Below are 67,812 nucleotides of genomic sequence, written 5' to 3'. Positions count from 1 at the left end.
AACCTTCTAAATCCAAATAGCTAAGAAGATGGTCAGCCAAATTTCTTGTGATAGAATGAAAGTCAGAGATTGATATCTAAGAAGGAAAATGATAGAGCCACCGCTGGTGGCTCCCGTTGGAGTCACCGTTGCCTCTATCACATATTTTTTGATATGTTTTTTTTACACTTATTTTTATATAAATTTTTTTAAAATTTTAAATATTTAAAAATAATAATAATAATTTATAATATTATTAAAAAATACTTTCTTAATCATGAAGTAAAAAATAATAATTTTTTATTTTACTTCGTGATTAAGAAAGTATTTTTTAATAATTTTTTTTACTTCATAATTAAAGAATTATTTTTTAATAATATTATAAATTTATTTTATTTTTTAAAAGTATTAAAAAAATTTTATAAGAAATAATTGTTAAAAAAACACACCAAAAAATACATGCTAGCCAGCAGTGACTCTACTAGCAGTACTCATCTAAGAAATAGAAGCAGCAGCTAAAAAAAAATGACCTCATCAGGTTGATTTGAGGAAGAGTATCTTATTATTATGGTTAAGTTAGTTGGTGATTCTTTGAGGAGAAAGACCATTTTACAAAAACATTGACGTTTTGATCTCTTTTCTATTTCTACTTTAATTTGAATCGAAGTTTGTCAGAGTCAAACTTTAATCCAAGGTCTGAGAAAATCCAACTTTGACTTTAATTTTAGTTTAAAAATTAATTTATGTAATGTAATTAAATAACTCACAATCACTTCGCAATCCAACTAGGGTTTTTTTTGATATTTTATCATCTTTTATTTTGTATTTTATTGTCTCTTACTTATTTTAAATAATAAGATTTAATTTATAAAATTCTTATTTTAAAATTTATCTTTTGAATTAAATTATGATACGTAAATATTTTATGGGTGAGATGCTACATCCAATGAAAATCTCTACTTAGAAGGATAATTTTTTTTTCAAATATTTTTTTAAACTCTTTAAAAAATTAAAAAAAATATATTAAAAAAAACTTCATTACCACTAAGTAAGAGAACAAAATACACCCAATCAGTGACTTTTGTGTGTGACTTTTGGTTGTGGGAATATCATTTCCCATATTTTATTATGTAAACCGTTTGTTGAGTATTCTCTAAGTATCAATTTAATAATAAAAGTTTTCTAATACGAGAAAACTGTACACGTCGTGTCACCAATAATGCATAGACGAAAATAATTAAAATGAAGTAATCAAGATTAGGAAGTTGTAGGGCTGTAATTGTGTAAAACCAAGTTGTCTTTGGCTTTTTGAGCTCAGTTCGATTCAAAATATTCGAAGTTGAGTCTGAATTTGAGATTTTTATTTATTTTTTATTTGAATTAGACTCGATAAGCTAAACTCTCAATTTGATCTCGAGCTTGAGCTCGTCTCACAAACAAACTCGAATTGTTTATTTAATATTTTTTTAATAAGATTTAATTATTAATAAATTAGATAAATAAATAAAAATTTAATATTGAATTTTTACAATAAGTAAAACCTTTTTTGAGTTATAAGATTTTAAAAATTTATAAATAATTAATATCTAGCTAGTTGATATTTATCCATAATAACAATATATTATATACCTACATATATTATTAATATATACACAATATGATAGCATATATGATAGGAGCCAAGTTGGGCCTACTCTTAAAGATCCTTTGCAAATTCCAAATGAGCCAATTACAAGATCAAGGACCAAGAAGATCAATGAAGCAATGCAAGGATTGGTGCAATCCACTTGGGATGAAGCCAGCACGAGCCCAACACTCAAGTTGGATCTGAAAGAAGAAGAACCAGTTTTGATCCACTTGATTCAAGCTGTAGAAGACATGACTTATAGATACGGCCTATTGTTATTGGAGGCTTCCAATTTGGTTAAATGATTTATTTTATTAGTTTAGAATAAGTGGGTTTGAAGATGCTGGGCCCAAATGTCTTATTTCTTATGAATTATGTTTTTTGGGAAGGCCTTGTATTTTGGCCAATGGCTTATTTGGAAATTTACTTTTTATGAACTAGGGTTTCATCAATTTATTGTAGAAATTACTGTAGCCGCACGTACTGTAGCCGATACTGTTCATCAATGGTCATTTTGGGTAAAAGGGGCTTTATTTTGGCTAGGGTTTTGATTAGGTTTGGGTTTAAAAACTCTTTATAACCTCATTTGAGGGATTAGACAATATTGAATTTTATTTGTAAGTTGAGTTTTCTCCTCTTGTTCTTGATTGAACTCTTGAACTTATCAAAGGTAAATCACAACATTTGTGCCGTCCCTCATTTGTAATCTGGGTTCTTGGGACGGGTTCTTCAACGGGTCTAGATTTTAATATAATATAGGTTCTTGAAACAAGTTCTCATCAAATTTAGGTTCTCCATCCGTTGACTTGATTTTGACTTTTTTTGGGAGTTTTCAAATTGATTGTGGGTTCAAGGGAATTCATTTCCACGGGTTCATATCATTTGGTATTCAGAGCAAGGTTTTCAATCAGGTCTGATTCTATCTTTATTTCTTACATATTTAATTATAGGGCTTCATTATTCTAGTATTGATTACAAAAAAAAATAAAAAATAGTGGTGGCTAGCAGATTTCTTCACTATTGTTAGGGTTGCTGAAATTCATTGTTCTAGAGTTTGTGTTGGCTGAAATCTCTTATTCTAGGGACTGTCGTATATCACTTGCCCTAGGGTTTTTGAGTTATTGTTAGGGTTTTCTCAACTGCTTATTCTTGATTGTGATCAAATCAGTTGGTGAAAAGAAAAGAAAAAAAAAAGGAAAAGAAAAAAAAATCGTGAAAAAAAAAAATTCGAGATTTTTTCTTGAGTCACATATTATTCTAGTTGGTATCTTGTCTTATAGTTACTATTTCATTCGTATAATTTCCTTAATTCACGTACTGTTTTTTTTTCATTCATTCCGTGTTTCTCTTGTTCTTTTTCTTGGACCTAATTACTAGTTGGGATAAAACAAGGTTGTTTTGTCTTGATTGAGCCAATTAGTTCTTAAAAAACTTGAGTGAGAAAACTCTTAAGGTAAAAGGCAAGAGAGTGTGAGACTATTATCGGAAAAAAAAAGTCAATTAAGAGTGAAACACAAGTGGAGTGTCATTATTCAAGTGTAAACACGTAAGGGAGTGTGTGAGGTTTACCTTTTTTTTGCCATTAATATTCTTTTGTGTAGCACCTGATAATGTCTCATCGGAGTAGCGCATCACCAAGGGGGAAAGCAGATAACTCATCATTTGTGTTGCAAGCCATGCAACAATAGTTTGAACGGTTGAACTTGGTGTTGGATGAAGTGAAGGATAGGATGGATCATCAAGAAGCAGCGATTAGAAATCTAGAAGGTATGAGGGATATGAGGCGACGTGAGCATAGAGTTGAAAATCAGTATGAGAATGAAGGAGATGGTGAGGATGAGGAAGACTTAGCATCTGACATTGGGTTAGGTAGAAATAGAAGAGTTAGACATGAAAGAGGACTTGAGGGGAATCTAAGGGGTTGGGTTGGTGTAGATAGAGACCTTGGTAGCATCAAAATGAAAATACCATCTTTCTAAGGTAAAACTGACTCTGAGGTTTATCTAGAGTGAAAGAAAAAAATAGAGTTGGTGTTTGATTGTCATAATTACTCTGAGGAGAATAAAGTGAAGCTGGCGGTAATTGAGTTTACTGATTATGCTATTATTTGGTGGGATCAATTAGTGACCAATAAGAGGAGGAATTATGAGAGGCCTATAGAGACATGGGAAGAGTTGAAAGCTCTCATGAGGCGGAGATTTATTCCTAGCCATTACTATAGAAACATTTACCATAAATTACAAAATCTTACACAGGGGTCTAGGAGTGTGGAGGATTACCATAAGGAGATGGAGGTGGCGATGATTCAGACTAATGTATAGGAGGACCGAGAGGCCACCATTGCTAGATTTTTGAGTGGTTTGAATAGGGACATATCCAATATAATTGAATTGCAGCATTATGTGGAGATAGAGGACATGATGCACATGGCTATGAAGGTGGAGAGGCAATTAAAGAGAAAAGGGACAGCAAAGTACACTTCGATTTCTAACACTACTTGGAAATCAAAATGGGATAGGAATGATCCAGCTGAAGCAAAGAGAAAGACCAAACCAGCTAAGGAAAAAGATGAGAGAACTAGCAACAAACCCAAGGTAGAATCTCAACCTTCACGGAATAGAGATATTAAATGTTTTAAGTGTTTGGGTTCAGGGCACATTGCTTCTCAATGTCCAAATAGAAGTGTGATGATTATGCGTGACAATGGGGAGGTGATGACTGAGAGTGAGGATGATAGTGATGAGGTGCCCGAGTTGGTTGATGCTAGTGATGATGATGGAGTGGTATACCTGTGACAGGTGAGTCTCTTGTTGCCAGGCGTGCTCTCAATGCACACATTAAGGTGGATAATGGAAAGCAACAGAGAGAGAACATTTTTCATACTGGATGCCATGTCAACAATAAGGTATGTAGTATGATCATTGATGGGGGGAGTTGTACTAATGTGGCTAGCACTACTTTGGTTGAGAAATTGAATTTACCAACCTTAAAATATTCTAGACCATACAAATTGTAGTGGTTGAATGATTGTGGAGATGTTAGGGTGGATAAACAAGTGTTAGTTACTTTTTCTATTGGGAAGTATCAGGATGAGGTGCTTTGTGATGTTGTGCCTATGCATGCGGGCCATATTTTGTTGGGGAGGCCGTGGCAGTATGATAGGAGAGTGACACATGATGGATTCAAGAACATGTACAGCTTTGAAAAGGAGGGCAAAACAATTAAGCTTGCTCCTTTAACTCCAAGCCAAGTCTATGAGGACCAACTGAAATTGAAAAGTGAGGTTGCTCAAAAAAGAAAGAGTGAAAATGAGAGTGATCAAAAAAGAAATAGTGAAAATGAGAGTGATCAAAAAAGAAATAGTGAAAAAGTGATTGAGCAAAAAAGAAAAAGTGAGAGTGAAAAAGAAAGAAGAGAGATGGCTGAGAGTAAAGAAAAAAGAGTGGAGCCACGAGAGAAAAAAGAAATAGAGTCTGCCGAGAGAAAAGGAAAGGCAAAAGTGAGTTTCTATGCAAGAGAGAGTGAGGTTAAGAGGGCTTTCTTTGCAGATCGCCCTATGATTTTTCTTGTTTATAAAGAGTCTTATCTTACTATTGATGAAACTAACCAGTCTCTTCCTAGTTTGGCTGTTTCTTTGTTGCAGGAGTTTGAGGATCTATTCCTGGAGGAGATGCCAAATGAGTTGCCACCCATTAGAGGCATTGAGCACCAGATTGATTTTGTGCCCGGGGCTGCTATTCCAAACCGACCAGTTTATAGGAGTAATCCAGAGGAGACAAAGGAGCTTCAGAGGCAAGTTGAGGATTTGATGAGCAAGGGGTATGTGAGGGAGAGCATGAGCCCTTGTGCAGTACCAGTGCTACTAGTGTCAAAGAAGGATGAGACATGGAAGATGTGCATTGATTGTAGGGCGGTCAACAATATCACGGTAAAATATCGCCATCCCATTCCTAGATTGGATTATATGCTTGATGAATTGCATGACTCAGTATTTTCAGTAAAATTGATCTTAAAAGTGGGTACCATAAAATTAGAATGAAAGAGGGTGATGAAGGGAAAACTGCTTTTAAGACTAAGTATGGGCTTTATGAATGGTTGGTTATGCCATTTGGAGTTACAAATGCGCTCAGTACTTTCATGAGATTAATGAACCATGTCCTACGTGCATTCATAGGCAAGTTTGTCGTTGTGTACTTTGATGATATCTCAGTGTACAGCAAGAACTTAAATGAATATATTGAGCATTTGAGATATGTGTTTGATGTGTTGAGATGTGAAAAGTTGTATGCTAATTTCAAGAAATGTGCCTTTTTCATGGAAAAAGTTGTTTTTCTTGGTTATATTGTTAGTACAAAGGGTATTGAGGTGGATGAAGAGAAAGTCAAGGCCATCAAGGAGTGACCAACGCCAAAAAGCATCACTGACGTAATTAAAAAGAATGTTGGGTTTCATTGGGGGGCTAATCAAGATAATGCTTTTACCACTATTAAAGAAAGGTTGTGCTCTGCACCTGTGTTAGCATTACCTAATTTTAACAAAGTTTTTGAGATTGAATGCGATGCCTCAGGAATAGGGATTGGAGCCGTTTTGATGCAGGATAGGCGGCTCATAGTCTTCTTTAGTGAAAAGTTAAGTAGGGCATCCCTGAAGTACCATACTTATGATAAAGAGTTTTATGCTCTTATTCGTGCATTAGAGACTTGGCAGCACTACCTATGGCCAAGGGAATTTGTGATCCACACCGATCATGAATCATTGAAACATCTCAAGGGTCAAGATAAGTTGAATAAAAGACATGCTAGATGGATGGAATATATTGAGATATTTCCCTATGTCATCCGTTACAAGCAAGGTAATGAGAACATTGTTGCTAATGCTCTATCCCTGAGGTATGTACTTCTTACTTCTATGAGTGCTAAAATGCTTGCGTTTGAATATATGAAAGACATGTATGTCGATGACGCTGATTTTTCTAATGTGTATGTGGCATGTGATAAGGCGGCATTTGGTAAGTTTTACAAGCATGATGGTTATTTATTTAAAGAAAGTAAACTTTGTCTGCCAAATTGTTCTATGCGTAAGTTATTGGTGCGTGAGGCACATGGTGGGGGATTAATGAGACACTTTGGTGTCAAGAAAGCTTTAGAAATTTTGCATGAACATTTATTTTGGCCTAAAATGAAAAGAGATGTTAACCGTATTTGTGGAAGATGCATTACATGTAGAAAGGCCAAATCTAAGGTTTTGCCATATGGGTTGTATACACCCTTACCCGTTCCTAGTAAGCCAGGGGTAGACATATCTATGGACTTTGTTTTGGGGCTGCCTAGGACCAAAAGGGGTAGAGATTCTATTTTTGTGATTGTGGATAGATTTAGTAAGATGGCACATTTCATTCCATGCCATAAAACAGATGATGCCACAAACATAGCTGACTTATTTTTTCGGGAGATAGTGCGACTCCATGGTGTACCTAGGAGTATTGTTTCTGATAAGGATGTTAAATTCCTTAGCTACTTTTGGAAGGTGTTGTGGGGAAAATTGGGTACTAAGCTCTTATTTTTCACTACTTGTCATCCGCAGACTGATGGTCAGACTGAAGTAGTTAATAGGACTTTAACTCAGCTTTTACGCACTGTTGTTCATAAGAATTTAAAAACTTGGGAGGATTGTTTTCCATTTATAGAGTTTGCATATAATAGGACAATGCATACTACTATTTCATACTCTCCTTTTGAAATTGTTTATGGATTTAATCCACTTACTCCTTTGGATTTGATGCCTTTACCTGTTGATGGCATGAGTAGTTTGGATGGACAAAAGAAGACGGAGTTGATGAAATCACTTCATGAGAGGAAATGGCTTCAAATTGCCCAAAAGAATAAAATGGTTGCTTCCCAAGCCAATAAAGGACGAAGGTGTGTCATATTTGAATCAGGAGATTGGGTTTGGGTTCACATGCACAAAGAAAGATTCTCAGCCCACAGAAGGACTAAGTTGCATCCTCGAGGAGATGAACCTTTCCAAATTCTTGAAAAAATTAATGACAATGCATATAAAGTGGATCTTCCAGGTGAGTATAAAGTTTCTACAGCTTTCAATATTTCTGATCTTTCTCCTTTTGATGTAGGTGAAGATTCGAGGTCGAATCCTTTTGAGGAGAGGGAGAATGATAGGAACTAAGTTGGGCCTACTCTTAAAGATCATTTGCAAGTTCCAACTGGGCCAATTACAAGATAAAGGGCCAAGAAGATTAAGGAAGCAATGCAAGGATTGGTGCAATCCACTTGGGATGAAGCCAGCAAGAGCCCAACACTCAAGATGGGTCTGAAAGAAGAAGAACCAGTTTTGATCTACTTGATTCAAGCTGTGGAAGACATAACTTAGAAATACAGTCTATTGTTATTGGAGGCTTCCAATTTGGTTAAATGATTTATTTTATTAGTTTAGAATAAGTGGGCTTGAAGATGCTTGGCCCACATGTCTTATTTCTTATGAACTATATTTTTTGGGAAGACATTGTATTTTGGCCAAGGGCTTATTTGGAAATTTACTTTTTAGGAACTAGGGTTTCATCAATTTGTTGTAGGGGTTACTGTAGCCGCGCGTACTGTAGCCGGTACTGTTCATCAATGGTCATTTTGGGTAAAAGAGGCTTTATTTTAGCTAAGGTTTTGATTAGGTTTGGGTTTAAAAACTCTTTGTAGCCTCATTTGAGGGGTTAGACAATATTGAATTTTATATGTGAGTTGAGTTTTCTTCTCTTGTTTTTGATTGAACTCTTGAACTTATCAAAGGTAAATCACAACTTTTGTGGCGTTCCTCCTTTGTAATCTGGGTTCTTGAAACAAGTTTGTAATCAGGTCTAGGTTCTCCATCCGTTGACTTGATTTTGGCTTTCTTGGAGAGTTTTCAAATTGATTGTGGGTTAAAGAGAATTCATTCACACGGGTTCATATCAATATATATATATTTCATATGTGGTTCTCACATACTAATATATGAAATTATTAAATTTTATCAACTAATTATTGTACAAATTATAAAATATAGCTATAAAGTATATTCAATATATAGACATAAGTAATTAAGTTACATATTATATATTAAATTATAAAAGTACTATGCTTATATTATTAGCTAATACATATATATATGTATATATATATATCAATATATGAATGAGCTTTAATCGATTATAGCTAATGAGTCGACTTGAGCATAAACGAGCGAGCCTTAAGGAATTTTAGCCGAGTCGAGTTGATTTTTTTCAAGTATGTGTCATTTACTAATCGAGCGGGTATCTGTTTTTACGGGTGAACTTTTTATAAACAAATCGAATTCGATTCAAGTTTAATCGAACGTTTACCGAGCAGGCTATCTAACAGACTAGTCCATTTATAGCGTAGGAAGTTGGGTACGATAAATACTCAACAAGGTGATTAGAAGACATTTAGAGGAAGACCTCAGGTTCTTGGGTTTGTCTTAAATAAACCTCAGGTCGGGTTTTGGGTTAGCCTCGATCCTCATGCCTCACTTGGATTGATTTGAAACCCATACTAAAATTTGGGCTTTCCTTTACAGTCCAAAATATTCTAAGATAATTGTCTTATAATTGTTTGGACTGTTATATATATATATATATATATATATGTGTATATATATATATATCAATATATGAATGAGCTTTAATCGATTATAGCTAATGAGTCGACTTGAGCATAAACGAGCGGGCCTTAAGGAGTTTTAGCCGAGTCGAGTTGATTTTTTTCAAGTATGTGTCATTTACTAATAGAGCGGGTATCTGTTTTTACGGGTGAACTTTTTATTAACAAATCGAGTTCGATTCAAGTTTAATCGGACGAGTACCGAGCAAGCTATCAAACAAACTAGTCCATTTATAGAGTAGGAAGTTGAGTACGATAAATACTCAACAAGGTGATTAGAAGACATTTAGAGGAAGACCTCAGGCTCTTGGGTTTGTCTTAAATAAACCTCAGGTCGGGTTTTGGGTTAGCCTCGATCCTCATGCCTCACTTGGATTGGCTTGAAACCCATACTAAAATTTGGGCTTTCCTTTACAGTCCAAAATATTCTAAGATAATTGTCTTAGAATTGTTTGGACTGATATATATATATATATATATATATATATATATCAATATATAAATGAGCTTTAATCAATTATAGCTAATGAGTCGACTTGAGCATAAACGAGCGGGCCTTAAGGAGTTTTAGCCGAGTCGAGTTGATTTTTTTCAAGTATGTGTCATTTACTAATCGAGCGGGTATCTGTTTTTACGGGTGAACTTTTTATTAACAAATCGAGTTCGATTCAAGTTTAATCGGACGAGTACCGAGCAGGCTATCAAACAGACTAGTCCATTTATAGCGTAGGAAGTTGGGTACGATAAATACTCAACAAGGTGATTAGAAGACATTTAGAGGAAGACCTCAGGCTCTTGGGTTTGTCTTAAATAAACTCAGGTCGGGTTTTGGGTTAGCCTCGATCCTCATGCCTCACTTGGATTGGTTTGAAACCCATATTAAAATTTGGACTTTCCTTTACAGTCCAAAATATTCTAAGATAATTGTCTTAGAATTATTTGGATTGTTATATATATATATATATATATATATATATATATGTATATATATATATATCAATATATGAATGAGCTTTAATCGATTATAGCTAATGAGTCGACTTGAGCATAAACGAGCGGGCCTTAAGGAGTTTTAGCCAAGTCGAGTTGATTTTTTTAAGTATGTGTCATTTACTAATCGAGAGGGTATCTGTTTTTACGGGTGAACTTTTTATTCACAAATCGAGTTCGATTCAAGTTTAATCGGACGAGTACCGAGCAGGCTATCAAACAGATTAGTCCATTTATAGCGTAGGAAGTTGAGTACGATAAATACTCAACAAGGTGATTAGAAGACATTTAGAGGAAGACCTCAGGCTCTTGGGTTTGTCTTAAATAAACCTCAGGTCGAGTTTTGGGTTAGCCTCGATCCTCATGCCTCACTTGGATTGGTTTGAAACCCATACTAAAATTTGGGCTTTCCTTTACAGTCCAAAATATTCTAAGATAATTGTCTTAGAATTGTTTGGACTGTTATATGTATATATATATATATGTATATATATATATATATATATATCAATATATGAATGAGTTTTAATCGATTATAGCTAATGAGTCGACTTGAGCATAAACAAGCGGGCCTTAAGGAGTTTTAGCCGAGTTGAGTTGATTTTTTTCAAGTATGTGTCGTTTACTAATCGAGCGGGTATCTGTTTTTACGGGTGAACTTTTTATTCACAAATCGAGTTCGATTCAAGTTTAATCGGATGAGTACTGAGCAGGCTATCAAACAGACTAGTCCATTTATAGCGTAGGAAGTTGGGTACGATAAATACTCAACAAGGTGATTAGAAGACATTTAGAGGAAGACCTCAGGCTCTTGGGTTTGTCTTAAATAAACCTCAGGTCGGGTTTTGGGTTAGCCTCGATCCTCATGCCTCACTTGGATTGGTTTGAAACCCATACTAAAATTTGGGCTTTCCTTTACAGTCCAAACAATTCTAAGATAATTTGGATGAAAAAAAGAAAATTTTATACACTACATTACTATTACATTTTCATCCTATTATGTAAGATGTGACACATTTATCTTTATTGGATGATAAAAATTTTTATCATCCAATAAAGATAAATGTGCCACATCTTACATAATAGGATGAAAATAGGATGGGAGTGGTATATAGCATTAGTAAAAGAAAACAAATTGTTGTCAATTTTTTTAAGAAGAAGGGTTCGTCTTGGGCGCTTTGCATGGGTCCTGATTAAGAAAGTGTTTTTGAATGATAGTGATTTTTTTTTTAAATATATATGTAAGAATATAAAAAAAATAAAAATGAATGAAAAAAAAAATCAAATGATAGCCGCATGGTGTTAATTGTAGGGCCGTGGTTGTGGGGGAAAAGGACTTTTGGCAATTAGGTTCAGATACTCGCTCATATAGGCAAAGCCTCTGATTAGTTTTCGAAGATGCTCGTTTTCTTTTCTTCTTATTTTATTTTTTGTGGCTGGGAATAAAATGCAAAACTCTCTCCATACTATAAGTATATATTTTAGATTTAACAATTTGGTATTTACCGTTAGATTTTCGACTAACTTGCCTAAAATTAGATATCTGATTACCCTAAATTGTTTTGGAATGCGATCCAAAGGAAGATCGGTCTGTATTCTGAATATTTTATATTGCTTCAATTGCACACTTTATGACTATATCGAGCATTATTCCTTATTTATATTTTCTGATTGTAAGCCCACAAAATACTTTAGCTCCCCACTAGCACGTTAGGCTCATGATCAAATAAACTCTGTTGTTGCAAGAAACTACTGTTACTTGATAATGACAATGGTAATTGTTTTTAACTCATAGAGAAAGTTGGAATTGATCAGCATCATAATAATGCAGCATTGAAACAAAACAACAGATGCTAGCTACCTGTGCCCATGTGCTAGAAAGTTGCTGATGTCGATTGGCATTTGGCATCTTTATCAAGTTTGAATGTAAATTATAAAGTCAACTTATTAAGTGGTTTGGGTTTGTTTTTCGATTCTTATTCTTTGATCTACAAGCTCCATTTAGCAGAGTTGTTGTGAACCCAAGCCAAAACTCTTGGTGGATTTCTTTTCTTTTGAGCCTCAATGATATATACACTCTTCAAAGGGATTATTAGACAGAGGAAAGGGTTATTGGTAGATTATTAGGTGGCATGGCTCAAATTCTACACTTTCTGATTAAGATAAACTCTGATACAGAAAAATGCCAATACCAAAGTAAAATACAATTAGAAAGAACAAACATACATAAGAGATTGATGATGGATGTAGAGCAAAACCGACTCTTATATGGCCGAAGGTTGCGCGTGGAGCTCATGCATTGAGGGGATTGAAGGATTTTTTGACTGATTTGGATAGATTGGTTGGAGGGGCTTCTGGTGGTAGTCGTGTGGCTTGGTGTGTAGTGAAGGGCGATAGATCCAAAAAACAAGAGCTTCAAGGATGGGTCAGGAAAAAATGGAGGTTAGGGTGCATGGAAGAAGAAGAAGAGAAGAGGGGAGAGAGGGCGTGTAACCATCTGAGGGAGAGGAGTTGTTTCTGCAGAGAGAGAGAGAGAGAGAGAGAGAGAGGCGCAAGAGAGATTTTAGAAGCTTAAAATGGTCACTCAACCACCTTGATGTACTATAGTATTCCACTTAATCACTATATTAATAATATATTGGAGGGGGGAAAAAACAGCAGTGCTGCTTCTTCTTCTTTTTTTTTTCCTTATGGGTAAATAAGATTTCATTGATTGTAAGAAAGGACACGAGTTCAAGTACACAAGATATATATAAAGAGTAATTCTCATACATGATGTTCTAGTGATACAAGAATTTCATGAATATTCATTCATACCATTAAAATCAATTACAATCAACCAACAGAATAAAGTGTTAAAAAAAATATTTATAAACTCATCCGTGTTTACGGTCTTATTGATTCTTGATTTTATCATCTTTAGTTATACGAATTGATGTGGCATATTTTAATTGATTTTCTATAAATAACTACTTACATGAGAAGCCGTTTAAACTATAATATATCAACCGGTGTGATTGGAGATGACAAAATTCAAGAAGAACAACATCATTTAGAAAATAAAATAATTTAGTGGGGGAGGGGGGGTGGGCAACACATCAGGTGGTTGGCAAACTAACGAAGTGAACTTAACTGGGGGAAAGAGGCTGTTTGATTCAGCCGATGAGATATATTAAACATAAGAGCTCCTCCTCCTGTCTCTCTCTCCACCTTTAGCTTTTGATTTAGTACCATAAAAACAGTAGAAAGAGAACCGTAAAAGAGAGGAAAATAGCACAACATGACACTGATGAGGAGGATCAGTAGTATACGAGCACAAACATTTAAGATTTAAATTCCAAAACAGATCACCCCTTTTGCCCTTGTCCCTCTTCAGAAACCTTTTGTGCTCTTTTTTGCACCTTCTCTTGCTTGAAGCTTCCATCTACCCAATGCCTCCTTTCTTAAGTTTTCTTATATTCTTTCTTCTCTCTTTTCGTCTCTCTACGATCCAAGAAATCTATGATTCTCTGGGTTTTATATATATAATTAAGGCTTTGGGAAAAGATGGAACTCTTCTTTGAAATAAAACCTATTGGGTCTTTCTCTCTTAGTCCTCCAATATACATCTTAAGCTTCTCTGTCATTGTTCCAGACAAGTTTCGAGGGATGGGTGCTACCAATTTTTGGTGTCTTGCATTGTTTTCCTTCAGCCTTTTCCTCAGCTCAGGTGATTTGTTTGCATGCATGCATGCATTGTTCTGGGGGCTTATTTGGTTCTCATGTTCTTTCTAGTTGCAATTAGAAAGCTGTTTGGATTGCCTATTTTCCTTGTGGAGTTGTAAAACTGCTAGACAATCTCAAATCTAAATGTTTCACAGCAGAAAATGATTTCCATAGCAAGAACTAAGAAGAGCAGTTTTTGCTGGCTCATTTTTTGGTATTTAAAAAAAAAAAAAAAACACACACACACACACAGAGGATCAAAATCCACTAGAATTTTTATAGTCCTCTACCACGCAACATTTTTTAAATCTTTACGACTAATTTCAAATTAAGTGGTTGAGATTTTATCACATTTTAGCATTTATCATTTTTGAAAAAAGGTCGTTAATTCTGGCAGATTGGAGTCGATAATTGTTTCTATGTACACTTTCACACCTATCCATCATATGGACTAGGTTCTTCTGTTGATTTGAGGTTGAACCTATAATTCTACAATACGAAATTATCACTCTATACATCCTAGAGAGAGAGAGAGAGAGAGAGAGTTCTGTAATGCTAAAGCTTGCCTCAGTTGCATCGCCGATATCTCAGACAGAAAGTTGCAAATATAGCATTATAACATGACCTGGATTCAAAGTTAGCAGCGTCTTTATATCATGACCTGGATTCTTTTTTTGTTTTGTTTATGTCTTCAGGTTCAAGTGTTGCAGAGAAACCTCCCTCAGAAGCAATCCAACAAAACCGGATGCTCTTCCCATCTTCAGTGTCCATTACACAACTGGATACGGTCCCCATTGTCAACCCAACAACTCCAGGTACAACTCCAACTCCTATTGTAATTCCATACCCACCGGCACCGATAACAGATCCTACCACAACTCCAACAACCCCGACAACCCCGACTACCACAACTCCGACAACCCCGACTACCACAACGCCGACGACCCCGACCACCACAACTCCAGCAACGTCAGGTGGTACTTGGTGCATTGCAAGCCAAGCAGCTTCAGAAACAGCTTTACAGGTGGCTATTGACTATGCTTGTGGCTATGGAGGAGCAGACTGTTCTGCAATTCAACCAGGATCAAGCTGTTACAACCCAAACACTCTGCGTGATCACGCTTCATATGCCTTCAACGACTACTACCATAAAAATCCAGCACCTACCAGTTGTGTATTTGGAGGAACGGCACAACTTACCTACACTGACCCGAGTAAGAAATGTTCTTCATATGGCATAATCACCACCATCTATGTCTTTTATCTCTGCTCAAAAGACAACAGATTATCATCTTTTTTTTTTTTAATTGGTATATATAATATGACTTCCCTTCTTAAAAATTAATCCACAGAATTCTTGAGTATGCATAGATGACCACTTCTAACTTGAATTCTTTTTCCACATCCTAATTTCTTCTAGGACTTCTCCAACTGCTGGTGAAGATTTTCACAAATTTTGGCCAACCTTAGTTTTGCAACTCCTTTGCCATATTTAATTAATTCCCACGCTTTTATCTCTGCCCCTAAAACTGAATTGCAACTTTGGCAGTATCTTAATAAGTGCTCCCCTTATCATTAACCAAAAAAAAAAAAAATTGTTCTCGCATACACCTATAATATGATTCATCTAATACTTCCCTCTCTTTCTGCGTTTTACAGGTAGTGGAAGCTGTCACTATGCATCATCCACGACAACACCCAGGTAATCTTCATAACCATTGCTAATTTCATTTTTCGTGTCAAAGCTTAAGGCAATGGAAAATCTTACCCAGTTTTTTTACCATCAACAGCATAAGCTCACCGGTCATCCCGACCCCACCAACCCCAACAACAATCCCAATGACCCCACCCACACCGACCAGTATACCCGGTGGATCAACAATATATGGCTCAGAACCAACAGAAAGCCCTAACTCAGCCAGCTCAGTCTCCTTTTGTTCACTGATGCTCTTCACCATAACTGCCCTGGTGGGGGCCCGTGCTGCATATTATCTTTAACTGAAGGAAACCAAGTTCAGTTACTCTCCAGAACGAGCTGGCGATTCCCTCAGTATGCCAGCATATACTCATGAATTCCAAGGAGGCACTTGGAATTGACATTGCGATTTTATGTTATCTCAACGCCTCATTCTCGCCATTAAATTATTTCTACTTAGCTACATATGTATCCCTGATAGTGGACTAAGAAGCACAGGAGAAAACGCAGAAGAGCAAAGAAATATATAGGTTCTTGTACTTGTAGACTCATAGTCACTTTCTCTGCAGTGTTAGTAAAATAAAATATTTAGACAAGCAGTGAAGAGCCTGTACTCGAAATCAGCTACGGCATCGGTTAATTTACAGACCAAGAAGAGCGAAAAGAACTTGGAGATATTTTCTAAGAAATACGACAATTTTGTTCAGTGCATTCAAAATAACAGAAAAAAGTAGTTTATATGATTATTTAATAAACACTGGGGTAGCTGCGACATGGACGACTAGGGATAGACAATAGTAACAAAAAATCCCAAATTCCAATTTTTCTTTTTAAACAAATCCTATGCCTTGTAAAGTTATTACTGAGTCGGCAAGATACAAAACTGTGTAAAACTAGATCTGAAATGATACCAAGAAATGAAGGTGCAAATTGAAATTACAATCGGATTGCTAAAAATGAACAAATGCAATTCTGATAGACAAAAAGGAACTAGCTCAGGGTCAGGCGGTATCTCCAGTCCACAGAATTTTCATAGACTTCACCAATCAAAGACCTCCAAAATTCAAATGGCATTGCATCACACACTAATGTAACATACCCTCTTACACGTACATACGGTAAACATGTAATTTTATAAAAGCATTATGCATGTATGCCCTTCAATGGAAGGCCCAATCCACATGACCTATACTCCAAAAGGACTAGTCAATGATACAATTGGAGTCCCACTAAAACATTATAAAAAGCAAGAACTTCTCATTCTCAAGCAATGTAAGATCTCATACATTACCTACCCTTATCACTTATCAAAATGAGGTATCACAATCTCCTCCCCTTATATTCCCAACGTCCTCGTCAGGCCAGTCCATCGTAGGTAGCACAGCTCAAGTCTCATATTTTTTGTTGGGATAAAACTCTGATACCATTTATAATGCCCAAGCCACATTACCTATACTCCAAAATGAGTAGTTAATGATACAATTGGAGTCTCATAAGAACATTATAAAGAACAAGAATTTCATTCCCAAGTAATGTGGGATCCTATACATGTGATACTCCATATGATAAGGATAATGGTAGGTGGTGAATGAGAACCCACATTATTTGGGAAGAAAAAGTTTTTGCTCTTTATAAGGTTCTAATGGGACTCCAATTGTATCATTGACTAGTCATTTTGGAGTATAGGACATGTATTTTAAACCTTCTATTGGAGTGTTACAATACACTACCTTCTCTTATCACTTATCAGAATGGAGTATCACAATTAAAGAGGATAATTTTTATGCCCCAAAATGTATGCAAACCAGATGCTTGATACGTAATTGTATGCTTTCATTTCATATGTCAAACCTACCAGTAACCCAATTCAGAGTTGTGTCCCTTTAGACAGCATTCTCTGCTAAGGGGTCAATTTGAATCAACCACAACAACCATGAAGTTGATTATGTGATAAACCTCAGGAAATCCATCGCTTAGGTTTTATATAATGGTGGCAAGGCCGCAATAAATTAATAGACTTCTTGCACATAGGGCGTATGCCACTAGATGATTTTCCCAACTTCTGGAGAATATGCACGGATTGTAAATTCTAAACTGCCTGCCTTATCACCCATGAGAGAGAGAACAATATACTGATATATTTTAGGCATAGTTCTCTCCAATATAAGGGAACCACATCTTTTTGTAATCTATTCAAGAGCTTGCAAGAATTAACCCGTGATGGAGAAGTCGACTTAAGCCAAGTAATGCATAAGAGAACCCAGAAACATTGAAAGCAATCCCACACGGGTCAAGAATACTTTGTCATTTGAAATAACATAATTACACATTCAGAATATTTACTGTGCTTATTAAAGATGTCACTCATACATCTAACAAAACAGAAAAAATGGTCCATAAAATATGATTATTATGTTATTTTAAGCGAGAGCGGGTCACAAGTTCAATAATTTACAGATGACTATAACGCATTTATAATTTTACATGAAATTCAGAACAAAAGCAAGCATGATACAGCAGTAAGGAAAATAATGGCTAAGGTGGCAACAATTGAACCTTGGTCAAATGCTTTCTGCATGCTGCCTGCTCGTGAGAAATGCTGGAAAGCCAAATATCCCGTAATTACCAAGGAAATAATAGCACCTTCCTGAGTTCCACTGCCAATAAAAAAAATGCAACATAAAAACTGTAAAAGCTCACTTAAAAGGAAAGAAAAAACTATGGAAGCCCGATTACTATCTCAGTCAGTCTCAAACAATGCTTATTACATACCGTAGGTTCATAACCTGATAAGGAGCTACAATCACCAACAGTAATGCCGCTAACGGTAACTCAAGTTCACCTAGAAACAAAAGAAGACAAATATAGGACTGTTTAGAAATTTCTCTAAATCAGACAATAACAGAGAGTAAAAGACAGAGCAAGAAATGTGAAGTGCAAACTTAACCAAGAATTTTAATTTCTTTTCATTCTTTGCTTTTATTCCTCACAGTTTTTCTGGGCAAGTTTATTTCTCATCATAAAATTATACAGTGACATTTTTCATAATTTTTTTTGGGATTAAGCCATGACCTCTGCTTTAATAGTTCTTGAACCAGATGTTTTGGCCCAAAACCCAAATCACAGTTGGGAATCTTGTAGAAGTAGCAAAGTAGTATACACATGCTCTTATACAAACTATACTGGATTGAGTTTTGTCATAAGAATATACAAACATATTATTTTTACCTTAACATAAAGAGAAGTGAATTCTTCAATATTCCCAAAGCTTAGGTGCAAAAAAAATTGTATATTAACGTCCGAAATACCATATCATGAAGTTTTGAGAAATAACTCATAACAACTTTGTGTAGTCTATAAATCAACAGGACCTACCAGGAATGAAGAAGAATAGACGGACAAGAAGTGCCAGGAATGCAGCCCAATAACCATATTCTCCCCTGCAAAATTTTTTTATGTAAGTTTAAAAAGGTATGTACACATTTGAAAGTTAAAAGGCTTCCCTGATCAGTTGATCTATAAGATAAATGCTATTAGGTGCCATGGGAGAAAACTATTTTTTTATAGATGTTAAGAGAATTTATTCCAAGTAAATAGGCATAGCCCAAGTACACCGAATGTATACAAGTGAGTACACCTAAATACAAGCTATAGCAGAACAGAACTAAGGGAAAACATTACAAATATTCCCATCCCTTACAAGGTTCTTCACCCACAAACTTTTAGTGCTAAAGAAAAAATCCCTGAATTCCCCCATATTTCATTTGCAATCTTCAAAACACCTCCCATTTCTTTCTAACCATAAACACCAAAACAAACACAAGGGTATCATCCTCCACATTGTTGCACTGCCTCCACATCCCATTGAATTGCCAGCTAGCCAAAAAGTCCACCACATGCAAAGGCATCACCCAAGCAATGCCTACCCTTGCAAAAATCTCGTTCCACAACTTCGTCACCACCTCACAATGAAAGAAAAGATGGTTAACAGATTCGCCATCTTTTTTACACATAAAACACCAATCAATTACAAATAATCCTCTTTTCCTCAAATTATCCGTGGTTAATATTTTCTCAAGAGACACCAACCAACAAAAAAATGCAACTTTACTAGGCACCCTTGCTCTCCAGATATATTTCTAGGGGTATACTTTATCACCATGACTATTTAACACCTTGTACAAAGATCTCGTTGAGAATCTAGAATTATAATCATGCACCCACAATAGCCAATCATCCCTATTCTGATCGATCTTCGTATCATATAATTTTACAAAGAAATCAGCAGCTTCACACACTTTTCAGTCCTGTAATTCTCTAGTTAATTCCACATTCCAATGCAACATATTATTAGATAACTGATAAGAGTCAGCCACTGCAGCCCCTTTGTTTCTAGCAATCCAAAAATGATTAGGAAATACAAATTTAAGAGCTGAATCCCCGCACCAATTATCATGCCAGAAATAAATATTTGTCCCGTTCCCAACTTTGAAATTAATGTTTTTGACAAAATCCCCCCATCCCAACCGAATGGACTTCCACACCCACCCCATACACCCTTTTTACTTCATTAGTACACTAATTCCCCCACATCCTCCCATATTTAACATCCACAATCTGCATCCATAATGCATTACTCTCATTGTTGTACCTCCAAAGCCACTTTTTTTTTTTTTAAATGTCAGGGACAAGGCCCTAGACCTACCTCTACAAAGTAAGCCCTAGTCTTGTGCACCGCACTCTCAGAAGTTTCCCTACAGGGAATTGGTAAAATTGCTAGTTTTCACTAGGGAGTGTGGTCCCAAAGGATTGTTTGCACCCATGAGGTATTGAACCTTGGACCTTGAAGGGAATGATACCCCAAGACCAAGGTCTTCACTACCTGGGCCAACCCCTTGGGGTTTACCTCCAAAACCACTTCCCAAGAAGAGCTTTATTGAAAAGCTTTAAATTCCGCATGCCCAATCCTCCACATGACATCGGAATACAAACCTTATTCCAACTCACCAAGTGATATTTTCTTTCCTCCCCATTACCGTCCCATTAGAAATTTCGAAAAATACTCTCAATTCTTGTAGTAACCCCCGCAGGTAAAGGAAAGAGGGAGAGTAAATATGTGGGTAAATTAGACAATGTGCTTTTAATCAATGCGACTCTGCCCCCTTTTGACAAATAAATTTTTTTCCAACATTCTAACCTCCTCTCAATCTTCTCAATCACCCAATCCCAAATAGACACTGATTTGTGAGAGGCCCCCAAAGGTAACCCAAGATATTTCATAGGTAACAAAGTTACCTTACATCCTAAAATATTGGCCAAATCCAAAAAATTTTGACTGTACCCACTGGAACAATTTCAAGCTCTTAAAGCTCGAAGATGATCCTCGTTGGTATCACTGAAAATTAAAGTATCATTTGCGAAGAGCAAATGTGAAACAATAATGTTGCCCCGTGAGACATCATCCAACATGAAACCCGACACAAAACCCCCTTCCACAGCCGCTTCAATCATACGACTAAAGGCATCCATAACTAAGACAAATAGGAAAGGAGATAAAGGGTCTCCTTGTCTCAAACCACGGGAGCTGTTAAAAAATCCAACCAAAGAGCCATTTACCAAAATAGAAAATATAACCGTCGAAATGCAATATCTTATCCATGAGCACCACTTCTCCCCAAACCCAAAAGCCTTTTCCATATCCAATTTGACTAAAATTCCAGATTGCCCCATCCTTTTTCTACTTTCCAAACACTCGTGAGCAATTAAGATTGAATCAAGAATTTGTCTTCCCCTCACAAATGCATTTTGAGACTTCGTTATAGTCTTATCCATAACCACACTTAGGCGGTTAGCTAACACTTTTGATATAATCTTATACACCCCATTTACCAAGCTAATAGGGTGAAAATCCCTCATTTCTACAGCACCCGCCTATTTAGGAACGAAAGCAATGAAAGTTGTATTAAAATTGTTCTCAAATTTCAGGAAGGAGTGAAATTCTTCAAAAACTTTCATAATATCATCCTTCGCAATATCCCAACATGCTTGGAAAAACCGTCCAAGCCCGGAGCCTCATCCTTAGACATACATCTAACCACATCAAGAACTTCATCTTCCTCGAATGATCTCTCTAACCAATTTTCAGTAAGATGATCAATGGTTTCAAAGACCAGCCCATCTAACTTAGGCCTCCATGAAAATTCTTCCCGAAAAAGCTTCTCATAAAAATTCACAATATGATCTTCAATCTCCTCCTTGTCAGAAATCACATTATCACCTCCATGAAGAACTTCAATGGCATTATTTCTTCGATGAGAATTTGCCATTTTATGAAAGAATTTCGTGCATTTGTCTCCTTCCTTTAGCCATAGAATTAAGGATTTTTGCCTCCATGAAATTTCTTCCATCAGCGTTAATTTTTCAATTTATGCCAGCATCCCTTTCTTCATCTCCTTTTCTGCAAAAGAAATTGAACCCATCAACTCATTTTCCTCCAAACTATGCAACTGTTCCATAAAAAGATTTCTATTATTTTCAACATTGCCAAAAGTCTCCGCATTCCATCTCTTCAAGTCTTTTTTGAGCTCCTTAAATTTTCCAGCCAAGATAAAATTGGGAGTACCAGTAAAATGATACGAAGCCCACCACCTTCTTACTCTTTCAACAAAACCTTCATCCTCCAACCACATTTTCAAATTTAAAGTGTCTTTTCCCACTAATAATGCCCCCACAATCCATCAAAATATGATAATGATCAGAAACTATTATCTGCAACCTTTTCTAACTTAACTCCGGAAATAATGCTTTTCAAGAGACCGAAACCAAGAATCTGTCCAAACGGGACCATGCTCTCTCATTTGACCACGTGAAATCCCCTCCCGCCATAGGTAAATGAATCAGCTGCAACTCAGGAATGAGTTCTGAAAATTCAGGCATAGCTTTGGTAATAGCTTTAGTAATGATATGGGAGAAAACTTAAGAACCAGTAAGCACAAACCCAAATAGCTTTCAGTGAATCAATTAAACATTGGAATTGTAGTGTTTCTATTTAATAAGAGAAAGGCAGTTGAAATTTTTGGAAGGCTCACTTAATCCATGAGATGATACTTGCTGGAGCTTGCAGAGCAACTAAAGGAACAATAAACGATTTCTGAACAGCAGTGCCACTGGCAACCAATAACACCCTAAAAAAGTAGTTAACATCCATCAGCATAACAAGGAAGTGAGTACATGCTAATATTTCTGTGGAAATGCTCAAACTATAAAACTATTAATCATTAGTGCTACGTAGAGTTTCTTGAAGCACTTCAATTCAAGAAAATTATAACAGAACCATAATTTTGATTGTAACTTGCTTTTAACAAGCAAAGATAAGTAGCCAACAAGAGCATTTGCTTATAGGTCCACGTCAAGATTTTACTTCAAATAAAGTCGTGTATTTCTTATGTAAAATAGCTGCATTCGAAAATGGTAAATAAATCAAGTTTGCATGCAACGACAAAACAAACTCGTAGGAAATTATATATTTTTTCTGATGAGGAGAAAAAAAAAAAAAAAAGAAGCAATTTGTAATTTCAGCAAATCAAAATTCCTCGATTAAGTAAATTGGTTGTTTTCATCGGAGAACTAATTGATGTGAACTCAAGTAGATACGTACTCATACAAGTACATATGTACGCAGAAGTACGTATGAGTATACGGAAAGGAGTAACGGAAAGGTGTGCGAGACTACGGTCTTATTTGTATTCAAAACTCAGATCAACTCATCTCATTATTATAATTTTTTTAATTTTCACACAAAATATAATAAACAATTCAACTTTTTCAAATTTTAAAATAATTTTTTTAAATTTTCACTCAAAATATAATAAATAATTTAACATTTATTCTACTATTCACGATCCATCTCAATTCATCTATGAATCCAAACCACTTCTACGTTTAGAGGCATACGCAGACGAAACGGTGGAGATCCACTGGAGGGTATGACGAGCAAGAGGCGCAGAGTAACAAATCGCACCGAGTCCCCTCTTCCTTTTTTCCGTCTTCATCACCATTCCCTTATAATCCACCGAGAACCTGCAACAAATAAAAGGAGCGAATTCGATTATTTTCCGGGGGAAAAAAAAAGAAACTTGATGTAATATTCTGGAAAATCCAAAATCTATAAGCCTGTACCTGAGGGGATTGTAGCTGAGTGAGCCAGAGCTTCGAGAGACATCGAAGAAGAGCTTGAGCGGGCGACGCGGAGCGTCAAGAGATAGAGATCCCTCGGTGCTGTTGTTGAAGGGACAGAAAGTTCTGAGCGCAGATGAAGGGAGAGAGAGAGGCGCCATCTTCTTACTGCCGGAGATCGAAGACAGTGTCGGTGTATTAAGGCATCACAAACGCAAGCAATAAATTCCACAACAACAGAGCACGTCGGTAATATTCTAGAATGCTGCTGTATAACAGAATGGACAGATGGAGCACTAAGCTCCGTTTAATTGCAATGATTTGACGTGAGTTCAGTTCAGTCTAATTTTACTTTAAATATTGCCGGAGATCGAAGACAGTATCGGTGTATTAGAGTTCGTTTGGTTTCTTTTAATTTTTTTTAATTTATTATTATAATTTTTTTTAATTTTAACATAAAATATAATAAATAATTTAATTTTTTTAAATTTTAAAATAATAATAATATTTTTAAAAAATAATATTCTAACAATATTTTATTATCTCAACTCACTTCAACGTTCAAATACCGCATCACAAACGCACGCAATAAAGTCCGCAACAACAGAGCACGTCGGTAATATTCTAGAATGCTGCTGCTGTATAATAGAATGGACAGATCGAGCACTAAGCTCCGTTTAATTGCAATGATTTGAAGTCAATCAGTTTAATCTAATTTTATATTGAATTTAATATCTAAGAATATTTTTAATAAATTTTTTATCTTATCTTTTAAAATATATTATTAAAATTTATTTTTTTTTATTTTATATACTGATTTTAATAATATGTCATCTATCAATTTATCTATTTTTTTTATAATATTTAAATTTTTTTATTTTTTTTAAATATTTCATTTTTATTAATAAATTTACAATATCTATATATATTTTTTATATTTGTAATTTATTTTTATATACAATGTAAAATAATTCAATCTTATGAACGTAAAACAAAAATATATAAGTCAAATAAAAATTAAAAATAAAATCAAATATGAAAAAATTGGTTTAAAAATAATTCTAAGATATTTTTTAGAAGAAAATGAAATATATGTGTTTTAAATAATGAATAATAAAAAGAATTTGCTTATATGATAAAAATCAAAATAAATAAAAATGAAGGAGTAAATGAAATATCAACAATAAAAAAAATTTTACAAGATGAACAGTACTCGCTACATGTAGTGGGGTACTGTAGCTAAATGTATTTTACAATTCATTTTACATAATCAGATGGAGCTTTTTTTTGAAACAATTCTTCAAATAATTTACATTTTTTGTATAATACAAAAGCTATTGGGAGTGCTCTAAATATCTAACTATTAAATTATTAAATTCATTTTAACTCAAAACAATCTTACACGTGGAACCATAACATTTTTCAACTCAACATATTTGTATACGTAGGACCCACAATTTTTTTAATTTCTCATAAATAGTATTAAACTTATCTTAATATCTAAACATATCTAAATTCATTTTAAATGGATCCTACATAACTCACTCCACCTACTCAACTTATTATTATTCATAAAGAACAACTCAGCTCAACTTAACATCTAAATTTCTAACTATATCCTTAAGAAATGATCCGAATAAATTTGAGAATATTACAATAAAGCAAAAAATTTTACCTCTCAACTTGGTCTTGCAAGCAATTCACACTCTCTCTCTTAGCGGGGTTACGGACAGACTATGAATCATTGGTCACCTCCTTAACCACTCATCCAGACCCACTTACCTCTCACCAATTCTACAGCCACCTCCTAAATCATGAGTCAAGAGTCTCTCATCAAACCAACTCTCTTCTCTCAAGTACTTCCTTTTCAGTCAACAATACAACCATTCGACCCCCCTTCTCACCTGGACAAGGCCATCATAATAATTTTCGTGGTGGTCGTAGAGGCCGTGGTTTTGGTCGAGGAAACAACTCCTCTCGTGGCTCAGGTCCATCCTCAAATTTTTTCAACAATCAATCTGATACTCGGCCCTTATGTCAGGTCTACCATAAACCAAGTCACTCTCAGCTGCACGGTTTCATCTTCTTTGGTCAAGCCTCACTATTAAAATAGTGCCGCTTGACTTGCGGGAGGGTATTAAGGCATCACAAACGCAAGCAACAAATTCCACAACAACAGAGCACTAAGGGTGAGTTTGGTTACCAAACTCATCTCAACTCATCTAAACTCATCATTACAACTTTTTCAAATTCAAATATAAAATATAATAAATAATTCAACTTTTTCAAATCTCAAAATAATAATAATATTAAAAAATAATATTCTAACAATATTTTATTATCTCAACTCAACTTAACTCAACTCACTTCAACATCCAAACACAACCTAAGTCTGTAATATTCTAGCACTGCTGCTTTGTAACAGAATGGACAGATGTCATGTATTAAGTGGAAAGAATATTCTGGTTTGTTATTCACTACTTCTATAAATAGAGGCATATCTTGTATTTGGAACATTAATGAAAACAGTAAAGCATTTTCGATTGTTTCCTCTGTGTATTCTGTGTATGGCCTTTTCACAAACACTTGGAGGGTCATTGTTTCCTTTACGTTGGCAATGTTAATAGTGAAAAGCCCAGTAATACGAAGTCCAATTTGGGAGATGAGTGAAATAGTTTCCTTACTCTCAAATTAAACGTATTTATTTATGCTTATTCAATCTTATTTATCATAAAATTAAATATCTTTAACTTATTTTTAATAGAATCCACATTTTCAAGCCTCAATAAAAAATATAATTAAAAATACTTTTACAATCCAAATCTTTATCTTACGTTTTATTATTTCTAATTTTATTAATTGATATGATATATTCTAAATAATTTATAGAAAAATTTTATTAATCATTCTCGCACTACACACCACATATTATTTTTTTATTTTTTTATTTACTAAATATGTGATATATGGATAATAAGTAGAAAAAATTAATTTAAGAATGATAAAATCAAAAAATAAAAATAAATCTAGCGTATAGTGTGTGAAGATAATGAATAATAAAACTCTATTATAGATAATAAATAAAAAGTTGCTTCAAAGTGTTACACAGAAGCCTTTAGGTGAAACACCACATGAAAAATGGCATAATGTTGACTTGGATTAAAAAACACCAACTCTAAATTCTTCCTCCTTTATCACATACAGAACACTACCCCTTAACCTCCCCTTTCTCTCGTACAAACCCCAAAAAAAAAGTCCCTTGTACAAAAACCTCCCATGGGCAAAACAAATTATAGACAAAATATGAGAAATATCAAAATTTGTTGTTGAAACCCTAATTGTTCACAATGAGAGAACCCAATACAATCTCATCAATGTCCACAAGATACGAGAAATCGAACCCAATGAAATAAAAGATCGAAGGAAAATCGTCACCTGTTCGTCGTGTCTCATGGATGGGTGAGTCTTCCATCGACAAGTGATTCATCCATTTCCTCCCATGTTCTTTCATTCCTCTTGGTAGAGTTCTTCCTCGCGTGTTCTTTCCTTCCTCCTGAGCGAGGGATTCATCCTCTTCCTCCATGAGTCTTATGTGGGCGAGCTCCTTCTCCTAGCTCGTCGGATGATTTTGTATGTGGAAATTTGAAAGGGATTGTTTTATATGAGGGTGAAACAGACTTTTCATGGTGTTGACATGTATTTTGTGTGTTTCGTGTAAGCACTACAAGAAATCAAGCTTTTTCCAGCGATTTTAAAATCGTCGCAACAAAAATCGCTGTAAATAGACTCTATTTCCGGCGATTTTCAAGTCGCCGCTCAATTTCCTCTGTGAAGTTGGGAAATGGAGGAAAATAATTTTGGTTTGACTTTTTGCAGCGACTTTTCTATCTTTAGCGGCGACTTTTTTTCGCCGCAAAAAATAATTCTGCACTGTAGCGTGTTAATTTTCCGTCAACATGAAAAAATCGCTGTAATTAATGGATTTTGCGGCTAAAATTGTCACCGTAACAAAATATGCTGCAAGTAAAACTTATTAGCGGTGAATAAAAATCGTCAAAAAAGCACATAAAATTTAAATCCAGCGGATTAGGTTTTTCCCTCATTTGTTTCCCTCGCCGAACTCTCCCCGCCCCCCTGCCCCCCTCTTCCCACATTCTTCTCCTTCAAGCCTCTGCCACGCACAGCCGTCACCGACGACCCCACCACGCCACCGCCACCTCACCTCGACAGCCAACCCCTCCTTTTCCCCCAGCCCCCGCACCGATCTCTTGCCTTTTCCCCAAATCTAGCCTCACCTCTCTCTCTCGGATTTCTCTATATCGCCGCTGCGGGGGGCGTCGTTCGCCCCCACCCTCATCTCGGCGCCGTCGACAGTCCTCCGTTGGAGCCCCCTTCTCCTCTTTGACCTTCTTACACACGGCTTCATCTCCATTATCGACTATGTCCCAAAGCTTTTACACGGGCCAGGGTCGTGGTTTCCTCCCCATACAAAATCTGTTCCTCCATTTACAAATCTCGGAGTGATTTTTTGTGGGATTTTTTAGTATCGGAGGGCAGCATAATCAAACGATACTCTTGGAGTGAATATCCTTCCGTCAACACAGGTATATCTGCAACTAATTTCTCTCTCTCTCCCCCTTCATCCGCGGTCGTTGCTTTACAAAAATTGGCCTTTTTTGGTAGACTAATTTCAAGATGTTTGAATCTGAAAGCATGTCCTTTTTTGCTCTTTAAATTCTTTTTTATATGATTCATTTTGTGTACATGTTGTTGTGGGTATTAGGTGTTAGTAATGTTTGGGTGATTTTTTTAATTTGCACACTATAGATTAATGGACTTTTGCATGAAATCCTTAATTTGTAAATCATCCATCGAGATCCAACTCCTTTTGTAGAAGCAATGGCATCTCAACCCTTCAGGTAAACAGAACCTGTTTTTGGTGTCTATGACAAAGCTTGGAAATGTTCAAGTTCTTACTAGGAATGAAGGTGAAGTTCGAGTGAATTGCAATTATGTTAATGGCCGTTGAAGGGTATTGTTCAGTACTTCCAAGTTATTTTCCCAATGCTTTTATTCAATAACTCATGAAACCTGACCTTATGTGATTTGAAATGTTGGGAGTTCGAATATTGGTTCATTGTAACAGAGAGCTGTTGTATTTTGATGAAGATTTTGCTTCTTATAAATCGGAGTGCAAATATATAGGTTAATTAGACTATATGATTTTTTGATAGTTATCAAACTTACACTACTTCCTATCAAATATTAAAATGGATTCATTTTGTTGTGAAATTGTTAATCACTCTTTCTTGGTGATTTACTTGTAGAATTCATGAGATCTTCTAACATTCTTAAGGTTTGAAATGGGAGATAAAATACATAAAAATTAGTGGCTTTTACAATATTTATGAGCATTTGATGTTGTTAAGAAAATTCACATGGGAAACTAGATAGGGATTTAGATCCCTATCAAAATTATAGGATTTGAAGAAGAAGACTAACTTGAGAAAGTCACTGGTGATGTGGTTGAGCTAATTTTTGTATACTCTTCTTGAATCAAGTTATTCTTGTTTTAGTTCATAAAGAATATACTAATGCTACTTTACTTCTCCAGTACATGGTTAGTTGACCTCTCTTTAGATGACAGAAGGAGTAATTTCAACACTTGGTCACTCAATATTTTCTCATTGACTTAATATTTTTAAGTTTTGATTGATATGTACTTATTTTTGTGCATTCTTAAGTACTGGTTGCAAGAAAGGAAAGCAAAATATATACATATATATCTTCTACTTCCACTTCTAAGTATTTATTGCTCATGTTCTGGGGATGACACTTGCAATTTCAAACACTTTGATATAGCTAAAGATATATTTGAGGTCGTTATTCCATTCTAATGATATATCCATTTGCTTGTCAAATTGCTTGATATGCAGACCTATGCTATTATTTCAGCTCAAACAATCATGAGGTCTGAAAAATGTCTATGAACATATCACCTTGCACTCCATATGTATGGATATATTACCCATTAAGTAATATTAGAACTTGAAAACATGTCACAGATTTTCCCATTATTAATATGAATGTTTTCTTGTTTTAATGATAGGTCCTCATAAATTCTCATGTATTCAACGTTTGGACAACCATGAATTATGCTAGCCATTCATTAAAGATTGCTTTTTAATGCTATTCATCATACAATTTCATTATATGTACTTTTGGTGTCTCATCTTTCTATCTTTTCTCCTATTAATTATAATGTTGGTATCGACATCTTAATGAAGTTCATTGCACAGAGGAAACGTTGTAATTCCTATTTAACTCTCAGTATTTTCAAACCTTAAACATTGTATACTTGAGTAAACTCAGCATACCCTTTGTATAAGAATCAGTCTTTAGAAGTGTCAAAATAGCAGCTGCATCATAGCACATCTGAAACAACCCAACAATTCTACAGCTATTACAGCAGCAATTTCCAGCCCCTAGTCTATTATACTTCTTTCTTTTTAGCATCTACTATAGTCTATCTTCTTTCTTTTTAGCATCAACTATAGTCTATCTTCTTTGTTTTTAGCATCAACTATAGTCTATCTTCTTTGTTTTTAGCATCAACTATAGTCTATAAGTGTATTAAATTCCTGTACCTCAACAACACTATAAACAAGCGCATAGTAGTGGTAGATTTTGATAAGGCATGTAACTATTTCCAAAAGGGCAGTAGACGAGGTAAATTTCCTGGTGAATGACGCATATTTGCAGACAATTACCTGTCCTAGATCATTTTTATGGGGAATTTTCTTTTCTTTTTATGGTAAACTGTTTTGATTACACTACTAATGCTTTCTCATGGGCTTGTAAATGTGCCATTGCTGCAGAATTGGATATTGCAGGTATTGCTTTCCTGATATAGCCACAAGATATGCAGATCTGCAGGTGTTGCTGATATATTGCAGGTATTTCTTTCCTGATATAGTTTACAATTTCACAAAGTTGTCTTCTGCAGTAATGTTAGGCATCTTTTTGTTTTTATTTTTTATAAACAAGGATATCATATTAATGTTAGTACTTTAACCAGCTCAATCTATCTAGAGATATAGGAAGTAATATCTAAAACTCATAGGCTATCACCTTGAATACCCGCCAAGACTGCTGCAATATGCCTCTATCATATATATATATATACCTCTAGCTTATTATATATGTTTATGCTCTATTGTCGGCCGTCCGAAATCAACTTAATACCCGCCAAGACTGCTGCAATATGCCTCTAATTTGCCTTGCTTTTCCACTAAGATGGATAATATATATGAAACATTATTTGTATGGCCGGCTTGTACTGCATGCATGGAATTCACACAATATTGTTTGCATTTTAATCCACGTAATTTTCAAAAAAATCTTGCTAATTATTATCTCTTACAAAATTTGAATTGATACACTCCAGCTGAAATAAAAAAGATTAAAAAATGGTCAATTGTTGAGAAGAAACATAGTTTTATTAATGTGGGTAATATCATCATGTGTATAATGTTTTTTTTTTTTTTTAAGTTTGGTATGCAAAAATTATTTTTTATGTATTTGTAGTCTTAGATACGTACATAGATTTCCAGATTTTCGTTTTATAAAAAATATCATGTTATAAGGGGAAATTAATTATTCTCCCAGCTGTGAAATGCTGGAATCCATATGTTCCTTTTCTTTTTCTTTTAAGTCTAAATCGAAAGTTTAGGGAATACATATGATCCTATACCTTAATACTAAATGAACCCATTAAGGTCAAGAGATGTAACGCCAAAACCTCTTTATCAACAAAATTGCTTACCAATGCAATATCAACCGGCTAACAACTCTTTCTTTCTTTCTTTTTTTATTTATTTTTTATTTTTTTATTTTCAGGCTTTTTGAGTGAACTTTTTGTTGCGAAAACGATAACAATTAATGAAGTAAAAGTAGACAAGAAATAAACAAACAATCAATCACAGGACATAAATTTATGAAGTTCGACAACATGCTTATTTTCATGGAGCTGTAGATGATTTTATTATACCAAGAAATCACAAATTACACTGCAGGAATGTTCCTCACTCAATAATCAAGGTCAGGCTAGTTTTTGATTGTAGACACAGGTCTGTTTGATTGTAGAAATTTCATGGAGCTCTTTCAGGCTAGTTTTTGTTGCAATTAGCACACCATTCAATTCTATATTTTCATGTTCTATATCTTCATTAGCACACCATTCACACATGACTGTTTTTGCTTCTTGGTGGATGTTATGCAGATTCCAGGATCTATGAACCAATATGACAGTGTATTTCACAGCCTTCGAGAAATAGGCAAAAAATGAAGGTTTGTGAGGCCTCTACAGGTATCGTTGCACTTGTTCTGCCTGTTATCATTTTTTTGAGAGAGAATTGTCATTTAAAATATTAGGATGACATATCCATGAGCTTATTTGATTTATTCTGCTGCTTGTCCCTTGAACTGGTCTCTCCTTCTCATGATTATTACCTTAATATGCTTAGTATAGTCTTAGTATAGTTACTATAGATCTTTGGATCTTTTTTGAGTATGTAAAAAGAATATTAGGGCAATCCATAGTGTAAAGTAAAATTGTGAAGCCTGCAAAACTTGGATGTGTATAATATTTTCTCTATACTGTTTTGTGTATTTTTATTTTATTTTCTGAAACAACTTTTCCGGCGATTTTTGTTCGCCGGAAATAATTTCTTCATAGCAAAATATATTTTCGGCGACATAAAATCGCCACAAATAGTTTTTTGCGGCGAAAATTACACGCTGGAAATACTTCGTAGCGGCGATTATTTTGAATCACTGAAAAAAATAATAAGTTATTGCGGCGATTTATTAAGTTTTTGTGACGATAAATATCGCCGGAAATAGTAGTTCTCAGCGATTTTAAAGGTAAATCGGAGGGCCATTTCTATCGATTTTTTTGACATTTTCGGCAGACGAAAATCGCCGGAAATAGTAGTCTTTGTGATGATTTTTGCCTATCGCCGAAATTGATCAAAAATGGCTTTAGGATTGCGGCGAACCTGCAGCGATTTATAAATCGCCGAAATTGATCAAATGCAGCGATTTCGAAAGGTATTTGTGACGATTTTGACCGCTGGAAAAGACCAGATTTCTTGTAGTGAAGGGTGAACAAAAAACCAGCTTACCCGACCCACCTTTTTTTTTCAAACTCACCCGACTCGTTTGTGTTCAAAATCGGAAACGGAATTTCTACATCCATTTAGCTCTTTATCGGGTATTACCCTTTACCCGAAATAATTCGGAACGAGACCAGCCTTGCTTTTTTAGGCTACGTTTGGGTAGTGGAAATATCTGAGAAGTGTTGAGAATGTTTGTTAATAGTTATAAGTAGAGATTGAAGTGGGTTTGTAGGTCTCATTGAGAGTATTTTGAGTTGTTGACTTTTGGATAGATAATTGAAAAATGTGTGGGTTCCATCAATGATCGATTTTTTTTAATGATGATTTTATTTATATATAATAGTGATAAATATTATAGTGATTTTATTTTTTATTTATATATAATAGTGATAAATATTATAGTGATTTTATTTTATTTTATATATAATAGTTATAAATATTATATTGTCTAAATCTTTTTTTTATATATAATAGTGATAAATATTATAGTGATTTTATTTTTTATTTATATATAATAGTGATAAATATTATAGAGACTTTATTTTATTTTATATATAATAGTGATATATATTATATTGTCTAAATATTTTTTTTATATATAATAGTGATAAATATTATAGTGATTTTATTTATTTTTATATATAATAGTGATAAATATTATAGTGATTTTATTTTATTTTATATATAGTAGTGATAAATATTATATTGTCTAAATATTTTTTTATATATAATATTGATAAATATTATAGTGATTTTATTTTTTATTTATATTTAATAGTGATAAATATTATAATGATTTTATTTTTTATTTATATATAATATAATTATTATAGTGAAATTATTTTTTATTTATATATAAAATGATAAATATTATAGTGATTTTATTTTTTATTTATATTTAATAGGGATAAATATTATAGTGATTTTATTTTTTATTTATATATAATATAAATAAATATTATAGTGATTTTATTTTTTATTTATATATAATAGTGATAAATATTATAGAATATTTGTAAATAGTTATGAGTAGAGATTAAAGTGAGTTTGTAAGTCCCATTAAAAATATTTTAAATTATTTAGTATATGAAGTATTTTTATAAATGTAAAAATACTTAAAAAATATTGAAAAGAATTTGCTATCCAAATATAGCCTAGACGCCAAGCCAAAAGAACTAGGATGAGAGAGAAGATGGCAAATGAATTACAATCGATAAGGCAACGCGAAAATTGGGGGCCGAAATTTTCAGTTTTGGAATTAAACCAATAAAACCAATAACTTTGCAAATCTGATTTCGTATCTTCTCAATTTTGAAATCTGGGTCCCTCAACAACCCGTTGCTCTGTGTCGTGGTCCCTTGCAACTAGCTGGGTTCAAATCGAAAAATGAAGCCACGAATTTGAAACTAAAGTTTTGAATATTGTATTAGCCAAGATATTGAAATAAAATATTTTAATATCAATATTATTTTAAAATAATCGATATATGAAATAAATTATATATATAAATATATATATATTATATTTAAAAATAATAATCTATATATGAATAAATTATATATAAATATATATAAATTATAAATAGATTAGTCTGAATTATAGATAAAAAAATAAACTTGTAATTTAAAAAAATAAAATTAAAAATTAAAAATCGAAATATCGGCCAGTATAGTCTGTACTGATCGGTACAAAATATATATAATACATGTATCAGATTAGTGATCGGTATGGTACGATATTTAAAACAACATTTGAAACTCAACAAATCAAGTTGCATGGAAGCTACAAAAATTAGCCCTCCCTCCACTAGTCCCAATAAATCCAGACTCTTTTGGTAGAATGAAACTCCAAATCTCATCTTTTCAAGAACAAGGCTCGTGTTCTTATTTTTCTGATTTGTCTTGAACGTTGTTTTTCTTTTCTTCACTTCTGTTAGTTTTTTACCTTCTATCTTCTTTTTTCACTTATTGATTAAAAAACAAAAAGGAAAAATGGAAAACCCAAAAATAATCGGGTCAGATAATCGGATAACGGAAATGACTACGGAATTCCTTTTTCGGAAGTGCACTCATTCGGGTCGGAATTGAATATTTGAAATTCGGGTTGGGTTGGATGAACCGTCCTAGTTTGGTGCTCTCCTCATGTCATGCATTCTAGCATTTTTGTATATTATATCAGTTGGTAAGCATAAAATAATTTATTTCATAAAAAAAATCTCTATTTTTAATAAATTTCATTCCACCACTTTCATTCTTAACATGATAATTTCATGAATTTTTCGTTTTTCCAAAATTTATAATATTTCAGCCCACTTGCAAGTTGCATGTGTTCGTGAAGAAGATTCACACTTAAAAGTGGCATGAGTTTGTGGCGTGCATAAGATTGCTTTGCGCCTCAATTTGTGGGTCAAATGGCAGGTTTGTTTTCAAATATTAGAGCAAGTTTTGATCTTAATTCTTAAATCCATTTTAATTCATCTTATCTAATTATTATAATTTTTTTAAATTTTTACATAAAATAAAATAAATTAATTAATTTTTTCAAATCTTAAAATAAAAAAAAATAAATATATTTTAATAATATTTAATTTAATTTTTTAACTTTAATTTCAACTCATTTCATCTCTGAAAACAAACGAGAAATAGTGGAATTTCCAAACTCATTTAAAGCTTGCATTTTCAATTGGAATCTTATTTTCTCACTGACAAGCTAGAAGCTATCGATTCTCTCTTTCTGTTTTTTTTTAATAGTTAGGAAATTTTTTTTAATATGTTTATAATTTTTTAAATATTTAAAAAGATTTAAAATATATTAAAAATAAATAATGTGCAATTTGCATTATCGATACAATGCAGAATCACCTTTCTCGATCACCCTAGCATCGTCATTTTCAATAACAATTGGCAAAAGGCAAGATAGCAAGTATCGTAAGTGAATCTAGTGATGATCGTGCGAATTTGAGGATCTCAAGTATTGAAATTTTTAAATTTGAGGCTTTAAATTCATAATAAAATTTAAAAATCTTAAATAGAAGATAAATAAATATATAAAATAAATTTACAATATTTATTATTATTAGAATATTATTTTTTAATATTATTATTATTTTTAAATTTGAAAAAGTAAAAATAATTTTCTTAAATTACTCAAAATACACTTAAAAAAAACTATTTATCAAGTATCCGTGTATTCTCAAGATTAATCGGATGCTCTTCTCGGACAATGCAAATAAAAAAAGATCGAGCACTACTAGAGGCAAAACTGGAGCCCATTTACCTTGAATTCAATATTTGATGCTGTTTTTGTGGTACGGGCATTTAACTGGAGGGCAAAACTAGAGGCAAAAAATACAATTGACAGCTGTGGGATTTGAACCCACGCCCTTTCGGACCAGAGCCTAAATCTGGCGCCTTAGACCACTCGGCCAAACTGTCCTGTGATTGTGTTAGTTTTATAAAATAATATTAATACAATTAAAAACATGTGCTCAAAACATTAGCTAAAAAATGATACGATAACCCAGCCTGTTTGAGTGCAGAAAGTGTGAAGATATTAATTAGCGCTTAGTATTATTTTATTATTATTATTTACTATTATTTATTATTAAATTATTATTTTTTTACTACTATTTACATAATATCTAATAATACCTCACTTTTCCAAATGCAACCTAGGTCTCATTGTTTTTTGATAAGAATCTTAAAATTGACTTCATTTGATTATACAGATGAGATGAAATGAAAGTTAAAAATTAAATAAAATATTATTAAAATATAATTTTAATATAATTTTTATTATGAAATATGAATATAATAATAAGATGATATGAAAATATTTGTAAACAAACCAGCCCTAAATGGAGTTCCTTGAATTCACCAAGGTTGATGATGAAAAGTAAGCCTAGGTTTGGATTAGAAATTCACATCAACTTATCTCATTTTATCATTACAATTTTTCTATATTTTCACACAAAATATAATAAACAATTTAATTTTTTAAAATTTTAAAACAATAATAATATTATTATTTATTTTTCACAAAACAAAACTCTTTAATTATCATTATTAATGATTGTGATTTGTGAGCTATTAGGAAAGTTAATCCAACTTCATTCTCAATTTTATTGTGAAATTATTTTTATTATGAAATAGATCTGGTATATCATATAAGGTTACATCAATTTATCAATATCTCCGACACACACACATATATATATGGATGTTGCTATATCCACATATGAATTTCATCGAAGGTGGCCTCAGAATAGAGTAATTTTTATATTTATTTTTTTTCATACATTTTTTTATTTCATTAAATATATATATATTTTAAAAATCATAACATCGTTTATAAATATTTTTTTAATCACTAAGTTCAAAAAAAATATCGGTAGAGTTTCGGTAAAAACTGTCTGTAAGCGTAACATTTTTCACACACACATATATATATATATATATAAACAAATATATAAATATATATCAAAGGAGTACGTACATATATAGAGAGCAGATCATGAAGAACGATAATACTATTCTTCTTACTAAATTCTACCGCTTCATTCTATCATTTTGAGTTTTTAATTTAATAATAAAAAAAATATTTTTTAATAATATTAAAAAATAAATAAATAAAATAAAATCTTATAACTAACAGTGATCGGAAGCGGTAACTGTAGCGTGATCCCATGAAGAAAGGTAAACGTACAAAATCAAGCAGAAAAGAAAAAAAAAAGTTGGAATCCCGCGAAAGAAAGTTGGAATTAGAAGCTGACAGCCTGCAAATTCTTCAGCAGTCTGCATCAACCCGTGAACAGAATCTCATAGCCCTACTCATAACAATAAAAAAATATTAGGTCATGATAACTTTACACTTTTTTTTTATTATTTTATTATTTTTAAATAAAATTAAATATATTTTTAATTAAATTACATAATTATACTAATTGATTAAATTTATTTTTTTAAAATTATACAGAAAGGTCATGTTTTAAAATTTTTAATCCAAATTTAAATAATTAAATAAAATAATTAAATAATAAAACAATAATAAATAAACTATAAAAGTATCATTACCTTTGTGCATGCATATATTATTTTGATGGGTATTGTTATTGTTATTATTTGTTATAAAGCAAGGTATTGGGATGAATGTTACCACATGAAAATTAATAGACATTTATAGTATCTGTTCTATCTTCAACCCTCCAAAACAACCAAGTGCACATGCATCATATGTTTTTTTGTCAAGGACTTCCACTGTTAAGGCACCTATATCTCTTTGATAAAGTTATATCTGATAGGAATCTGATCTTTGCCTAAAATTCCTAAAAATATGCTCTAATAACCCCTTATCTTGCAATGAAGTGTTGGTTTCGCAATTCAATGCAAGGTGTGACGCTTGGCCATAATAAACAAGCGTTACATGTAATAAGGTTAAGGGGTGTGCGCATTGTGGGCACCTCCACATTCCTATACTCGGTGTAGGAGATTTGCTTACATTCTCTTTATTGGTTTATTCATTCCACGTCCGTTAACATAAACAAATATTAGCGTTTTAACTTTTTCATAATTATAACGGGCAATACAACAAGTGATGTATTTACATATCAACTTGCAAGTAGCAGAACTTGTAGTAATATGTCAATACATTTATCTGTTGCCTTTTATTTTTGTTTAATATGTTTCTCTTACATTAATGAATGGATGAGAGACAAGTGACAAAATCAGGACCCTTGAAGTTAATAAGGCTGAAGCTGCTTTCACGTGAGATGCCCATGCCTGAAGTTGCCGTATTATGGATTTGATGCCTCTGGATCAGTACACGTATTGACATCTGTTTTATCCTATATATTTATAGCTACCGTGTTGTAAACCCAAACTTATTCTCATTTTGGGCATTCTATTGTTTTGAGAGGCTTGGATAGAGAGAGGGAGACTAGAGAGGGGGAATCTAGGGTTTATTAGGATTTTCACTTGGAGGAAAAAATCACTGCAATTTTTTGAGAGAGAGTGAGAGTTTTGTATATACATGTGATTCTGAGGCTTCTTTGTGAAAGACATTGATTATCAATAAAGCTCTGAGGCCATTCCTACCGTGGACGTAGACCATTAGGGTTGAACCATATAAATAAGTTGTGTTGATTTTTTATTTCCTTTATTCTTTATTCATTTGATTACTGTTCTCGTTATTGCTCTATTTCTTGATTTTTTGGTTCTGTAAAGGGTGTTTTGTATTTTGTTGGATCTTGTTTGGTTCTGTCCGTGGATATTTGCTATCATATTTCTTTATTTGAGTTCTGTATAAAATAACTCTTGAATAAATCTTTACAGAACTAATACTAAAAATGTTACAGGTAACCTAGTGAATTGCCTATAGAATAAACTCTAGCATGCTAAATCAAGCCTCACTTAGAATACCTAGTTTGGGGTATTATATTCTCATAATATCTCACAACTATTCATTATTTTTATTATTACTTTTTATTATTTTCACTACTATTTAATATTCTATCATTATTTTTTTATTACTATTCACAAAATATCTGAGGATATCTTACTATCCAAACACAATTTAATTGTAGATGCTACGTTATCGTGTATTACAAGGGAAAAAAATGTTAGTATCTATTATGGGAAAAACACCCACAAAAGGAATACTTTTACGAGCAGGTTAGGTTAATACATGGGAAACCAGTTTTTAATTTAAAGTATCATGCAAGTTTATTTGGAAAGGTGAAGATTATAAAAGGGAAATGAAAATGCAATTCGAAACTTTTGAAAACTATTTCTTTCCTTTCAAGAAAACCAATTTAGAAAACTTGCATTTTACAATGGCCAAAGGGCATCCATCATCTGCACAAAACGCGTGATCGGCCAGCAGTTTTACAATACCGCGCATGCCAGCATCCCCCGTGGGCCGTGGCCGTCCGTGGGGTAGGAGTGGCTGACCGATATATTTGCTTAAAGAAAATTTTATATATAATTATTTTAACCCTATCTAATATTTTTTGAGATTGGTATATACCTAACTGAAACATAACAAATAACTGTTCGTTTGTTTTCGAAGATAAAATAAAATGAAATGTGATGAATTGATATTAAAATTAAAAAATTAAATAAAATATTATTAGAATATATTTTTTAATATTATTTTTATTTTAAGATTTAAAAAAATTAAATTATTTATTTTATTTTGTATTGGAAGTTTAAAAAATTGTAATAATTAAATGAGATAAGATCAGATGTTTTCTGAAAACAAACGAGGCCGATCATAAAGGACTTGTTTGTATGCTTTGATATTCTCGTATTTTTTCAAAACTTCTTGTAATTTAATTTCCTTTCCAAATATCATCGCTCAAACATAAAATATTTTTTAATTTTTAATTTTTAACTTTTTTATCTAATCATTACTTAATTATTATCCAACCAAAAAACTCAATACAGTTTTCTCAAACTTCAAAGCAAAATACAAAAAATAATACAATTTTTTAAAATTTTTAAAAAAATAATATTAAAAAATTATTTTCAAATAACTATTTAATTTTATAATATTTTTATCTCATTTTTCAAAACTTAATAAAACATCATAACTTAATTAATTTTATTATTATTTACAAATTCCTTAATTACTATTCACATAATTTTAAAATATTCTAAATGTCCAAATGATTTATAAATATCACGTCATAGAATTACGAGAGGATATTAATAAAAATAATTATGAATAACAATATTACTTTGATTTAAAATACAAATATTTTCTTATATCCTTCCTCTTGCTTTTAAACAATCCTTAATTTTTCATGATCGCTCTTTTCGCTTCGCTAAATTTCCAATTTAATCATTTTGCATCCTCAAGTTTTACAATTTTACAACAGAATCCCCAAGTTTCTTACGATCTTCTTTTCACATCCTAATATGGACATGAGCATAGGTGATTAATTTTTCCAGACATCCAGTTTACCTCCCGGCCCCTTCGTTTCATCTTCCAAGTCAAATCATCCCCCACTGGCTATTATAATAACAGTCATTGAATATTATTTACCTCACAGTCACAGCCACGTAGAAAAAATTGATTGTTGGGGATGTTTCGACTACTTTCACACTGTTTTCATTAGGGGTTGGGCAGTTAGTATAAGTATATATGAACCGACCCCTCCATTACTTATTTATTCCTACAAGAAGCTTTTGATTAGTCATAATCTTCACACCATCACTGCCATGGCCAAATCGACTCTGTCACTCCCCATTCTCCTCCTTTTCCTTCTGCTTTTGCTCCTCAATTCAGGTGATTTTGTAGTTCTTGGATATACCTTTGTTGGGTTTTCTTTTCTCCAATGCTTGTTCAACAAACGAGAATTGGGAGGAAATTAAATGGAAATTTATGAGTTGCAGGTTGCAATATTTTGACAAAAACATCACTGTTTTATTGAAATTTAGTGAGTATTTCCGCTGTTTTAGCCTGATTTGTTGGTGGTATCCCTCAAATGTGTTTGTCAAGCCACCATCTTCTTGAAGTTTTAGCAAGGAATTATCATGAACTCTGTCTATTTCTTTTTCTGCTCAATGTAGTTATTCATTTATTTTCTCCGGCTTAACTTGCAGAAGGGTCTCTGAAGCTTGCAAATGCACAGGTACAAATAAATCCAGTAACCCATGTTCCACACCATTAAACCTGCAAAACCCAAATGAATTGGTCGTTTGACTCCTGGAATTTTTCTGATCTTGTGTTTTGTTCAGCAGGCAGACACCTGGTGCATTGCCAAGCCTTCCTCGAGCGATGCAGAACTCACTGCAAACATCATCTTCTCCTGCGACCAAGTGCTAGATTGCAGGCTGATACAAGAAGGTGGCCAATGCTTTTTACCCAATACCCTTGTTCACCATGCCTCGGTCGTCATGAATCTTTACTACAAAATGATGGGTAAAAATTACTGGAACTGCGACTTCAGGAACTCTGGCCTCCTCTCCCTGACCGATCCAAGTAGGTGTAGATTTACTGTTTCTTGTGCTTATATTGTACTGTAATTTTGCTATCCTTTCTTTACTTGTTTCTGGGTTGCAAATTGTTTTGCTATATCTCTGTTTTGCAGGTCATGATAGCTGCACCTATGTTTAGTAGCCAGTACTACTTTATGCAGAATGTGGTTTCAGAGGCCAGCTTTCAAGATTTATAGGGCTACAATACAATAAGCTGTGGAGGAGCTCCTATAATTTATATATATAATACCCTTTCCCTAATGTTTTTCCTCTAGAAGTCTATTATTATGGAAAACATATATACAAGGTTCTTTTCGAAGTGTGTGTTTAGAGTTTGTAATAACATGTGGAGGAGTTCTATGAACTTCGCTTCCATGAAATTTCCTTGATTTCTAAGAATTGCCTGTTCCTACTGTATCAAAATCACACACAAGTATGTTAAGATATAACAATAGAAACAAATTCATTTGCAAATTAACTTATTGATGTACTAAACACATCACAGATATAAAAGTCTGCCACCTCAGTTAGCATTAAAAAAATTAAGTCACGATTTGGATTAGAAACTTATCTCAACTCATCATGACAATTCTTTCAAATTTCCACACAAAATATAATAAACAATTCACTTTTTCAAATCCTAAAATAATAATAATATTAAAATTAATATTATAATAATATTTTATTCAAATCATTTAAAATAATCTCAACTCATCTATAAATCTAAACGGGACCATAACAAGGAATGAATTTACACACCGATTTATAAGTAATAAAACCCTGATTGGTATCAAACTCGACAACTAGTACAAAAGCTAATTTTCTTCCTTTGGATTCTTAAGAAGATGATGTCTAATATGCTATTGTTTGTATTGATGAAAAGTAAGGCCATCACATAAAAATTAGATGGTTTGAGCCACTTAATCAGTAGACATGACATAGTGTAATTAAAAGATCATATGTGCTATATATGCACAAAGGGAGAGAGCACTTGTGAGATGTGTGCAAGGCACTGAAGAAGAAGACATGTAACAGATGTTTGAATAGAGCACTTAGGGACAGAGGGAAGAAAGTAGGAAAAGTGGGTGTCATTGAAATTATGCCTAATGCAGAGACATTTCAACTTTGACAACTCTGCAACAAGACACCCACCACCACCCATCATCAAAATACCTTTTTTGAATCAATATGATGGTTGCTAAGATAGAAGCACTTTTCTCTATTTGAGAAAGGATGATGAAAGTGGTAATTAGCTTGGGTGACAGGATAATTTGCAATCTCAGTTCCACTTCCCTGTCTGTGATGCCTTACTCATTAAGCTACATTATATTCTTGAAGGAATTTCTATATTATGATATATCCTCTTTTTTTCTTTTCTTTTCTTTATTTGTTTTTGGAAGTAACCATTTTACCTCATTTTCTTTCTTTCAAAAAATACCATTTTAACTATCATATAAATGTTTAGTTTGTTCTATAAGGAAAATTTTAAAATCTTCACTACCATCCCAACATTTATCTCACCCTTTTATCTGTTGATGCCATAGAGTTAGGGCTTGTTTGAGGAGTGAGATGAGACGATAATTTTGTAAATAATAGTAAAATAATTTGTGAATAATAGTGAGATAATTTGAGTTGAGTATTTTTTATGTTTTGAAAAATGAGAGGAAAAAAATTGATTAAAAAATATCATAAAATTAAAATATTGTAATAATTTAGTTTTATAAAATTATTTTGTTTGGAAATTTAAAAAATTAGATTTTTATTTTTTTTATTTTTTCTTTGAATGTTTGAAAAAGTTGTAATGATTAGATTGAAAAAGTTATAATGATTAGTTTAAAAATTTTGTATTTAAATTATATTTGTGAATAAGATTAGATAAGATAAAATGAGATCATATGAGAATTTTATATCTCATCTAAGACTTCAAACCTGTCGTAATCCTGAAATGTTAATGGTGTAGTTTTCTAAACATAGTTATAACGACTACGAAGGTAACGACGATGGTGTTGATGATAATAATAACAATAATACTAATAATAATAACAATAATAATGAGGAAGGATCAATTTAATTAGAGCACTGTAGTTTTATCATTAATTTGTGTGTTTTGAGGCCATTGAATAAAAGAAAAGAGATGATATCTGCATGCAAGGGAATCCATGCTGCATATCATCTGGCTAGCAAGTCCATGCCACAAGAACAATGCTTAGCAATGAGAGTTTTGAGTATCATTTCACGCCAGCCCAATCATTCTCTCTCTTTCTCGGAATAAGAGAAAGATGTTACAAGAGAGAGGTGTTATTTATTTCTATTTTTTTTTCTAATAATTAATGGGTCCAATATTTCAATTTTAATAATTTACAAAAATAATTTTTTGAACAAATTTAATTAGATGGTGCAAACCCTAGGAGTATAAACACTTTATTTAACTCAGGAGTAATTAGTCGTCTATCAGGATGGTCATGAATTGTGATTTCTTATTCACTCAAAACTTTTAAATTAACAATATGTATTTTTAATTTTACCAGTTTTTTTTTTAAATTTAAATTTTATATTTTAAATTTAATAATTTTCAACATCTCGTCCATATTGTTATGTAAATAAAAATTATAAAAAAATTATTAATCGGTAAACTCCAATTAACAAAGTAGAGACCACAAAACCACGGTAACAAGAAATTTTTATTTTTAAAATTTTTGTTTGAATTATAATATATGAAAAAAATAATTATATAAAATGCGTTTTACATCATTTATTAATTATTTTAAAACTCACTTAAATATCTAGAATTTATTTTATATCTATCGCTTTACTATTTTTGAATTCTTTTTCTGAAATATTCTATTTTTGAATCTTAAGTGCTAGTTAGTCTATTATTATTTATAATATATTGAGTTCACTTCACTATTCAACAACGTAAGAATCGGACAAAACTAAGGAATTTTTCTTTAAAAGATAAAAGGAAAAACTATGGAATTTAAATACATTAGTACAAGGCGTGTGATTGATTCCCACGACAATCCCCATTCGTCAAACCTCGTGAGCCCCACTTCCCACTTCACGCGTGCTCCATCCAACGGTCGCTATCGTATCGACATTACGCTCAAATCCATTCCCCCAACTAAGAGCCAACCCTCTAATCCAACGGCTATTGTTTTCCGATTCGTTTCCTCACTGTTCGAACCCTAGCTCGCATCCCAATAAAGCCCACCCGAGAAATAATGGAACGCATCCAATCCAAACGCCACTCACTCCTCTCTCTCTCTCTCTGGAACACTTTCTCTCTTCTGCTGCAACTTTCAGCGCAAATCGGGGGGAAGATCGTCGGAAAAACCCTAGGTTTGGCCCTCTATTTCTTCTGTTTATGCGAAACATTCCCTCTCAGAATTGATAGTGTTTTTTGATTCGCGATTTATTTTTTTGACAAGTGGTAAGAGATTGATGTATATGTTTGCATCTAAAGAGGTCGACGGTTTTCTTATTTGATTGTGATCTACGATTGAGTGGGTTTTTTTTTTGTGTGGATTGGTTGGATCTCATTCCGTTTACATTTGTGAATTTTACTTACTAACCTGTTTAGTTGCCGAGGAACATGGAATAAAATTTGATTCTAGAGGTTGGATTTGGGGGGTTTTCTTTTCTCAGGCTCAACTCAATGCAGGATCTATATTCTGATATTACTTCAATGAAATGTTTACTGTCTTTAATTTTCTCTGCAATTTAAAGGGTGAGATCTGTGTTTTTCTGTCTCGTTTTAGTTGAAATTTCGACTTTCTGTTGTTTCTTCTGTGATCTTTTGCAGTGGAAGTAGTGTTCGTTTTTCTTGTAGAATTGGGATTGGAGGAGGAAAATCAAGATGCCGTGGACTTGTTTCGTGAACTACAAGATGAACCGTGTTCGCTTGGTGGCGTTCTTTCGTTTTATACTGTAATTTCATTTTAAACGGGTGAGACTTTATCTCTTTTGGCTATCTCTCTCAGCGTTGGCGATCAGAGTTCATTTCTCTGAATCTATTTGTTTTATAGGCATCAGATTATGAATAAAAAAGCTCGACTTTATATGGTTATATTCTGGGCTGAAACAGGGCGCGGAAAGAATTAGAAACTAAATTTGATCATTGTATTGTATGTCCTTTTGTTTTCACCTAATATTTAGAATGTTTTCATTTGTTTCACGAAAAATGTGAACCCACATCGGTGAAGATAATAAGTTTAGCATGGATTGTTGTTTGGGTGTTCATAATTTTTCCAGTTCGGTAAGATTCATCATTGGAATTTTTTTCTGTTTAAATTTCTCACAAGTTAGCATTGGTTCTGTGTTTGTTTCACCTCACCTTTTTCTCTATGCTGATGATCTTAGGCTGATTTTCCCTGATCTCTGTAGGTGTATTACAGGTGGTTTCTGAAGGATTTTTTTAGCTAGTATTTGTTTAGTTTGAAACTGGTTGGAGGATTGAGAATGTACATTGGAGTAACCATAAAAAGATACAGAGCCGTGAAAGAAGTTGGGCAGATTAAAATGAGTGTCGGGATCATTGCATACTACCAACTAATACAAGTTTGCCAGGTAAAAATGTTTTCCTATTTTCTTGTCTGCAAGTTACTGCCTTCATGGCTTTGGGTGATTTTCTCTATTTTGTTTCCTTATTTTTTTTCCTTCCTTATTGTTTGATCCTTATATGATGATCCTGGTGTCCTTATGACACGAGGAGAGAAGCTTCTTATGGCCACGGCAGTAGTGTTACTTGATGGGAAAAATGTTTCTAGCTTTGTTTATTTCCACGTGATATTTGCTTTATAATCTCCATTTTGTCTTCTATCTCATGTATCGTATAGTGCTTGTAAGTCATCCTATTTTTGATGGGTCATAAGTTATAACTGCATAGTTCGTTGTGTTACGTTAGATTTTAACCTCCCCATCAGATTCTAGATGTGTCCTTGTGGTGATTGTAGATGGATGTATATTACGACAATTACCATAAGAATGCATGTGAACTGTTGTTTTTTTGTAATGCATGAATGATCATGCCAATTTGCTCAAATGAAATTTTCTTCCTCAAAGCATGGGTTAGAGGGTGAGATCACGAGTTCAATAGGACTAGGAGCCTGCCTGCAAATTGCAGCATTGTGGAAGATAGTTCCTATTTGCCTCCTGTATATTACGAAGGACATGGACGATAGAACTTTGGGACTACATACGGATTCTGAAAGAGCTCTAAACTAATTTTTTTTGGTATCGATATTCTGTTCCTTCGTACAGTTTCTACCGGCATTAATGGACTTTTCATAATTTTCTTGTATCTCTTTCCTTCTCGATGGGACCAGGTGTCTCTCTTATGTACATCTTGGAGACTTGGGTTGCGCCTTTTGCACGTTTTAACAAAGACTTCTGTTTTTTTTCTTTTAAAAAAAAGTAATGCTTCAGTTGTCTCGTATTAATTAATATTAAATAAACCAAACTTTATTATTCTTTAGGTAAGGATGATGAAAAAGGACTTTGTTCTGGATGCTTGATTCCTATAAAAAAAGAAGGATGACTAAAAGAAGAGATCTTATTTGATAAGGATGGAACCAAACCCTTCCTGCTCCATATGACATTATTTGCTTCACTAATAGTGCCTTTCTATATTCTATTACAGGCTGAGTATTTCCGTCAGTTACTTAAACCTGTTACGTAGTCATTTTGAAGTTCTGGAACGCTGGAATTTTGGAAACTGCCTTTGGTTGCATTAATCCATAAGAAGGCATTGAAAGAGGTGAATCATTTGATGATGGTAACTGTTTATTTGGAAAAATGGCTCTCTTGTTCCGGAATGTCAATACCATAATTAACTAGTTAGTGGTCCCATCACCTTAGGAACCTTCATCCAATTTGAAATTGTGAATAATTACCAGTGCAGAAGGCAAACTGCTCATTTCTGTGGACTTTGCAGTTAAGTAGGAAATAGGACAAACAATGCAGGGTGACCAGCATTTCCGAGCAAAGGCTGTGCTCCCTTTGGAAAATCAAGTGGGCAACTGTTATGTGCACACTCCTGTTGTCCCTGCTGTTGGTGCAGTCTTCAATTCGGGTGCAAAGCACTTGACCCCTTTTCATGGCGTCGAGTTTCAACCTTCTGAGGTTTGCCCAAAGAATTTTATTGTCTTTGATCAGACACAATACCGAAGCCAGATTATGTTTCATCCAACGATTGCCCACAAATTTAATGCTCCTAGCATCTTTGCAACTAGTGTGGAAGACAATTTTGAGGTGAAAGAAGTTGATTTTGTGGAAACAGAGACATCTTCTCCACTTAAAGAGGATTCAGGTGATATTGATGCATTGTTGAGCTTTGAAGAGGATGAACAAGATGAATATGATGATGAAGAGGTTAGCACCGCCCGGACTAATGGAGATTATAGATGCACGTCTCCAGATTCCTTCTCCAACTATTGTTCAAAACCAAAGAAGAATAGATCTTCTTCTATGCAGAAGGCCTCAGGCAGTGGTGAGAGCTGCAACAGTGACAGGAAACGACAGAAAATGAAGAAGATGGTGAAGGCACTGAGAGGGATAGTACCTGGTGGCAGTCAAATGAATACTGTTGCTGTACTGGATGAAGCTGTTAGGTACCTCAAGTCTCTCAAGGTAGAGGTACAGAAGCTTGGAGTTGGGGATATAAACTATTAGTTTGCCATGGTAAGGATGACTGAACTCCATTTCTAAATTACATATATGTATAATTTAGGTCCCCACTCCCACTTTCCCTCCCATGCTTGCTGGCATTAGGATAATAGTAATTGCTAGTGTTGTGTAAGAAAAAGCCTATTCGTACTTGTATTAGTGGAGTCTGCTCCACCAACAGTGACTTGCGTGGTTGAACTTACCTTATGTTTTTTATTATGAGTCTATGACCTCTGCTTTATGGTAATTAATGTATTGATGGATTGAGATTGGATGAGTGGGTGGATGGATGGATGTGTAAATAGCACACCCTTTTCTGCCGTATTGTAAATTATTTGTTAGTGTTTGCTCTTAAGCACCTGTTTGGTATCTATAATCTCTCGAATTGTATTTTTTGTCAAAATCTAACCGGACATCCATTAGTCATGATTTTCGCCGTAAGCATGAGTTCCTAATGGGATATTTTGTATATAGTGCACTGTCCCCCCCCCAATGCGGTCGCTGTTATTTTGTATGCTGTTATTTTGTATGCACACTCATGAATATTAATATGTTAATGGTGTTAGTGGCACACTTGTGTAGGGTCGGTTTGTCTTTGGTGCTAGATCCAAGTTGCTTTTAAAAAAAGAAAATAGAAATAAAGGTGCCTCTATAGTAACTAGTCACTTTATGTGAGGATGACATGCTCAAGATCTGTCACTGTCTTTTCTTTTCTTGCTTTATAAACGCATCTTACGTGCTTTTGTATTTTTGTTTTTGTATTTTTTTTTTTTTCATAAAAATTGTTCTTATTGTTAGACTCGTAAGGAACATGAAAATCGTTGTCATGCATGCATGTTGCTTTACCTGTCCCTCCCCAATCCCAATCCCAATCCCACTCCAAACCAAACCCGATAGGTTGTGCTTTTCCTGCCCCTCTCCCCTCTCGATGTTTAACCCCTTAGACTGGTCTCGTACCGAAGTGATAATTTTGACGAATTTGATTGGATCTCCACTACCTGATGGCCAATAGTTCTCGGAACAGGGTTCTTTTGATTTCCATTTAGCTTAACATATGAAATATTTTGATCGTTTCATGTTTTGCTGATAAAGGACCTTGGTCAAAATACTAAAAGTGAATCATATCTATTTCATTAAAAATTGGGAAATCCTTATTTGCAATTTTGGGCGTGTGGATGAATGGTTTATGAGAATTTCCTCTTATATCTTGAATTTGAATATATTGCTTATGCAAAGGGCGGGGGATCTCTTAAGTATGTTTGGTTAATATCCTTATTCTTAAGGAAATGAGAAGTCCCATTCCCATTCCCATTCCTATTTCTATTCCTCAAAGAATAAGAATATATATTCATGTTCTTTCATTTGGTGACAACTTATAAGTATTTTGTATTTATTGGAGTTAGATCAATATTTAGGGATGCTTGATATATATGAGAATATTGTGAATAGTAATAAGATAGTTTGTAAATAGTAGTGTGATAGTTTGAGTTGAGTATTTTTTGGAATTTGGGAAGGAGAGAGAAAATGTTGAATAAAAAATATTATAAAATTAAAATATTGTTGGAATATAATTTTTTAATATAATTTTTGTTTGGAGATTTAAAAAGTTGAATTATTTTTTTGGAAAGTACTTGTGTTTGGGTGATATTTGGTAATGAGATGAGATGAAAATTTTGAGATGAAAACTTTTTCCAAACAAGCCAAGTACCCGAGCTTCAGTTTTTTTTCCCCAAAAATATCATCCAATTTACTTCAGAGATTAAATGAAAACTACTTTTAATAGTTTAAAAGTTCTTTAAAATAAAAAAAACTATATTTGATAAATTTATAAAGTGTTTTTTCAATTTTTTTTAAAAAAAATAAAAATTGAAGCTTTTGTTTGAGGGATATGCTACTATTCTTTTACGTGGACCTTTTTAAGTACTATTTGGCAGTGTTATAAGTCTGCTTTAATAAAAGAAGAAGAAAAAACTCATCAAATTTTGACTGGGAGATTTTAATTGCAACAACCTACAAGAAGTCCCTCTTTTTAATCCAAACGCCTCTTCGACCAACCAAGCTCCATTTTGCAACATTCAATACCTGAAGTACAACATCGTAACTCCACAAAGAAAAGAAGACAAGTGAAAAAAAACAGTAATGGACCGAAAACGAAGGAAGGAATATATAGGGACTTGATTTCAGACTTGGGAGAGGATGCGTGATTCGGAGGGAGGAGACTAAACAAGAGCAATCAATGACCATGGCTTCCCGAACAACCTCATATATGGGCCCTCCTGAACGCCGTTACCATATATTACACACACTAGCTAGTAAGGGGCTACGTGCAAGGCAGGTATATCCCATGTACGTAGCGCCCAATTGGAGGATTTTTTTTTTATTTTTTATTTTTTATTTTTTATTTTTTATAAAAAAAATAAAATCTCTTCGTAGAAGCAATAATTTATTAAATAAAGCTTTTAAAAAAAAAAAAAAATTTTTTTTTGAATAAAAATTCTTAGTAATATCAATAATAAAATTATATCTGTGGCTTTCACAGAGCAAATATCAACAACAAAAAATTTGGACTAAAAAAAATAAAAATAAAATAAAAGTGTTATTGGCCAAATTGTCAATGCAAATTCATTTAAAGGTGAAATATATTACTTGAAAATATTACTAAATCACATAAGAGGACCAACACCATTTCAAGATTTGAAAACAATTAATGGTGTTGTTGTACCAATATATCGTGAGGCAGCTAATCTACATAGTTTGTTGAACATTAATTGTTTATATATATGTTAATAAATAATAATTTCATCACTGCATAACTTGAAAGAAAGTTTGATTCATAATTTTAGAAAAAAAAACTTCATCAATTTAATCTATGTAGAAAATTTTCATAAATATTTTTTAAAATATTAATAAAATAGAAGCACTTTTTAATTATAAATTTGTAACTTATTACATGTAAAATAGTCAGAAGCAAAAGCAATATAATGCCAAATACAAAAATGTAACAAATAAATTAAATAATTACAGAATATAAAAGCGAATAAAATAACATGAAACCCAAGATTAATATTTATTTTTCAAAAAAATTCTGTATTTTTCATAAAAATCTTATGACCACCTAGTAATTTTTATGATAATTTATTTATATGGGCCGATTTTTAAAATAGTATTTTTTTTGCACACGGGAAGCCCAAAATTGAACAGAAAAAGCCCAACTACCCTTAAATTTCGCAAAAGCCCACCCCTGCACCCTATGCGACGCCGTTTGTAGAAGAAATCGTACCTATTTATTCTCTGCTTCTCCTCACTCTCTCTCTCTCACACAAAACTCCAGCGCTGACCGAAGTTTCCCACAGAACTCTCTCCGTCGCTAGATGCAGCTGTGGTCGCTCAAACAAAGAAGAAGCGCCAGCCTCTTCGTCAGTCAAGCGCAGTGTCTTCTCTCGCATTTCTGGTCCGTCCGTTCTCCACGAAGAAAAACCGCCACTCTCCACCGCTTCGAAGCACACGTCGACTGAGTGATTCGGTGTACAGAAATGCGGCCGTCGTCCACGAAGAACAAACCACACCTCTCCATCTCTTTCATCTCTCTCTCTTTCTGTTTCTTTCTTAAAAAATATATTTGTGAATCGTTAGAAATCTGAAGAATATTTTTTGGTTGCCGGCATATGCGTATGAATTGGTTTCTGAATCCTTACAAATTTGATCAGGTTTGGTTTTTTTGTACAAATCCGAGTACAATTTTTTCTAATGGTGTGAGGAGATTTTGTTATATTCTTTAGATCTACACGTATTACTAGGGATGTAATCGGTCTGATTTTGGATAAAATTTAAGACCGAACTGGTATGTACTGATTTTAAAAAAATACAAAACTGATTACACACCGGTTACTTTCCTAAACCGGTACTTCCAGTTTTACCAATTTTTAGTTCGGTCCGTTTTGATTTTTCGATTTTTTTAAAATATAAATTTTACAATTTATCATTATAAATTTATTTATAAAAAAAAATTTAATTTAAAAAATATTATTTTATACTTTTATTATAAATTATATATTAGTATTAGTTATAAACTATATATTTAATATTAATATTAATTATAAATTTTTAGTAATTTAGTATTAATATTTTATATAATAATTTATAAATTATAATAATAAATTATTTCATATATAAATATATATAATTATATATAAAATTTTTACATAAAAAATTATAATTATACATAATATATAAAATTTATATATATTAATATATATATAATATTTTGTATAAAACTTATATATACAATAATTTAAATATTTTTTATATATATATTTTTTATCAACCGGTCCGGTTCGAAAAATCTTAAAATCGGAACCGGACCGGAACCGGCCGGTTTTCACATTTTAAGAACAGATCCCAGATCGGACCGGTTCAAAATCGGTAAAACCGGTCCAGTCCGAACCGATTTTCCAGTTTTCCAATTTCAACTTACACCCTTATGTATTACATCTTGTTTTTACATTTTATTTCCTTAAGTGTAAATGGGTATAATTTATTTAGTGAATTTATATAAATTTGAAGGAATTTTCTTTGGATCTGTGTTGGCTTCTCCCTCTCTCTCAATCTGCTTATTTGTTAGAAATTTCCTTTATGAATGGTTACAAATCTGAGCAGATTTGTTTTGGTTGTGTCATATTGGTATGAATTCGTTTCTAAATCCTTACAAATTTGAACATATTTTGAATTTTTTTTTGTACAAATTCGATTGTAAATTTGTAGAAATTTGAATTAATTTTTTTTGGATCTGCATTGCTTTCGTCACTGTCGGTATGAGTTTTTTTCCTGAAGTTGAAGAAATTCAAACACAATGCATCGGTGTGAATTCACTGTTCATGAAACTGAGGGGTAAAAACGTAAAATCATTAATAAAACAAAAACAAACCGATGGACAAAAAGGTTAAACAAACAAAATATAGGGGTAAAACAGTAAATTCACAAACATAATATAAAAAAATAGTGATAATTATAGGGGTGTAAATTTAAACCAGTAAATTAGAAAATCGGACCGAACCGATTTTTAAACCGGTCTGATCCGTAACCGGTTCTTATATTATGAAAACTGGCCGGATTGGATCCGGTTTTGATTCTGTAGTTTTCGGGATTGGATCGGATTGAACCGAGCTTGTTGGAAAAAAAATATATAAATTAATTTTATATATTATACAAAATATTTTATATATAAGTTTTATATATAATATATAATTATATATTAAATTTTTATATATAATTATATATTATTTATGAAATAATTATATATTATTATTTATAAATTATAACATGAAATATTAATTTTAAATATGAACATTTATAATTTGTTTGATTATATGTTATTAATATAATTATATATAAGATAATATTATTATAATTTATAAAATAAAAATTTAATCTTAAAGATGAAAATTTAATTAAGCATATGCTTTAAACATTAAAAATATATATATATATATTAAATTATTAATAACATTTTATCAGGAGTAACACTTTATTATATGTTTTTTATATTTTAAAAAAATTGAAAAATCGAACAGAACCGAAAATCGATAAAATCGAATGTACCGGTTTAGAAAGGTAACCGGGACGTAATCGGTTTAAAAAATGTAAAACCGGTACATATAGGTTCAATCTTAAATTTTATCTAAAATCGGACCGAACCAGACCGGTTACACCCTTAAGAATGAAAGAAAAAGTAACTAAAAAAAGAAGGTCAAAATTGGAAGAAAATGTGAGACAAAAAATTATTTTTTCTCTTGAATAGATGCTTTTATATATAAGAAGATATATTAGTGAAGGTGCTATGTGCAAGACGCATATGCCGCTTGCATATAGCACCTGGTTGGAAGATAAAAAAGGCATAAAACGATGTTCATTATATACAACACAAAGGTATTGGTATTAAAGCTGAAATAATTTAGAACATAACAAATGATTTTGTGCATAATTATTTCATGTCTATCAGTATATATCCAATATGAAATATTTATGTATTCACCATATAGTAAACATAGTATAACTCTTTACATGTGACATTAACTTCTTTCCTGTTCCTAGTATACTCAGAAGAGATATCTTGCACTCATTGAAAGCATGCTGCATTTGCTGGATCAAAGAAGGCCAAGGTGCTGTGCATAATGGAGACTTTGATTCTAGAACCTTGACAACCAAAACATTTAATTGAAAGCACAAGACTTGGAGCCTTTACTGCAAAACGTCACACAAATTCCATATGGGAAGAATGCAGAGAAAGTACTTAACATGCCAAAATATGTAAAAATATAGTATTAACTAACCCCTTGCAGTTGGAGCAGATTGCATTAAGATAGGGACAACTTCTTGGATGTCTTGGATCTCCCATTGTAGAGGTCCTCCAAAGAAACCTTAAGGAGATGGACTACATACTCTCCCCTCCTCTGCTTTCAGTCTCTGCTGCTTCCACCACCTGAACAAGGTACACACATAACATGTCTAATTGTAACATACCAATCAATTTACATACATAAATTTAAATCCACCATCCATTAAATTCAATACACAACAAATGTATATATTTTATCCGTATAACACTTGAGTTTAACACAATAAATAACACAATCCAATAATCATAAAGCAAATTCACATATCAGAAAATTTGAAAATGCTCGTGAAATCGATACACATACTCATACCCGATCCATATATCACTTGAGCTCAACACAAATCCATCACACAACCATTGTTCATTCATAGTACATCCAATATACTGAATATATAACCTGTCAATATAAACATTTATGAACATTCTATTCAATCTATAAGCCTCTTGGTAATACATACTCATTTTAAAATCACAATCTCCCACAAACACACATACTCTTGATGACAAGTTTCCAATCATTATATCAATTTTTTATAGTTTATTGAAACCTACATATTCAATACATAAAATATGTTCATATCATTTATACATCTACACAACACAATCAAAAAGCTTTATAAATTACAATCATGGCTCCACAAAACAACAATTATAGATCACTTCTTATTATCTGCATTTTCTTTTGTTCACTGTAGAGTTGTGAAAGCCACTCCAAATTATCATATTCAGTATTCACAGAAGGTTTAAACTTCAGCAGCTAGTTCTTTTCTCTCTTGGGTTCTTCAAGTTTTCAACCCTTTTTCATTGATTTCTTAATGAATTAAAAAGCTTTATGTCCTTAGTTTCTCAATTATCCAGGCTCTATTGATCATCATTGGAAACGCCAAACAATATTGAATAACTAAATAGAATTAGTACATGCAATAAAAGCAAATTGACCTGAACCAAGTTGAAATATGCCCAGGTAATTAATCTGAAACGTCAACTCGAAACAGGATATTGCAACTGGGGTGTCTGTGACATCTATACTACTTACTGCTACAGTGAAATGAAGGTTATGATAAAAAACAATCATTTGTGGGCAGGCTTCATTGATTGATGAATTTTTATTTTTTAGTTGAAAAGAGCACAACCGAGATCAGATCTAATATAACTACCCAGAAATTAAAAAAAAAAAGAGAGATTAATATAACCAGATCAGAAGCCAATCAATTGACTATCGTGTGACAAAATGATGCAAAGGATAAGTTCCAGGAATTAAAGCTTGTACAACAACATAGGTGCATGCAAGTGATTGCTAAGATGGAAAGTAATGATAAATCACGTGGAAGATAGACCTCAAAAATTGAAATCCATCCTGGGAGAGCGCAGGGAAAAATCTCTCGTGTATGTTGGTAAAAAAAACAAACAAACAAAAGATACAACCTTAGTGATAAATCTTGGTCAGAACAACTAGTATTAGCGACAACAAGGAAACAAGTACATTATTTGAAAAAAAAAAAGGAATATTGCAATGAAGAGTAAATCAATCCGATCCATTAGAAAATATTAAGAAAAAAATAATAATAAAAGAAGCATCTGATTCAAACCGAATACTCTGAGCCAACCTCCACCGAAAACGATACCCAGATCCTCCACACCCATCCAAGAACCAACACCCTCCACCGTGCACTTCTATAGCACCTCCATAGGAAGCCCCACATCAAACCAGATCCTCCATGCACGACCAACCATCACACGACAAACACCCTGTTTTTCAATCACAAGACATATCAGGGACCATAGACAAACCACCGTGAACCACCCCACTTGAAGAGTATAGTACATTATAAAGATTCTAAAGTGTCTAATAAGCAATAGTTTATCCAACCTTAGATTTGTTTCCTATTTCCTAATGCTTTGAACTACAATCTACGTAGAATCAAACTGGTCCAACTGTCAAACTTTTTTCCCACCATGCAAATATATTAGTCTCGTCAACTTATGAATATTGATAAAAATTCTTTTCCTTGAATCCAGTTTAAAGAAAACCTATGTTTCTATTCCAAAAATAAAGAAATACAGTGTGCAATGAAGTCGTTCCTTTAATCATTCACTTTGGAGTAGCATAATCTAAGAATAATTTTTACTTTATAGTATTAAATAAAGAGTACTAGTAAACATCAAATCAAAATAAAAGTCAAACTTAAAATTTAAAAAATATATTATTTTAATTCATAATTGTAAACAAATTGTTATCGTTTTTGTTAAATTAACATAACCAAAGATAATTTTCTTACCATTTTGCACTGATATCAACTATAGTCATAATAAGACCTGTTACAGCATGAATATTACACTAATAAATAACTTGCAACATCTATAACATTAATACAAAAATAAAATCCAAAATTTATATACTATTTTATAAACAACTCCAGCACATGCAACGACACTATTATGACATATCTACCATTATAAACAGATTTTGATGTATACATAGGGAAAGACATGTGCAAAGAAAGACATCAGCATTGAAATGTCTAAAGCTTACACAACTAACAGAGGCCTAAGCGATAGCCGTATATTGAAAGCCCCAAGGGCAATGATGCATACACATTGTTGAAAAAAAAATTAAATAGAATTGGAGCATATAATTCACTGTAATATTAAGATGCCGTAGTTCAATACTTCCTTGTCTATGGCTCACAAGAATAGCATTGCAACTATGCGTGGCAAGTTACGTTGATAATGTCAATGAAGGAGTAGCAAGTTACGTTGATAATGTCAATGAAGGAGTAGCAGTAGGAGCAAAAGTCAATGCGGAAGGAGATGGTGCTTCTGATTGAGTAGTTCGCCTAAAAAAAGACCAAAGAGAGCATCTCAATTTTAAACAAGCCTAAAACAACTATTAGACCTAGGGGTGATATTCGGTCGGTCCGGACCGAAAAAACCGACCGGACCGACCAATTCGGTCCGGACCGGACTGGACCAAGAATGGTACCGGTCAGTCTCGATTCGAATTTTATAAGACCGACTTAATTCGGTCCGGTCCACGGTCTATGGGTTTTTCGAACCGGACCGAATGAAAATTGAAAAAAAATATATATATATTAATTATATAATTCTCATTTAACCTATCACTTACTCACCGTTAAATAATTATTAACTAATAGTCTAATACTAATATTTATAATTTTATACTAATACTAATATTTATACTAATAGTCTAGACTTTACTTCTAGTCTTCTATACTCTAATATGGTATATAAAAAAAAAATACTAATAGTCTAATATAGAGTAAGAGTCTACGACTATAGTTATAGTGTGGCGCCCCCGACCCCCATGTAAGGAAACATAGGAATCGAGACGCCGGGATGATGACAATACGGTCACGCATCCTAACGAAAGTGTCAAGTGTGTGTACATGCGACAGTGTACAATAACAATGCAGCGGATAATTAAGTCTACTAAGTACCAGAATTTAAATACAATTTAAATATCAGTAAAAGGGTTTAAAAAGTTATACAGTCATCCCAAAATAAAGTTTAACACATGTCTCGAAATACAAATGAGTGATCCCAAATCACTCCTCGGGCGGAGCCGACTCCTCAGGCTCACCCTCATCTTCATCTGCATCAAAGTCTGCGTTACCAAACATGGTACCACAGATAAGTATGACCCAAATAATCCTCAGGAATAAAATGCATTTAATGCAACCAACATGCATGCATATGATGAAATATGCATTTTCCTCAAAACATCATTTTCCCCGAAAATGATAATTTTCCAACATACGCCAAAATCCCATTTGGCCCAAAATATCCGTAAAACATTTTTCCAGAAAATGATTTACACAAAATCCAACACACTATTTTTCCAGAAAATAGCCAATTAATCCGTTATTACCCTATGCACCATGGCCTCCCCTAGGGACCATCCGCACATCCTGGCTTCATAGCGATGTCAAGTTCCGCGCCCAGTGCGTTCATGGCCGAGCACCCACTACGCAACAAGCGATGCCCAGTTCCGCGCCCAGCGCGTTCATGGCCAGACATCCTCTAGTCCCCGCCAGCAGAAGGACCACGGAGTTGGCACAAATCTCTAGTCCGATCCCATTGTCGCTCGACTACAATCCAGGGAACGTTACTCAGTATATTCTGCTCCCGAGTAACCAGAGGAGCTCCACCGAGATAATGCCCCATCTCGGCTTGGGGTCGTGATACGCACGCACCCAAATTCCATTCTCACATGAAAACCCAGTTTTCATAAACAAATGAACATGAATGCAATACACGAAAACCCAGTTTCCTTTACAAACATGATCATGCGTGCAAAATGCAATGTACATGAACAACACAATATCCAAACCAACAATTACCAACCCAATCAATCACACAACCAACTCCGATCAACAATCCATCCGACCCCCGTACTCCTCGGACTCAGTCCGGCATGCTCAACCAAATACAGTGAAATGCATTAGTGTAAAAATACATTAAATTCACAAGAATTTTTTGGAAAATACTTACAGCGTTATAAGGCAATTTCTGAAGGATCACAAAGCTGCAAGAAGTGGAAAAACAGCTGCAGAACAGTGTAAAATACACTGTGGCCGTGGGTCACAGATACCCACTTTTCAACGGAGACAAACGAAGACCCAAAAATGATAGGGTAGGGCCTAGGGAGGTCGGTGAAGCTAGTGGTGGTGAAGGTTGGCCGTGGGTGGCGGCACAAGGGGTGGTTTAAGGCCAAAAATATCCAAAACGGAAATGGGGTTGGTTGTGCTTCACCGGTGACGGATCGGAGGTGGGGTTGGGTCCAATGGGTTGCCAAGAGGTGGAGGATGAAGTGGTATGAAGATGGTGGCCAATGGTGGTGCAACGGCGGCGCAGCGGCGGAAAGAATGCCGCGGCTTCAATGGGCTCGTGGTGGCTAGCGGCGGCGCGAATGGAGCTGAAAACGGAGGGAGGTGGTCGCCGGCCGGTGGGGAAGCTGGGGAGCCGGGCGGTGTCGACCACCGCCGGCGCACGGTGGCGGGCTGGGGAGGAGGATAATCGGAAGGAGAGAGAGGGAAGGGCTGGGTCGCGCGCGGGAAGCCAGGGGAGAAAGAAAAAAAGAAAGAAAGGAAAAAAAGAAAAAGAAAAAAAGAAAAGAGGAAAGAAAAATGGAGGGAAAGAAAAATAGAGGGATAGAAATGAGGTTCAATCGTCACATCTTGGGTAATAAAAATGATCCAACGGAAACGATTTTAAAACAGCTAGTGAAATAAAATATTTCAAACGCAGTGATTAACATGAAAATAAATAATTAAACCCAATAATAAGTTAATTTAATTCGAGAAGAAATTTAAACACATAACAATAATTAATTTAAAGAAAGCACTTCAAAAATAATTTTCATAAACTAAAAATCATAAAAATAACCCAATTAAAAATTCAATAATTTTAAAATAAGAGAATAATTTTTTGAATAAATAAAAATAATCCTTTAGTAAAAATACACTAAAATACAGGATGTTACATATAGTTATACTAATATTATAATATAGTTATAACTTATACTAATCATGGATTCATGATTCATAACAACTAATCACTATAAGCCTATAGTATTAATGTATTATTATATAATATCTAGTATTAGTATCACTATATCATTATAATATAAATATTATAATATAGTTATAGCTTGTACTAATTACTAAATCACTATAACTAATATTAGTATATTACTATTTACTAATAGTCTAATACTAATAATATTATATAGTTATAACTTATACTAATCAAGTAATCATGGATTCATGATTCATAATAACTAATCACTATAAGTCTGTAGTATTAATGTATTATTATATAATATATAGTATTAGTATCACTATATCATTATAATATATATTACTATTACTATTAGTAATTTAGTATTGGTATAGTCAATAGTTATTTAGTATAATATAAGTATTATATAATATATTATACTAAGTAGTAAGTACCAACTATATAACTATTATAAGTTATAATAACTTTACTCATATAAGAGTTATAGTATAATAGTATTAATAATTTAATAGCATATTATAAAAGTTATAGTATTATAGCATAATATTTGTATAATAGTATAGTATTAATATCACTATAAGTTATAAGTTATAACTATATATACCTAATATAATAGCCTAATACAATGATTTATTCATCATATAATGATATACATAATACAATGATTTATTAATCACATTACAAATTTACATATACAAAATGTAAAAACTTAAAAGTTTAATAGATGGAAGAATTTATTATTATTATTATTATAATAATATAGCAATTAACATTTAACATCATAAATATAATTATTATTAATTATTTTTTTAAGAGTTAATTAAATAATCCACATTAAGTAGTTTATTTAATTTTAATTTTACTAATTTAAATAATTTTTTAATTAATTTATGTGCTAAAAAGATAAAAGAATCACAAATTTATCAAAATGGCACCCAAGCAGCGCCATTTGGGTACAAAATGGTGCCATTTTGGTCACTGCAGGCGAAAACAATAACTAGGTTGCGCGAAACGGTGTCGTTTTGCGCAACCCAATTATTTTTTTCCAACTTAACTTCCTTAAAACGGCGCCGTTTGGGGTCCAAATTGGACCCAAACGGCGCCGTTTCAGGGAATATAACTTGACTAATGGCGGCTGCGTGCTTTCGTCTTCCCCAGAAATCATCTCCAATTTCTTTTTCCCCAATTCCCCTCCCGCAGCCCAGCTCCCGCAAACCCTAAGCGCCCTCCCGCGGCCCCGCCGTCTCGCCAACCGTAAGCACCTCGAATCGCAATCCACCATTCGTCTTAGCACTGCAGCAGGCCCCGATTGCCTAGTTGGTACTCTCTCCTCTCTCTCTCTCTATCTCTCCCAGAATAGGTTTTCATTTCGTTGTGAAATTTGTGATAAAAATGGTTTTGTTTTGCTCTAGCCTCTAGGGAACATCTGCTTGGTTACTTGGTAGAAATAGAATAGCAGTTGATGCTCTAGGGAACATCCGTTACGTTGTGAATCTGTAATAAATTTTTTTACCATCAGTGCATCACATGCATATATGCAATCACTCCTTATAAAAATAAAAATAAATAAATTACTCTTACAAACTTTAAGATTATACGTGTCCTGTAATTAACGAAAAAAAAAGACAGATTATTACACTAAGTCTCTAAGAACAGGGAAGAAATAGGAATTATTTTTTATAGTTTTTTATCCAAATACTTATTATAATTAGAAGAATAATAAATATAACAAGTCTGTTGGTAGCCTGTACTTAAAAGAACTTGGAAGAGACTGTAATTGTGGCCTTTTTCTGTAATTAAAATATGTGAGGATATGGTATCACCGTATCATGCATGCATGTTCACGATTTTATAAGTAGTTATCATGTTGATAATTAATGGTTTTGAATATGGTTTAATAAGTTAGGACAATGAGCTATAACAGTGCAAGTACTAGGCAAGTAAGTTTGTAACATTCATGAGTAATGATTGAAAAATAGGAAAAATGATAGACAAAATATAAAGTTATTTACTTCATTTACTTTATTTACTTCAAGATCAACTCAACGGGGTAATTTCTTATATTTAGAAGTGTCATTTTATTGCTTTATAGTTTATATATAGGAATTATCAAATAAATTTTTGGCATATAGGAATTGCTTTAAAGTGTCATTTTATTGGTTGAAACTTGAAACTGTCCATTATTTATTGAACCTCCTTAACTATTAATATTTGTTTTCTAATTATTTTGTCATTTTGTCCTTTTTATAGATGGAGTCTTCTACAAATGATGTGCAAGAGTCAACACCAAACATGCATCCACCCCCATGCCCACGCCCACCCCCATCCAATGTAAGTGATCAATCAGTTGGTGGGTCACAAAGAGGTAGAGTTAGGTCTTTTGTTTGGGATCACTTTACAAAAATACCAAAAGGTGATCCAAGTAAACCTAGGGCTGCATGTAATTATTGTGGTGCTTTGTATGCATGTGATACGAAGACCAATGGTACGAAAAACATGAAGTATCACATTGAGCATCAATGTAAGAAATGTCTGTTTAAGAAGACGGATAAATCCCAGACCACTCTAGGTTGGAAGGTGGAGGGAGAAAGTGGTAGTGGTAGTGAGAGACTTGTGTCTATTGCATTTAGTGTTGAGGCTTGCCGACAAGCCTTAACAGAGATGATTATTCTTGATGAGTTGCCATTTAGGTATGCTGAAGGGGAGGGTTTTAGGAAGTTTATGCTTGTGGTTTGCCCTAAGTGGGTAGGGATTCCATCTCGTATAACAATTGCTAAGGATTGTTTTAATTTGTTTTTGAAGGAAAAATAAAAGTTGAGAAATGCTCTTTGAGGGCAGCGAGTTTCCCTCACTACGGATACATGGACATCCGTGCAAAACCTAAACTATATGTGTCTTACAACACATTTTATTGATGATGACTGGAAGTTACACAAGAGGATTCTTTCCTTTTGTTTAGTTGAAAATCACAAGGGTGATACCCTTGGTAAGGGTATAGAGATGTGCTTGCATGATTGGGGGCGACCAAAAATACTTGCACTCACACTTGATAATGCAAGTTCTAATAATGGAGCTGTTTCTTATTTGAAAAAAAAATAAAGTATAAGAGAGACACGATCTTGGAACATGAATTCTTGCATGTTCGATCTTGTGCCCACATTTTGAATTTAATCGTTCGTGAGGGGTTAAAAGAGTATGATGAGTCTATTACGAATGTGAGAGGTGTTGTGAAGTATGTTAAATCCTCCCCTCAAAGGTGGAGTACATTTAACAAATGTGTGGAGTGGAAGATATTCAATCTAAGGGCCTAGTTTGCCTAAATGTACCGACTAGGTGGAATTCCACCTATCTTATGTTGGAGAGGGCTTCAAAATTTAAAAGGGCTTTTATCGGTTGGAGGAGGAAGATCCATGCTTCCTTAGTAGTATTGGAGATGACGATGATGACGATGTTGATGATGAAAATGTGGACCATGTGGTGAATGCAAGAAAGTCAAAGAAGTTAGGGCCTCCCAATGCATCCGATCGGGCGAAGGTATAGTTGTTTGTGAGGTTTCTTCAATTATTCCATGATGCAACTTTAAAATTCTCTGGAGGTGAATATGTAACTTGTAATATTTTTTTTCCGGAGTTGGTTATTATTAAAGATGCTATTAACATGGAGTGTGAAGAACGAAACCCTGTGGTGGGATTAATGGCCACAAATATGAAGAGAAAGTTTGACAAGTATTGGGAGAACTTGGAAAATCAGAATATGTTGCTATATGTTGGTGTTCTTCTTGATCCTCGTTACAAGATGAGATATCTTGACTTTGGGTTGGGAAAAATGTATGCACATGATCATACAAAAAAAATTGATTTCAGTTGGAAGGTGAAAAATGCATTTATCCGCATATATGAGGCATACAAGGAAAATGAAGAAGGACATTCTCCTCAGCGCACAAGTTTCCAAAATGAAGATGTAGCTCCTTCAGCTGACAAGGTGACGAGTAGAAAGGCAAATTTGATGGCCGAATTTAAGCAACAGTTGCAGTCTGAAGACAGTTTGGAAAGTAAGTTAGAGGTTGATAGATATCTAGTTGAAAAATGTGAGGATGAAGATGATAGTTTTGACCTTCTAATTTGGTGGAAGGTGAATTCAGCTAGATATCGCGTACTTTCAAACATTGCACGCGATGTACTTGCAATACCGGTATCTACTGTGGCCTCTGAATCTACATTTAGCACTGCAGGTCGTGTACTTGACCCTTTTCGAAGTAGTTTAAATCCAATGAGTGTTGAGTGTCTCATATGTGCACAAAACTGGTTTCGTTCTTCTTCTAGTCCAATAAGCCTTAGGACTTTAATGGATGAAGTGGAGGAATTTGAGAAGCAACTAGATATGGGTATGTAATAAAATTACCTTCGATATCTTTTGTGGTTTATTTTATTTTATCTTCTATGTTATCATTATTATGTAATTTTATTTCACTTGTTTTGTTTAAAATTTTTATGAATAGAACTTGTTGGGGACTTGAACTTTGCTGATTCAGTGGAGGCGTCAAATTCAATGCCTATTGGCCCTAGTCCTACACCCAATGTTGATTAAAGACTAAAGATGTGAGAAGATTGTTGGTAAGCTAGGCTCTTAAATTATTTCCTGATCTTCATGTGGTATTTTATCAGATTTTAGCTACTTTAAATTGTCTACACGGTCAACTATTTACAACTAAATTTATAAAGTCATAACTATCGAAACTTGTTCTATCATGTTCTTCCTTTAGATGGATTCATGGAAGTATGCTTTTGTGGATATCTCAACTTCATTATAATAAGTTATAACTTTATTAATTTTCTACATTAATGGATATCTCAACTTCATGGCCTCTATCTTTTTAGGATCTACATGACAGGTTAGTTTTTAACATATATTAGTTTCATGGGAAATGATATATATACTTACGACTGTTTTACCAATAAAAAATTAAAAAAATACTTACGACTGTTTTATAATTATTTTATAATTTCATATTAAATGAAGGGTAATTTTATAAAATTAAAATTTATTATAATGAAGTGACATGCAGCTTCCATATATTGGCTGATTAAGATTGTAACATGCAGCTTCCATATAATCTTAAAGCATCTCTTTCGACCTTGCACCCTAGTGAGCGGAATACATATGCTGAACTTGAAGTTGCATACAAGTGTCTTGAGGAAAGCTATTGTACTATCAGGAAGATATTATCCTTTGTGGCCTATGGGCAATCTGTTGGCAATGGGCTAGTGGCCTTGTAAATTACCCATTATATGTTAAGTACTTAGGTTGTTAAGTTTTCGATTATAATTTGTAATTTGTAATAACTTTTGGATTTTTTTTTTTGGGTTTTTTTAGTTTTTTATATAGATTATTTTTTTTTTTTTTGTCATTGTATTTTTCAAGATCAAGCTTTTTTTAGTAGTTTTATCTAAAAAAAATGTACAAAATTTGAAGTGGGCCGAAAAAAATTGAAATTGGGCAAAAAAAAAATCAGATTTAGATGGGCTGAATGACCCATTTTAGGCATGTCCAGACTGACTGGACTGACCCTAGACTGGACTGAACCGAAATGGACCGGACCGGACCGGACTGGTCCTATATGTGACTCGGTCCGGTCTAGGGTGGACAATTCTCCGGTCCACAAAATGACTCAAGACCGGACCGGACCGGACCGAACTCACACCTAATATTTAGACCACAAAAGCATATGAATTTTAGACAAAACTAAGGAACAAACTCCCTCACTGCAAAACCCACCACTTGGTAGCTAAGGGGGAAAGATAAATTTTATTGGTTTTATGGTTTCATTTCTTATTGCTTTTCATAATTGAAGCGTCAACCTTCTTACACCAATAAGTCACCAAAAAGAATCAATGGTTTTATATTGGAATTAGCTTCATCTTGTAAAGTTCATTCTTTTCTCAAGTAAGAAGCAATATAAACACCAATATCCCTAATGAATGCTTCGCATCCTCCCTAAGAACAATGCGTACAATATCTTTAGTCGTTAACTATTGGGTATCCAACAAAATAATAGCTCATATTCACCATAAACAAGTACACAACCAAATTGTATAAAATAATTTATCTTAAAAACAAAGCCAACAGAATGCACAAGGCCCTAAATTCTTTTTCCCATTTTTCCCTTCATTCTCAAATCGATTAAAATAAAGCAAACATTCATAGCATCTCCTCGAAAACCAAATTTCCTCTAAACAAAACAATAACCCAAAAAGCTCCCACAACTTGAAAAAAATAAAAAGAATAACTAAAATTAAATGTAAAAAAAAAAGAGAATTTTAATAGAATAATATATACATATTGCGGGTTTAAATTGAATGGGGCGAATATGGTACCTTGAACTGGTTCCATCCGAGGTTTTAATCGGCTGTGAAAAAGAAGAAGTGGAGGTGTTAGAGAGTGGAGGAGGAGGGATGTAGAACTCATTTAATAAGTGGTGGCCGACCATGAGGTTTGGACCATCCTTGGTGGTTGGTGGCGTGGGTGGCAACCGAGAAATGAGAGAAATGGAGAAACATAGAGCGAGAGAGAAGGGCTGGAGAAACATAGAGCGAGAGAGAAGGGCGTTGGGAGCTGGATCTCATGGTGAAACTTGCTATGTGGGTGGTTCGAGGTGGAACCGGAGGCTGGATCTGCTACATACAGTGGTTGGCAACTTGGCAGCAATGGGTCTTCCTTAAGGTGACTACACGTCGGCTGCAAGGGGGAACGTAGGAGAGATCCACAGAGAGCTGTTGCCTGGCGTGCTCCGCTGTTGCTGACGGTTGCAAGCACCATGAGGCGGAGAGAGAGAAAAGAGAGGGGGTATCAATTGAGAGAGAAAACTCGGGGAGGAAGAGGGAGCCGAGAATGATGGATAGGGTTTTTTGTGTGTGGTCTGAAAAGACCCAAAATAGAATTCACGAGTCAAACGAGGGTAAAAATATAAACATGTGAAGTGAACAAAGCCAATCAGAAGGACAAAAAAGGAAAATGAGAAATGCAGAGGGAGAAAATTGGAAACGAAATTTGGAGAAAACGACTGTTCATAAATAATAGACGACATGCTACAGCCAACCAAACAGGGGCAAAGATGTAGATTTTCTAATAAAACAAAGGGACAAAAATGTAAATTTGTGAATAAAACAAAACCAATATCAAGGACAAAATGAGAAAAGCAGAAATGAAGAGGGACAAAAT

The 67,812-nt window shown here is 33.5% G+C and overlaps 4 protein-coding genes, 1 long non-coding RNA gene and 1 other non-coding gene across 18 annotated transcripts; 3 read left to right on the top strand and 3 right to left on the bottom strand.

Annotated features, from left to right (window-relative positions):
• The first annotated feature begins 13,823 nt into the window (after window positions 1–13,823).
• Window positions 13,824–16,323, top strand: LOC109021328 (glucan endo-1,3-beta-glucosidase 12-like). Its single transcript, XM_019003941.2, has 4 exons — window positions 13,824–13,972; window positions 14,664–15,182; window positions 15,628–15,670; window positions 15,759–16,323. The coding sequence occupies exons 1-4, from the start codon at window positions 13,912–13,914 to the stop codon at window positions 15,964–15,966; spliced, it is 831 nt and encodes a 276-aa protein (XP_018859486.2). The 5' UTR covers window positions 13,824–13,911; the 3' UTR covers window positions 15,967–16,323.
• Window positions 16,324–16,715: 392 nt separating this feature from the next.
• LOC109001570 (cold-regulated 413 inner membrane protein 1, chloroplastic-like) lies at window positions 16,716–24,162 on the bottom strand. 2 transcript variants are annotated; one of them, XM_035688066.1, is made up of 7 exons: window positions 23,843–24,162; window positions 23,618–23,743; window positions 22,753–22,848; window positions 19,040–19,104; window positions 18,437–18,506; window positions 18,221–18,321; window positions 16,716–17,114 (listed from the first exon to the last, which is right to left on the bottom strand). In XM_035688066.1, the coding sequence occupies exons 1-7, from the start codon at window positions 23,998–24,000 to the stop codon at window positions 17,092–17,094; spliced, it is 639 nt and encodes a 212-aa protein (XP_035543959.1). In that variant the 5' UTR covers window positions 24,001–24,162; the 3' UTR covers window positions 16,716–17,091. The 2 variants fall into 2 exon arrangements, with proteins under 2 accessions (XP_035543959.1, XP_018834465.1); XM_018978920.2 differs by lacking the exon at window positions 16,716–17,114 and having other exon boundaries at window positions 17,934–18,321.
• A 12,210-nt stretch (window positions 24,163–36,372) lies between these two features.
• TRNAL-UAG lies at window positions 36,373–36,452 on the bottom strand. Its single transcript has one exon. It is a non-coding gene; the product is annotated as a tRNA-Leu (tRNA).
• Window positions 36,453–41,179: 4,727 nt separating this feature from the next.
• On the top strand, window positions 41,180–42,311 carry LOC108990574 (glucan endo-1,3-beta-D-glucosidase-like). Of its 2 annotated transcripts, none has more exons than XM_018964575.2 (4): window positions 41,180–41,304; window positions 41,622–41,650; window positions 41,760–42,000; window positions 42,110–42,311. In XM_018964575.2, the coding sequence occupies exons 1-4, from the start codon at window positions 41,238–41,240 to the stop codon at window positions 42,133–42,135; spliced, it is 363 nt and encodes a 120-aa protein (XP_018820120.2). In that variant the 5' UTR covers window positions 41,180–41,237; the 3' UTR covers window positions 42,136–42,311. The 2 variants fall into 2 exon arrangements, with proteins under 2 accessions (XP_018820120.2, XP_018820119.2); XM_018964574.2 differs by having other exon boundaries at window positions 41,757–42,000.
• A 2,903-nt stretch (window positions 42,312–45,214) lies between these two features.
• Window positions 45,215–49,028, top strand: LOC109015942 (transcription factor bHLH144-like). Of its 5 annotated transcripts, none has more exons than XM_035688065.1 (5): window positions 45,215–45,335; window positions 45,799–45,942; window positions 46,391–46,562; window positions 47,635–47,751; window positions 47,891–49,028. In XM_035688065.1, exon 5 carries the CDS (start codon window positions 47,952–47,954, stop codon window positions 48,663–48,665), a length of 714 nt encoding a protein of 237 aa, XP_035543958.1. In that variant the 5' UTR covers window positions 45,215–45,335; window positions 45,799–45,942; window positions 46,391–46,562; window positions 47,635–47,751; window positions 47,891–47,951; the 3' UTR covers window positions 48,666–49,028. The 5 variants fall into 5 exon arrangements, with proteins under 5 accessions (XP_035543958.1, XP_018820124.1, XP_018820123.1 ...); XM_018964579.2 differs by having other exon boundaries at window positions 46,380–46,562; window positions 47,896–49,028; XM_018964578.2 differs by having other exon boundaries at window positions 46,380–46,562.
• Window positions 49,029–54,600: 5,572 nt separating this feature from the next.
• Window positions 54,601–59,612, bottom strand: LOC108990572. Of its 7 annotated transcripts, none has more exons than XR_004801075.1 (6): window positions 59,566–59,599; window positions 57,333–57,369; window positions 56,643–56,802; window positions 55,364–55,450; window positions 54,989–55,137; window positions 54,601–54,899 (listed from the first exon to the last, which is right to left on the bottom strand). It is a non-coding gene; the product is annotated as an uncharacterized LOC108990572 (long non-coding RNA). The 7 variants fall into 7 exon arrangements; XR_004801073.1 differs by lacking the exon at window positions 55,364–55,450 and adding an exon at window positions 57,810–57,890 and having other exon boundaries at window positions 59,566–59,593; XR_004801072.1 differs by lacking the exon at window positions 55,364–55,450.
• Window positions 59,613–67,812: the final 8,200 nt, after the last annotated feature.

The sequence above is a fragment of the Juglans regia genome, chromosome 3 (genome assembly GCF_001411555.2).
Source record: "Juglans regia cultivar Chandler chromosome 3, Walnut 2.0, whole genome shotgun sequence".
NCBI lineage: Eukaryota > Viridiplantae > Streptophyta > Magnoliopsida > Fagales > Juglandaceae > Juglans > Juglans regia.
This window is presented reverse-complemented; position numbering and strand designations above follow the sequence as displayed.

Coding starts and splice junctions, on each gene's coding strand:
- LOC109021328 (XM_019003941.2), top strand. CDS start 13,912: ATGGGTGCTACCAATTTTTGGTGTCTTGCATTGTTTTCCTTCAGCCTT. Junction 15,183..15,627: donor ACTTACCTACACTGACCCGA/GTAAGAAATGTT, acceptor TGCGTTTTACAG/GTAGTGGAAGCTGTCACTAT. Junction 15,671..15,758: donor TCATCCACGACAACACCCAG/GTAATCTTCATA, acceptor TACCATCAACAG/CATAAGCTCACCGGTCATCC.
- LOC109001570 (XM_018978920.2), bottom strand. CDS start 24,000: ATGGCGCCTCTCTCTCTCCCTTCATCTGCGCTCAGAACTTTCTGTCCC. Junction 23,744..23,842: donor CTCAGCTACAATCCCCTCAG/GTACAGGCTTAT, acceptor TATTTGTTGCAG/GTTCTCGGTGGATTATAAGG. Junction 22,849..23,617: donor ATCTCCACCGTTTCGTCTGC/GTATGCCTCTAA, acceptor CTACTTTTTTAG/GGTGTTATTGGTTGCCAGTG.
- LOC108990574 (XM_018964574.2), top strand. CDS start 41,238: ATGGCCAAATCGACTCTGTCACTCCCCATTCTCCTCCTTTTCCTTCTG. Junction 41,651..41,756: donor TGAAGCTTGCAAATGCACAG/GTACAAATAAAT, acceptor TGTTTTGTTCAG/CAGGCAGACACCTGGTGCAT. Junction 42,001..42,109: donor CCTCTCCCTGACCGATCCAA/GTAGGTGTAGAT, acceptor TCTGTTTTGCAG/GTCATGATAGCTGCACCTAT.
- LOC109015942 (XM_035688065.1), top strand. CDS start 47,952: ATGCAGGGTGACCAGCATTTCCGAGCAAAGGCTGTGCTCCCTTTGGAA.